Consider the following 67,609-nt stretch of genomic DNA (forward strand, 5'->3'; position numbering starts at 1 on the left):
AGGGGTGGGGGTGGTGGTGGTGTTGCGGGGGAGGGTAAGAAAGCTTTTCTGCACCAGAGGGAAGTGTTGGCCTGCCTGGGATCTGGCCGTGGCCGTGGACCTTCTGCACCCTTGACTTTGCCCGTTATTGTGCATTATGCTTCTCGAGTTGTCTTGAATACAAGGTTCCTGAAGCTTTCACGTGAAAAAGCACATCGCAGACCCTCAAGCAGTGATGGCTGCATAGTGGTTTTAGGCACAAATGCTTTATGCCACAATGTCACTTCATGTTTGGATCTAGAGGATATGTGTGCTGCCATGTTGCTTCTGCAGTCTTATTTTTCTGCAGTGTTTTTGCATCCTTATTCTTGGAGTGAAATCCATGAGTGTGTTTCCATGTCCCATCCCTGCGTTCTGTGTCACTCATTTGTTTTTCATTATGTGGCTTTCTCCCAGAGATGTTTATCTTCAAATAGTGATGCTGTCACCTCTTTCCTTGCACTAGAATGCAGCATCTAATATAAGGTACTTTCAGGTATTAATAATCGATCATACATAATTTTATAAATAATTCTGGCTTTCATGTGACTTCTTTTTTGTGACAGAAGAGTGGCCTGAAATATGATATTCTTTTGAATCTTGTTTAATTAAATTTTGGCTGTATCTAGTGCCTAAAAGTCTTTTTCTGTCATAAACTATTATTTTTTTTTCTCCTTCCACTCTTAATTAGTTTAAACTTACAAATGCATATTTTTAGCTCCGAGAAGCTTTACTAACTTGAAAAGTTTATATATTATTTCTAATCTCCACATTTTTAATGGTTTCTTAAAAATAACCAATTAACTATTTTGAAAAACGTGATTCAATACTATTATTTTTTGGAATAATTGATAAGTTTCATTGTCCTGCATAACTTAACTGCGTTTGTTTCAAATCAATAATGTGCACTCTAAGGAGGCATTTGGTGTAGTTTGTGATAGAAATAGGAGTCAATATTTCATAATTATTCAATAAATATATATTTTCAAGTTTATGCTATACTGTTTCCAACTTTGTTCTGCATCAGTTTCAGTTCAGCCCGAGAACTTTTTCATTAGCTTGAGTTCAGATAGGAGTTCCTCTTCAATACGTTATTCCAAGCAATATAGTATGTTTCCCTTTCTAGGTAAATGCCAATGGTCACTTACATTATTGCTTACAGGAAAAAGAACGTTCTGTTTTAATGAGCAATAGAAGTCCTGTAGTGGGGTATTTATGATACACATGATTTTTTTTTTTTTATTAAATTCTTAATTATTTTGTTCAATTTTATGCTTCAGGGATGCAGTCTGAAAAAAATGTAAAACTGAAGTAACTTTTTGTTAAGCTTTTTTTAATTTGTTGCAAGTAATGCAGCAAAAGGAGATTGGATTTGTAATGTTTGTTAGGTTGATGGACAGTGTTAAGATGTTCAAACCTAGATAAATGAGCTGAGAAAGGTAAGCCCTGATACCTCTCAAAGGAAATTGTGAAAAGATCAGTGGAATATTAACTGCTGTATATTTCTTCTCTGAGGTTCTTTGGCCTTTCACTTATCTACGAGAGCTGTATTCACACAGCGTGAATTTCCAGTAAGTCAAAGAAACATCAAGGCATCTCTGAAAAATACTTAAGCCATGGGGGTTGACTTGGGAGCTGCCATATTGAACCAGGAAGCGTTAGGCCTAAGGATCTTTCTTTATGCCATTAGTGCTCTCCATTTACCAGAAATGTACCTCCAGGTGAAAAAAGCCTGCTCCTTCAGCAAAGCTGAAGTAACATATTTGCTTTGGTCTTGTACATGTGATTGTCTGCCCAACTGGCTTTCTTGTTTTTAATTGAACTTAAGTCAGTCGTCCTCACTTCTTGCATCTTTTCCTCTTGTCCAGATGATCTCCCCTTTATAGAATATTATACAAACCATGGAAGGTATGGAATTAACTTTAGACATCAATTACAAGTCATTAACTAATAACATCAGCAAAAAGTGCCCAATATTTGACTTTTTAAAAGAAAAAAATCAGAGCATTGCTACAGACATTATAATTCTTCCTTATTCTTCCCTAGAACTCTCTGAAATGGGTCATGTGTCTTCTAGGAAATAGCACAACCATTTTATTAAGCAGTGAAGTGTGAAGAAGGAGCTCCTGTTTTCCTGTTTGCCAGTTTTTGAGGTTCATAACCTTTAAATATTCTGGACTATGGCTTACACTTTTCTTGCAAAATCTACCAAGCTACTTCCTGGTGATCCCGCTTTCTCTATGAGGAGGAATTTTCATTGTACAGTTTTAGTTTTTAGGAATGCTACGTTCTATGGCATCACCCAAATACAGTCAGTCAAAAGACTTTTGAAAGGGGACTGTAATGGTCAATTATTAATTACAACACTTTTGCTTCACATTTCTTCTTTTGCTTTGTAGGAAACTGAAAAAAGAGCTGTTCTAGTCCCTCCAGGTAAGTGGAACAATAATTTTTTTGTTTTAAAATACACATTTTAGTTTTATTTATGTTACTTATAAAGTGCTGTATTCTACATACTAACTTCTGATTTTTACTGAAAACAAAACTTGAAAGTCTGTCTCTATAGAAAATTGTGGAAATAAAGATAGACTTAAATGTGGGAGGTGATTTAAAATTTCTGCTTTGCAATGCTGTATGCAAGTACTGAAAGTATAAGAAGTGCCCTGTTCATTTAGATTTATGTTTGGTTTGGTTGCATGAGAAAGCTGTCTCTTAATTTTGAAATGTTGAAAATGGGAAAGCAAAATAGCCTTTTTTTTTTTTTTTTTCATTTAAAGAAGCACGTCTTAAAGTTCTTGTATGGAGCCAAGCAAATCACTAAATTCAACTCTTTAGGTAACCATTAAGAGAATATTATTCTTTACTGTGGCAAATATATTCAGTCCACTTTAATTTGTAAAAGTATGTACTTCAAGCAGAACTCTTGAAGTTGATAAACACTTTGAAAAATTTTGACCTTGCCCTTTTATGATTTGATTTCCTCTTATAAAATTAAGCTTTAAAGTAATATCTTAAAAATCTTACACTACCTAAAGGAATTACATACTATGATGAGGTTTACAGAAATGGTTACTAAGAGTTAACCATTCTATTTACAGTGAGGGTTTGTTTGTGGCAGTAAAAAGGGGCACAATCCCAGATCAAATATAAAGAACAAAAGGCAATGTTGAATAGACGTGATCAGTCTTGAGGAAATGGAAACTTCTGTAGGAAAATACATCACCGATACTGTAACTTAAGCACTTTGTAATATATAGACCCAGGGGAGACTTGATGCTGATGGACTACTATCATTCTGATTTGTCTCAGTGAGGCCATAAAGTTTTTGTCCAACTTTCATTTTCTTGGAACCAGAATGTACAGATGTTTCTTGAGTTGAAGCCACATGCGAGGGGTCAGTCTAGCTACAAAACTTGAGTTTGCATCCCGTGTAAGCAGTAGGAGATAAATCAGCTCCTACTGTAGTTGGCAAACTGTCAGATTACCCTCTGGACTATCCAGTTTAGGAGGGTGACACACTTGTGAGAATGTGCGTCTCTTCTTGCATGTTGGCCATGGAGAGGAACACTGACATTGAAAAGTCAAGTTTGGGGGTTTTTTTATGTGGTGGGGTTTTTTTTGTTGTTGTTTATGGTGTTTTTAATTGTTGTCAGTCTTTTCTGTGTTCAGTTCAGGCTATTTTCTTTCATTCTGTTTGTGTTAGCCCTGACATTACAGGAGGGGCAGTCTTTGTATTGCTACAGTGCTTAGAATAAGTAGGTGCAGGGTAAGACTGTGCAGCCCATGAGCAGGTTACTTTTGACATACAGCATGCTTTATACAGATGAAGTATTACGAGGCTTTAGCTACAAGTCCGATGAATCTTTACTAAGAATTTGTGAAGAATTATTTTTCTCAGCAAATTTGGAGAGGTTTTTGTAAGGGTTGTCAATATGCATACATTTTAAACAGCTATTTAAATGTTCAATAGAAAAAAAAAATTGAAATGTGTCAGTTGTGTTTTCTGTACTCCTATATGTAGGGGATTAAGAGAAAGCAGAAGAACCTTTACCAGTAAAAAAAACCAAGAAGACATTCCTTAAGTCAGTGTATGACTATTCTTTTACAAATTGTCTGCAGGAAGCTATTTCAGAAGCAAGCCTCAGAGTATGTAGTAATAGTTTACAGAAAGTGTAACTACGATGTTTAATTAAAGTCTTATTAATAAAATAATTGTTGAAGCTATTTTTTCAGTACATTTAGATAAACATTAGTGTGATGTTTTATAGAAACATCTTTATTTTTTAAATAAGCACCCTGTACTGAATGTTAGTAAATTGCTTGCAAACTTGTTTTTATTTCTCCATATTATATATATTTTAAACATGTATATATACTTATTTATATATTTTGCTGTACTGTTTGCTTTCCAAAAGTGATAAAAGAGTCTTACAACATTTTAAGTAGGTGTGATGTGAAAGTATTTTACCTTTGCATTCAAAGTATGGAGCAAACACCAAAAGAGTGATATTACTTTCTGATTTAAGTACCAAAGTTGATTATACTGCAGAGGTTATTTCATGGGTTTCCCATGTTCAGCTCTGATCCTATTTCTCAGTGTAATTTTGTATGGGTTTCTTTGTGCTACTGAAAGGAATTTAGGGTTCGAAGACTTGTAGAAGAAAGTTGCAGTTCAGTGGGCTGTAGTAAGAATCATTTCATTGAATTCTTCATTTTATCTGAAGAGATAAGGCTGGAGTTTCACATTCAGATTGGATTGCTTCAGGAACCGTCTTTTTTTCTATGGGACAAGGTGTTTGGGACAAGATGTTTGCTGTTGCCTGGGTAACAATCCAAGGTATCTATAATTCATCTCCAGCAGTCAGGTTAGCCGGTTTACGTATTTCATTTCTCATCTGGTTAGGTGAATAACATTTTTGTCAAGATGGTGTTTAAGTTGTTATTTTGGTTTTCAGGGGAAGAGTATTTTCTAAATTCTTTAGAACAGTAGGTTTTCAATAGCCTTTTGAAATTAGCATGGCAATCACAAGCTTCTTTTCTGAAAATTTGCTTTTTGTGTGTTTAGTCTTGTAATTCCTGTCAGGCAACAGACAATCCAGAAGGAAAAGAGGAGGCAAAAGATGGGGTTTGTTTGTTTTCCCTAGCAGCAAGTTTTAGCTGTTGGGCTTTAAAGTTAACCATGCTAAGTCTTCTAAAGCTGTCAGAACATTACCCAAGTTTGGATTGTCTTTTGCTGTTGTTCACCTCTGTTTCTAGCTATGACATCTTTATGGTATTCTTCAAATTTCAGACTTATTTTGGATTGCTCAGAATTTCATCCACTCAAATTTTGAGTATCTCCAAGGATGGAGTTTCCACAGCCTCACTGGGCAACCCATTCCAGTGTTCAGCTGCCCTTACTGTATGATTTCTTTTTTTCTATTTTTTTTTTTTCCCCTCTCCCCTTATACTTGCTTTTAGCTTTCTTGGTGTGGCTTGTGAATGATGCATCTCATCCTTTTGTATGCTACTCAGAGTCTGGATCTGTCTTTACAACAATACATCAGGTAGTGTAAGACAGCAAGTAGAGCCTTCCTTAGCCTTCCTTTTCCATGCTGAACAAACTTTGCTTCCTGATACTCCTTTTGTATACTCCTGATACCTCCTGGCTATTTTGGTAGGGCCTCTGCTGGTTTCTCTCCAGTTTGTCTTGTCTTGAGGGGTTCAAAGCTGGACACAGCCCTCCAGCTGCAGCCCCATGAGTACTAGGTAAAGGAGAACAATCATCTCCCTTGGTCTGGTTGCTGTGTTCTTGCTAATGCAGCCCTGTAGGCTGTTAGCTTTCAGTGCTGCAAGCGATGTGATGCTAAATTGTGTTCAGTTTGTTGTCCATCAGGAGTTACAGGTGGCCCTCAGCCTGCACTGTTGCATGGACTTATTTCTTTCTAGGTGCAAGCTTTGCATTGTGTCTTTGTAATAGGTAAATACAATCCTTTTTGGCTACACTAACGAATGTGAGCTCTTTGTTTTTCCATCCTGTCAGAGACAGTTTCTGTTTAAATTTATAATGTCCAAGGTCTTGGTGGAATGCATGAGTGAACTTAAAATGCAGAAATTTCAGTGCTTCAGGATAGTTTTTTTTCCCCTCAGATGTTAGCTAGAATCCCTTTACAAGGCATTACCTCACAAAATTCCTTGTGGCCTGCAGTCAAATAATATTACAAAGATCAGGAAATGAATTTATCTCCAACATGTTTTCCAGTCAGTTTGCCAGGAGGACAACACTTTTTTTTCTTTTTCATGAGGACGTTTATAAATCAGGCATTCAAAATTCATAGGCTTCACAAACCAAAACATGGAATCAAATATTGACTTCATATGCAAATACGTGTTTTGGTAATATTGCTTTAAAAGAGAAAACAAGCAGACTTTACAGCTTATGACCTAAGAAAAACACTAACAGTATGGATGAAGTAGATTTTATGGCTGATACTATGCACTTGTTAAAGATCAACAACAAGCTGTAGTAACAGAGTAGAAAAAATGCCCTACATGCACTTTTGTTAATCAAAATCTTAATCCTTCGGATAAAAAAAAAAAAAAAACAGAAACATTTCTTACACCTTCAGCCATTTCTAGTATGGATATAGCTCTTCTGCTCATAATATATATGTGCATATTGTAGCCATATATACCTATATGGTGCGTCATGATCAAGATTTAACAAAGCAAACTCCTTTTGAAATCTGAAGGAGACTGACTCCATTAGTTTTGAACCTGCGTTAAAAAAAATAAAATAAAATTGAGCGTTGCATAGCTGAACAAGGATTATAAGCTCATGAGATAGCTGTTAAGTGTCTGTTGAAGTTCCAGATAATACAAGGATGTAATTCTAAAGCTTCATTGATAAGGGCCACATTTTTTTATGCTGAAGCCTTAGTTATCAGCATTCAGACTTGCCCGTAGCCTTGTTAATATTCTTTATTGGTGACAGTACTAAGTTCATAGTTTGAACAGTTCAAGAAATATTTCATCCCTTCAGAAACTTGAGACAGGTTATGAACTCTTTGCAAAGAACAGCAGAACAATCTCCAGCCCTGATTTGCTTTGGCATCCTTTCTTTGGGACATAAATGTTTCCCTGAGTAGTCAGTGCCAAAGACTCTAAAGTTTCTGGCAGCCATTCATCACTTCTTGGCTTGCAATCTCAGCTCAGTATCCTCATTCTGTTGAACGTATATATTTAGAAGTGACACTTTGGAATCTCCTCCATTCCATGTTTTTCTTTGCTATTCAGTGTCCATGACCAAGAATACTGGGATCTCCTTCTTCTTGAAGTAACGTCCAGAAAGTCTATACAGTAGTGTTTTACTGTACAGACGCAGACAAAAGGATCAGGTAACATGTTCCCTACAGATATCTGAGATATTGTCTTAAAATTATTTGCTTATGCTTGCTTGATCTGTCTTGTGTCTAGTACTGAATGGTGTACTAGAAGTATGCATCCTTAGTATGGTTAGGTAGTTTCAGAACTATTGCAATTTTTCATGACCAGCCTGCTGCAGGAGAGATGAATTTATTCTGCTTCTGATCTTTAACCATAAAGACATCTTTATTCATCTTTATTTGCTTCATCAAGCTGAGCAGTGTTCAGAACTAACATTGTTAGAGCTCCATACAAATAGTCATATTTAAAGATGAATGTATTTCCTCCAGGGTAAAGCCACAGATGGGTTGACAGTGCTTGTCATCTCCTGGCTAATTTGGTACATTTGTCCTCCTTCCTGACCACACACCCCACACACCCACACCCACCCCCCTTACTTGACCTTAAAATGAGATAACTTTAGTGTTGAGATTAGTTACTCATCACTGTTGGCTTTAGTGATGTAACAACAATATCTTGATTTTATATGTTCATTGTACCAGAATTTTATTATTCTTTGTTGTTGATGTCACAGCATGCACATACTAGTTTCATGCATTGTCCAGCACAGGTTGGCTTGATTGTGTCTGTGTCCCTCTTTCTCATCCTGAAGCGGAGTAATGCTACCTTGTGATATTTGTTCTGTGCTTGCAGGATGAGAGAGTAGAAGCATCTCTTTCTGTCTGAGAGAAGGCATAACTAATTAGTGGATGTATTGAAGTAAAACGTTTCTTTGAAAAACTGTTGTGTTTCAAGGGTGAATAGTGGGCACAATGTCATTTATCTTTACAAAATCATATATTATTACATATTTGATATACATAGTAATTGATATTTTATTTCAATTACAGTTCATTGCCATGAAAAGGAGGATATGATAGTTTCCCTATGAAACAGGTTTATATGTGAAATCTGGCAGGTATGTGTTTAGTATGTGTGGTGAGTATGTAAAACAGCACAAAATATAATTGATATCTATTACTTCTTTCTTAAATATTTCTTAGCCTGTTGGTAATTTAGTTGTATAGATGAAACATTACTAAAGTACATGTTTTTGTAGTTAAATTTGTAACAGTTTACATAAAGGGCTATCTGCTAACTTAACTTTAAAGACGATCTTTAAAGATTATTATAAGACTTAAGGAATCAACCACTTTTTCTCATCTGTTGGCACTATATCCTTGACTATTTGGTATTGTCTGCTGCTTTGTTTTTTTGGTTTTTTTTTAATTGTGGGAATTGGATCATTATTACAATGAATTTTTAATTCAGTAACAAGCTCCCTTAACTATGTTTTCCCATATTTTTTCAGATACTTTTGCAATTACTCATGTTACCAACAACTACTTGCCTTTCTGATTGAGATGTATGTTCAAAAGCTACTATGTCTCTGTTGGGGTTTGTGTACCTTCCTGACAGAGCTTGGAATTCAAAATCTACTTGAATCCCAAGTATTTAGATTGTTAGTGTAGCCAGAAGGCAGAAAATCTTACCTATAGGATATTGAAATATCATGTGAATGTTGATGTATTGATAATTTGTTGCAATATTTGTAAAATTTGTTCCATTCTCATTTTAATGCAGGTAGCACAACGACCTGTGGAATATGAGTGATGACAAACCCTTTTTATGCACTGCCCCTGGATGTGGCCAGGTAATGGTCTGACTCGAAGCTATTAACATTCATGAAATAAAGGTAAAACAGTGAAATGTATTTCTGGAGATAGAAGAAAAGGGAATTTATTATAATTGGTAGAAAATATCTGTGTTTTGCCGAAAAGCAGGTGACAGCAAGAATTTGAAGCATTTTGTGTGTTTATTCAGAAAATGCTATCCATAGAAAAAGACTAATTCGATTACCCTTTCTGACCTGAAAACAATTTTGTTAGCCCTGTTTTATTTGTTTTCATTAACAAAAAAGTAAATCAAGAAACATCCTAATTTGTATCAGGAAACCTGTATTTGTCAGAATATTTCTGAATGGGGAGCTGAATTTCTGAATGAGTGGGGAGCTCATTGTGAAGTTTATTTGGTACTAATCTTCACAACTATGGTGACTGCAAATATTTAATGGCACAATTTTTATTTATGTATATTTTTTTGTATAGGAAGATGCTAATGGTGTGCATGCCACAATGTATTTCAATTCCTAATACAGTTTTAATATATTAGTAGATATAGAGTTGAATGTGAGCAGAAAAGTAAAAATATTGAGTATTTTAGCAGATGGTCGCTTAAAAGGAAGCTGTCCTAACACTTTAATAACCTGAAAATAAATGAATTTGTATTATCTTCTGTGTGAGATGGACATCCCTGCATCCTTTAGAATTAATTTCTTAAGATGAATTTTTTCATTCTCTGCTGCCTTTATATAGAGTTGATTCCTTAAACAAGTAGTATTTTTTAATTGCATTGATGTACTTGGATTTATTTGAATTTTGAGTTAAATATTTTCATTTTTATTCTGCAACCTTAGTTTTTGATTACAGCATTAATGTTGTGTTAATGGAGCCTTCTGTATTTAAAGCAGGAAGGGACTAAGATTTCTTATTATGTCTAATATGTTCAGAGTCATCAAAAGTAACAGAAGAGGACTGTCTTCTCCTAAGCAGCATTTTTGTCCCCATCCTATTTGAATCTCATTTCAATGTAAGCTCTGTCAGAAGTGTTTTGGCAACTGAATCTTATACAAGTCTCATCATGAGGCTACAGCAATCTCTGGTTCCAATGAAGAAGAGAGAAGTCCATGTCCCTGAAAATGGGCAAGTTTTCTCCAGATGCCAGCTCATACTTTAGAAAAACAGAGGGTGTCAGGATCTGGAGATCTCGTTCCCTCTGGAGGAGCCTGTCCATCACATAGTGGGGACAGAAAGATGTATTTAAGTATCTTAGCGTGATAAGAACACAAAAGTTTCTGGCCTATGATGTATCTAGAGATAAGGCACAGGAGCTATGGAGAGCTGGGTGTTTGGAACCCTTGGCAATGAAGTTCTAACAAAAAAAGTGCCCGGCCTGTATCACCCTGTCTTTAAGTGATCTTGCATTTTTAATTTCCTTCTCAGCTCCATATATCCTTGTCCTTTCTCACAGAAATATTCTGGGTAACTGTACTGTGAGGTCAGCCAAGCTTTCTGTATTGTTTTCTGAGAGATGAGACTTGCTGTGTATCTGTTACAAGAGATATGTGGAGTGACTTAAATTATTGAGGAATAATCAGAAACATAATTTGGGACTCAAATGTTCACAAAGAAAAGTAAGAATTTGAATTTTCTGTAAAAATGAGTTCTTTTTAGGAAACCTGCATCTTGGGAAACATTTTCTTAGATTATCTCAATTGAAACACTAACTTTACCCAAAATTATGGGTGCATAGCAGATTTCAAGTTATTAAAGTAAGAATATATTTTTTACAGCACCATGTTTGTCTGCTTACTGCTTTTTTTATAGAATATACCCCAAATCTGGGGGGAAGTATGCACAAAATTAGCATACTTCTGAAAACTTGGGAGGTTTTTAAAATGTTAATGGATTTAGTTCATTCACAACTTTTCTGTTTTCGGACATTATTCCAGTGTTTCCCATTCTGTCTGCCTCGCATATATGACATGGCCAGAAGCAGGAGCTATACCTTATTTTAATTTTACACTATTAAATACAGTGAAGTCTGTGTTTGTGATACAGATCAATTCTCATTATTGTGATAATACAATACAGAAATCAAGTAGTAGTAATCAATTACTAAACATTGTCAAGATTCATTAGTATACCAAATGGCTGTTTGTTAACAGCTGATGAAGTGTGCAGCATGCTGAAATTTTATCTTGGACTTTTTGATGAATGTGGGCATTTACACTACCATTTCCCTGATATCATTACTATTTAGTTACGATGAACATAACTTGAGTTTTACAGTATTTCTGCTTGGTACTGTTGACCAAGGAGCAAGATATATTTGCTTAAGAGGACTGTCTGTTAACATAGTAATGATAATTTTACATGTTGTAAAAATTACTTTCTGTAGAATTGCATTTACTTTGTTCACACTCAAAATTACAACTATTTCTTAAAACTTTCCGCTGCAGCGTTTTACCAATGAGGATCATTTGGCTGTCCATAAACATAAACATGAGATGACACTGAAATTTGGTCCGGCTCGTAATGATAGTGTCATTGTGGCTGGTTAGTATATACTTTTATAACTAGTTTATTCACTTTTTTGCTGGAATAGGCATACATTTTATGTATTTTCTGAACTTAATGCATAGACTTATATTAAGACAGTATGAAATATTTTCTTCACTGTAGTTGTCTGCAATGTGCCTTTAGGCATTCCTTACATATTTAGCTTTTGTCAGAATTTGAAACCAGTATTATTCTCCATAAGTAACATTTATTTGGTTCTGCTATATAATTTAAATATTTTTCAATTATCAATACTTTAATAATTGAGTAAATTGTGCAATAAGCATTCAGTAAAAACACAGACTAATAAAGACTGTTCCTAGCAGGATCTGTAACAATATTAAACTGTATAAAGTTTTAATTATTCACTGATACTAGTTGTCACTCAAATTTTAAAATATGTAGTGTTTTTTACATACTATGTTGACATTAGAAGAATGAATTGGTAATTATTATTCTTTAAATGGAATAGTAGAAAAAAGAAAAATTTTGTTTTAATTTTAGCTTAAATTCAAAATACTTTTATTGTATTTCCACCTCTGAATTCATTACATACCCTTGGTCAGTTGTAACTAAATTTTTTTTGTTTGTCCTATATCAGAAGCAATCACCAACGGGTGATCAATAGCATTATACGCTTTAAAGTTCTTGAATGAAGATAGCACATGCTAATTATTCTAAAGTTGTAGTCAGACTGATTTTTGTCAGTGGTGGAACAGCCTAAATGAACTTCACAAAGGCTTTTGGAGATTTCCTGCATATTTTTTTTCCCTTATAAGTGGCTAATTTGTTAGGATGAGCAGACAAAAAAAAATGTTACTCTTAAACCAGCAGTTATACATTTTAAAATTCTAAACATGATCCTCGGCAGTTACACTGTAAGAAAGGGGGCCTGTCAAATAATTGGGTGTTTGAGAATTAAACCATGGCAGCCTCTGCCTCTTTGCAACCACATTCCAGTGTGTGAACTGTTAGTCATAAATGTAAAGTGCACATAAGGCCACTTTACAGTATTTTAAATGCAGGTAACTTCATGGCAAATGTGGTTAATTAAGACCTGGTAATAATAGTGAAATAGAGAGAATTCACACAGTACTAAAAACTTTACAAAAAGACTTTTCGGAAACTGCTTCCTGCAGTACTCATCCAGATACCACAAGTCTTATGATTCCAGCTTGACTGTACAGGCATCATAGGAGTCAGTATGATCTTGTGTACAATATCACACTTCCTTCTAAAAGTTCCATGCACTTGAAAGTAATCACTACTGTTTTCACAGTATGAGAAGAAAGAAGTGAACTGTGAGTTGTACATTTTTTTTCTCACACCCCCTTTTTTTTTTTTTTTTTTTTTTTAATTAAAGCCTTCATGTAGGCCTTATCTTTATTTGAAAACAGAGCCTGCTTGCTCAGTAAAGTAATCTGCTTGCTAGACTACGCACTTGAGAAGAGCTCCCTCTGGTTTCTGGACACAGGCAGAAGAATGCTTTGATACCCTCCCAAAACTGCAAGGGGCTTACTGGTTTGCAAACTTCATTTGCTTGTCTCCAGCAGGTGGAGTGTGCCTTCTGGTTGGCCTCCCTGCAAGGCAGAAAGGAGCCTGCTTGCAAGCCTGCATAAGAGAGTTCTTAATCATGTCGTCTATTTCAGTTTGCTTTCATGCTGAAAAATATTTACGATAAGTACGTTCATAAATGGTATTTTAAAAATAAAATTGTGGTGTTTTTATACGCTTCATTTCAGATCAGACACCAACACCAACTCGATTCCTGAAGAACTGTGAAGAAGTTGGCTTATTCAATGAATTAGCAAGTCCTTTTGAAAATGAGTTTAAAAAGGCTTCTGAAGATGACATTAAGAAAGTATGTCCAAAAACTAACTTTTCAGAGCTGCTATTTTTTTCGTATCAGAAATTCAATTTAAAAAAGCAAACTTTAAGTTTATATATTGCTTTCTTTAAACTATACCAATAATCATTTGCCAGCTGCTTATATATGCTGTATGGAGAGAATACACATCTAAGATTACTCTTCTGAAGCTTAGTTTACCTGATTGTCCATGCTAACTATGCAAAATTAATGGGACACATTGATTTTGTCTGAATTCTTTAAGTATCTAGTCTATATATGTTGAGGTTAATGATTATCTTTGATTGAAAATTCATTAGGCCCTTAATAAGCAAAAAAAAGAAGTCTGAAAAGTAAAGAGTTTTTGCAGAAAGAAAAACATTTGCAAGAAACCCATGTGAAAAGAATAGTGTGAGCAATGATTTTGATTATTTTTAGAATACCAATGTTACTCAAAGAATCAATAGTCATGATAATGATAGTTAAATACTGACTAAATTTAAAGAAGTGTCAGTAATTTGGTTATAATTATATTCACTATGTATTGAAATCACTTTTGCCTAGACCTAAGCATTACTTTTTATAAACATACAGATTGAAATGTAAGAAAAATGTGGACTGTATCTGTTTAGCAACTTAATCTTTTTATGAGGCACTTCCCATACATTTAAATGTGTTTTCTTCTATTTATTTTAATACTTCTCAGTCATAACTGGTTAGGTGCCCAGACATTTAAACACTTATTCAAATGGATTTTTTTCAATGTCCCCTTTGAATAATTTTGCATTTGGTTGATTACCTGGTTGACTTCCATAGGCAGTGATAAAAAAAGTATATTTTTATACTTAAGTATACAGATTTTGCAGAATCAGCATTTGCATTTTCTTTCAGTAAAGATTTTAATAGGTATTTGTGAATAGGGTGAATTATTATCCATTCCTGACAAAGCCTCACCCTTGCTTTGTTACTGCAACTATACCAACTCCTGATTTTTTTAAATTTTTTTAAACTGGTGTATGCACACTCTTCTTAAAACACTACATATGGTAATACCAATTCTGAATTTACTAATATTTTATCTTCTGTGTGATTCACCACTGCCTTGGAGGAGGTTATAGATATTGCAAAATATTGTAAACATTTTAACAATTTCTTTAATTGATACTAGTTTTCCAAGCTGCCCTATGTGTTATGAGATGAAACACAATCTGCCATATTTCTGGTTAATTATATACATAAACAGTCATGGCAAGGGGTGGAAAATTTCAGCATAATAGCCCACTTTCTAGGGGGTGGATAGTTTAAGTTTTTTCTGTAGTATTTCATATTCAGATGTGGTATGAAAAGAGATTCTACTTTTAACAGTCTTTCCTGGCCATTAGTACTATATTCCGTAGGAAAGCTAGGAATTGAATTGAAAAAAGAGTCTGGAAAAATGTAAATAGGTGAGCTTTGGGGGAAGTTTCTTCCAAAAGTATTTGTACAGAAGACTATGCAGTAGTATAGGCTTTCAGAACTATTGAATTGCTTTAAGTATTTTTGTAACTTAATTTTGTTGTGGCATTTTGGATGTCCTGGTGTATTTTACCTATTAATACAAAACTTGCTTTTTCAATAATTATTTGCTGCAAGAAGTTTGAAATTAATTGTCCAGAGTAGCTTTCTTAATTTGGAAATGTAGTTAGGATTTTGTGCTTTGTGGCATGTCATGTAATAATTTATAGAAGGATAATGCATTATTTTAACTCTTGTGTAGCACAGTCCTTCCTCAGCTATAATTTTCCTGTGACTCTTGGGAAAGGAAAACTTGACAAGTATTTTTTAATTCTCAAGAAGAAAATACTTAGTCTGGCATTGGTGTTGAAAGACAAAGTATTACTGAAGATTGGTGTTCGTGAAGTTGTTGGAAAAATAGGTTTGGTACTGCATCTGCATTGAGATCTTCCAAACACCAGCATCTCTCCACTGTTATAAGACTGATATTTCTCTTTAGTTGTTTACCTTTTCTTGCGTATTTTAATTTTTTAGATATTGAGTAATTTTTACACTGTCACTCTTAGATGCCTCTAGATCTGTCTCCTCTTGCAACACCAATTATAAGAAATAAAATTGAAGAACCTTCTGTTGTAGAGACAACTCATCAAGATAGTCCTTTACCTCATCCAGAGTCCACTACCAATGATGAAAAGGTCAGACCCTTTTTTTTCTTTTTGGAATTTATTTTTTGAATCTTCTGATGATCCATTTGTTTTACATGGTGATAGCCACACTCCTTAGTTGGTTGAAAGGTAAAGAATTTTTGTTTGCCATATTTCTATGGATATATAATTAACTTGTGTAATTCTTTAGTTAGCTTTGCTCATTGCAATTATTTCTTTGCCTCACACTGGCCGTCCAGTAAAGCTAGGAAGGAAATAAAATTTAATATTCATGCTGTGTTAGAAAAGACTAAAGAGGCTCTTTATCCTGTTTTATACATCATTATTTATAAAGAGGCAAAGAACGTTCAGTTTCTTTAATTATTTTTTTCTAATTTTTTTTGGTCAATAGTACTAACAGTTTGTGCCTCTTCGTGCATACATTTTTATGTTTATCCTGTGTTCTACCATAAATTGTTTTGTAGAACATCAGGGGATGTTCTACAAAAATGTACAGGGATGAATGGGCTGTCTTTCAAAACTAAGCACCAGATAATTTTGTTTCAAATTTTATACTCTTTAAGCTATAGCAGTATATTCAAAAGTGATGATCTTAGACATTTGCTTATTTAGTGTTTACTTTAATACTCATACAAGATTGAGATATTTTCTATCACTAGAGGATGTTGCAGCCAAATCAGTTCTAGAACTATTGTTCTAAAGAAGAAAGAAATGGCTTAATAGTGAGATAACTTTGATATGTGACTTGCAGTGTTTTCATCCTGTGCAGTTCTCTTGAAGAACACAAAGCAAAATCAGTGAAATTATTCCTACTTCAATAAATAAAAATATTAGGAGCAGAACATAATAAAGCAATATGGTTGTTCTAGTCAGCCTTTTTTCTAGTTCCAGTGCCAGACTGTCCTTGTGGTGAAAGTGTTTTTGTTTGGATCCAGTCTGAACCTTTCTGGTTTCAACTTGCACCCTTTCTCTTATCCTGCCAAGAGGCACCAGTGTGAGAAAAGCCTTAAGTGTGTGACAGAAATTTAAGAGTTTCGATTCAGATTTGTATTTACAAAGCTTTGCTGAGTTTTATTAGTTAGCAAGGATGAGTAATCATAAGTAATCAAGGCAATCATGTAGTCTCAAAAATAGTAAAAGTAGTTTAAAGGAATACATGTAAAGAGCTGTTTAGATTAAGCAAATCGTAGTCCAAATCTTAAGTTGTCTTCATTTTATTTCTTCTTTATTTCAGACGTTAGTTTTTTTCACTGCAAATACTCTAATTTTGGCAGGAGACAATATACAGTAGTGGTTCAGTATCTCATTAGCATCATTACAAGTGAAAATTATATCTCAATGCTTGGCAGTACTTATAAACTTGTCTCATTCATGCTGTGATTTCAGTGTTGTCACTGTAACAGTGCTGAAGTGAAAAGATGCTGCTGCTCAATGCTGTTCTGATGTCTGATTGTAGAGACAAGCTGAGCAAGGATGAGGGTGCTGCTTGGAGTGTGCTGCTGCTGAATGTGGCCTGCAGAAGTTGAGAAATGTGAGCAGAGTGTTGCTGTTTTCTCAGTTAGATTTTTATATTCTCCTTCTGTAGATGTATTGAAGGAAGGAAGGTTGGTTTTTTTTTTCAGGGTGTAGATGGTTTTAATACATATATATGTGCCACTAACCATTTCACTGGCTGAATATATTTCAGTAGCCTTAAATGATTACAGCCTGTCAATTTATGTGCAAGACAGTTCTAATTTTCCTTGTAGCTGTCAGAGGAATTTCTTAGATGCTCTTAAAAAAAATTATGCTTAATTCTTTTCCTAGTTCTCTGAGAGTTCCTGCAGTTCTATTGGGCTTCAGTAATAGTTGATATTTTGCTCTGAATAGACCATGATATCAGTTGAAGTATATAAAGCCTTTTAGCCTTAAAATAAGTAAATGAAATCTAACTTATTCTTTGAGAACTTTCAAATTCATTATAGTTGATTATTAACAGGACTTTAAACAGTGACCCTCAACAGCTTCACAAGTTGCTTGGTGGTTGTCAGATAGCTAATTCCCTAACTTAATTATTTTAAAAACAATTGTTTTCTTACAGTAATAACCAATTACTGTATTAGTTCTGGCTGTCTACATTTCTGTATAAAGAATTCTGTGTGTTCATAGGTAGCATTAGGAAGTTATTGCATCGTATTTGCCTTTAGATACAAAATAGTTGCAAGTATGCATATCTGAAAACACTTCTTAAATAAAGTAACTATCCTCTTCTATAAAATATTTTCCAGTTCAGTGGGTTTTAGTTTCAATAATAGAGTTGGATGGGTCCTTTCAATAAATCTTCAATATCTTTGAATAGGTTAAACTTCTTTCTTGTAGATGTGGGTAAAGGAAAGAGCACTCCGGCTTAATCTCATGCTTGCAAATTCATCTCTCTCCTTCTTTAGCAGAATATATTTACAAGCTGTTTTATTTCAGACAGAAGTTATACTTCATTAGTGCAATGCTTTGATGACCAATTAGTATCTTCTATCAGACTGGTGTGCCTATGGTTTTGTTTTTATATGCTAATAAAATGTCAATTTCATTTATATCCATACCTCTTAAATCTGTGGTTTGTGTTGTTGCCCCATTGTTTCAGCAACTAGCACATGCACACACTTTTCAGAGTGTAGCACAGAGCAAGTTCGTGCAAGAAGAGGAAATTGAAAATACTTTGGTTGCAACTGTATAAACACACTCATCAGTAAATGCCTAAATGGTTGAGGATCATTTCTGATCTTATAAACAAAGCTCAAATGTCTTTAATAACATACAGAAATAATTGTATCCATGTGAGGTTTCTGTTTTCAGAATTTTATGGAGTCATTTCAGAATTTTATGCATTAATCTTATGACTATTGCTGAAATCAGGTTTCCATAGAGCACTTTGTCTGAAAGTTGCAAATTGCCTTTTTCCTAATAGGGGATCAAGCCAGGGAGATGCAGTTTTACAGTCAGAATTTATTAAAACACCCATTAATTAAGCCATTGTTATTAATAGCCAATAAGTATTCAGAGTGCTGTAACTTGCTCATACATAGTTATCAGGTTGCAGCAACAGCTGGGAGGCCAATCCCAGCTGCTTGGTGGAAGGCTGTACTGACATGCCAGTGATTTCTTGGTAGATGTTAAGAAAGTTTTCAAGGCCAGGTTGGATGGGGCTCTGAGCAACCTGATCAAGTAAAAGATGTCCCTGCGCCTGGCAGAAAGGTTGGACTAGATGATTTTTAAGGGTCACTTCCGACTCCACCCATCTATGGTTCTATGAAAGTCTTTCAAGGGATCCATGTCTTCATCAAGTGTATATATAATCCTGTAGTCTTTGTTCTCCTATAGTAACCACTGTGGTTTTGGATGTTGTCTGAATTGTACAGCATGTTCATGCTAGCATACAGAATCAGCTGGTGTTCTAAGTTTGTGAATTGTTGCAAATTCAACAGGGCTGATTTTCTCTGGAGTTTACCCATTCTTGAGAGACTCACACACTGCCTCTCTGTGCTTCTTGGCCTTCTGTGTTTTGGTAGCTGCTTCTCCATCCACACAGTACTTAGAGAAGCCGCTAGCACAAGCCAGTACAGAAGGGGCTGTTATGGCATTACTGTTGTTGAGAATGTGTGCATATCTGGTTAGTTTACATTTTTGCATTAAAGCTATATACATGACTCCATGGCTGCTGTTAGTGAACTTTTTCCCCTTTTTATGGAAATCAGAATTACTTTGCCATAGCTATTTATTCTGCGGTGTTCAGATGTCTACATTTATATTTATACATACACTTTTATATATAAATGTGGTTGCCATGTAGGAGGATGTTTCAGGTGAAAGGAAGAACAAGACAAAAAGCTCTTACCCCTCTTTTGGCTGTTAAGAGCAAATATGAGTGTTCCTGTGACATATCCCTACAGTGGGAATGGACTTTTTAGTTGCTCCTTGCTCACAGTAACAAGACAGGTAATAGTGGCAAACAGCAGGCAGGGAAGGATGAAGCTGAAACCAGTGAAGAATAACAGTATTAATTTCTGAATTTACCATTGCCAGAAGATTATCAGGGCAAGTATTCTCCCCTTATGCTTTCCTCTAATTTCCCACAGTCAAGCAGTTTAGTCTCCTTTGTTTTCCCTGTGACTCTTCTCATTGAATAAGATCTGTATAGCTGTTATACAAAATTTCTTATTTGCAAAGGAGTGTTTAATCCTGTCCTAAGAATATGCATTAGTTAACTCTTGCCAATATTTTTTTTCTGTTTCTGCAATTCCATACTGCATGTTTTCTTTTGACTGAATGCTCATCTGTAATTCTAGGTGCTGTGTTCAAATATTATAGTGTTTATAAATACACCAGATTGATACTAAAGAAATAATTCTTGCTTTCCTCAGTACATCTCACTCTTATTCTTCAAAAAACTCATTCACTGGAAATAGTCTTTTGGATACCTTGAGGAAAAGCCTGAAGAAACTAATGAACCCTGATGACAAATCTAGCCTCTGAGCTTTTGAAGGGAGAAAATTTCATCATCTAAAGTCCTCTCTTTTTTAAAGCCCGCAGTTTGCCAGCCCACTTACAGTTCTATGAAGCACTTAGAGGGGCACACACATTTTGCAGTGGATGTGTAAAAAGAAATGTCAGACAGCTAAGACCTTACTACTTAAAGCTTTGTGGATTAATTTTAAAAACTTAAGCTTAATTGAGAGCAAGTGGTAATCATCTTAGCCTGTATGACACAGGTGTGAGATGCTCTCTTTGAATTATGATTTTAGTAGTGGAGCAACTAAAGTCTGCTGGTCTTCAGAGTATAGTTTTACGTGCCGTTGATGCAGTAGCTCGTGTCAAAAGAATAAATAACATGGAAATATCCTGGCTGAATGTAAATCTGAAGTCTGACAATATCAAGAGTTTCCTGAGAAGGCAAGCATTGGCTACAATAAGGCATTTCTAGGTTTTCAAAAACAGCAAATGCAGGTGCTACATAGTGATTAATAATGTATTTTACCTGATTGCTAAGCTAAGAACTATAGTCAATCCTGTCTACTATTTACTTGCAACTAAGAAAATTTAGTTTCAGTGCTCAAATAATTTCTTCTGCATCAGGGTATGCATATGTTTTGCAAAGCTATGAATGTAACACTCCCAAGTATTTTTAACTTAGCACCACTCTAGTTAAGAGAAGTACATGGGTAAGGGATAAAGGCTTAAAAAAGAAGATTTTTTTTTTTTCCCCTTTTTTACCGAAGCATAAAACTCTTGTTTCTCTTGAAATCTGGAACAGTGGACTGAAACTGAAATTTACATCAGGACACCATAATATGTTTTCCTCATTCAGAGTGCAGGTAGACATGATGGTTTCATGGGTTTCTTGGGGAAAAAAACCAAACAACCTGATCAAAACTGAATTATAAGTAATAGTAACCTTTAGCATAAATTGAGCCAAGTTTGTCATAAAACTAAAATCACTGTTGTTGGAACAGTTTCACTTTGGTTTAAATGATTTGTCCAAAGGAGGTTTTTTGAATGTTTTTAATTGTATAACTGATTCTACTTCCATAATGCTATAGAAATTCCAATTTGTTCCATCAAACTATGTTCATTTAACAGTTGGAATTAATGGTCTGTAATTGTATTTTACAAACTGATTAGTCTTTGGTTTTCCTCAGGAAGTGTCACTGCAGCAGACCGCACAACCTACATCAACAATAGTTCGTCCAGCATCGCTACAGGTTCCTAACGTACTGCTTACAAGTTCTGATTCAAGCGTCATTATCCAGCAGGCAATACCATCACCAACGTCTAGTACTGTTATTACCCAGGCTCCATCCTCTAACAGACCAATAGTGTAAGTTACATAAATCTTAGTAAAATGTTTTCTTACAGAGTTTGAAAAGACTTTGTCTTGTTTACTTTCTATTTACTGTTTCTGCAGTTAACATACAAATTTGAGATGCTTTGGTGTAATGTGGTGCTGTACTACATATGAAACACACAACTTTACACGTGAAATATAATTCCATGTTCTCCACATCACTAAGTTCATATTTTTGATCTCCAAATAAATATTGTATTACAACTTTAAACAAACAAACCAATTTAAAATAATATGTAAACTTGTTCTCTTCTCTGGATAAGTTTTCTTTTATATAGTTCATTCCTTTTTCAGTCCAGTTCCAGGTCCTTTTCCTCTGCTGTTACATCTTCCTAATGGACAAACCATGCCTGTTGCTATTCCTGCATCTATCACAAATTCTAATGTGCATGTCCCTGCTGCAGTTCCAGTAAGTAAGCATGATGCTATATTAATTTGAAAGTGGAGCAGATTTGCATAAGTGCAGCATAGAACTTAGTTTTAAGCAGCTTGATAGCTGTTTTGGCTTCAGAGGGTAGTGCTGTCATATGCTCTCTATTATGATAACATACTCAGGTTTTCTTCATTTTTATACTTTATCTGGTCAGCTTGTTAGACCTGTCACCATGGTGCCTAGTATCCCAGGAATCCCAGGGCCTTCCTCCCCACAGCCAGTGCAGTCTGAGGCTAAATTGGTAAGTGAAAAACTCCATTATTCCTCAAGAAGAATAACTTGAGAAATTAATTAAATTCTATTGCTTTTTTAAAAACGGCTTTAGTTTCCTTTTAGTCTAAGTTCTGTGAGTACAAATTTAATAAAAACAAAAATAACAGCTGCGTTTATTTTACAGTTATTTCAAATTCCAGCCTCTGTTAGTTCTGTTGTTAATGGTCATTTTGATCTTATTTTCAGTCATTCTTTTCAATGAACTAGATTTTTAACTAAACTCCTTCTTGCTCCTTATATTGGAGGATAGGAAATCTTAGTTGAAAGAAAGACAAGATTAGTAGCATGTTAACAGTAAACATCACGTTCAGAGAAATAGAATATGTTTCCTCCCAAAGGATATGATGTTTCTTAAAAACTCTGAAAATAAAAGGGGTTTTTAACAATGTTTTCAGAATCTCTGCTGAATATCGTCTATTTGATAGGAGTTTCATAACATAGGAATTTGTTGTGTGTGGACATTGTGTTGTGTTGGGGCGGGTTTGGGGATTATTTGGGAAAATCATCGGTAAAGAAGCAGAAGAAAGTGTTGGGTTTTGGTTTTTTTTAATATTCGGGATTCAGTTGGTAGTTTAAAATTAATCAATTTCTTGAAAAATTATCTGCAACATTAGGTAGCTGCTTCTCTGGTTTTGCTGTCTTATTCATTTGTTCCAACTGTTCTGAAGCAATAGAAAATCTATTATTAAACAATAATTAACCTGTTTATGTATTTACAAGATGCCTCTGTAAATAGTATCTGTCTTGTGAAGTAGTGTTTCTCTTCTGACTCTGTGCTAAAAAAGAATCGGGAATACCTGCTAGATAAAATACGTTTTTGTACATCAGTATACTGATGAGTGGGAGGATGCCCTTAACATCCTTTGATATCTCATTTCTTCTGACTTAAACCTGTGGGCTTTCTTTCCTTACACATTTTCTTTCCTCAAACCAGAATGAAACAGTGAGTCTGGGAATACTAATTATTCTCCTATCCAGAGTAATGGGATTCCAGCATAGTAGGCACACTAGCCATATTCACCAAATGCTAGAACTGTTGTGGAGAGCTGGTCACCAGTGCACTGACTTTTCCTAATGCTATCAGGTCTTCATTCTCCTCCTCATTTGAACATGATGTCTTTTAAAATATTGTAGAGAGGGACAGAAAGGAAGAAGCTCTGTTTCTGTGCATACTTGTCCCCCTAGGAACAGGAAAAAGATTCTTTTAATCCTTGAGGAATTATTTAAATGTAACCAGCTGTGATGATATAAATTTATCTTAAATCCAGGAGAGAAGAATGTAAGAAAGTGAAAACGAGCTATTTTCTCAGAATTTGCACATTTCTTGGTTAGGAGACTCATGCACTGAATTCTGCTTTGGAAATCCAGGAGGAATTGGTTCCAAATAATTTTTTAGATGGGCAAGAAATTAGGCTTTTAAGCATATTACTGAGTGATTTGCTCTTACATGTACTTCCTTCCCACCTTTAAAGCTTTGTATGTGGTGAAGACTTTGATCTCATGTTGGAAAAAGCAATCACTCGGTTGCAAAGAAAACCAAAGATCATTAGACTTAAAATTTAACAGTCTCATTAGTCTTCTCGTTAGAATTTAGCTAATATATGCACTTCAGTGATTGCTTATCCTTTTTTTTAAGTGAGACTGTAAAAAGGGCATTTGCAGTATTTTGTCTTTCCTTTCTTGTCACTTAATATAAAGCATGAGCAGGATTCAAGAATATCAGAATTATGTATATTTTGTATGCTCATTTACTTTTATATAGTGCCTATTCACAAATATAAAAAACTTAATTTCTCACTACTCCAAAAGTAAAAGCAATTTAATGAGAAACTTCATGTTTATGTAGAAAAGCTTCCAACAGGAAGACTAACTTACTATGCTATGGGATGCATTGTTGGCAGATATGTGATGGTTTATTAACTGTAAAGTTCCATTTAATTTTGAAAATTTAAGTCTTTGTGATGCCAAATCCTTTCTTTGTTTTCATGTAGCTCTTGAAAATAATGAAAATAATTTTGCTTGCTACATACTAAATTCTGTAAAAGTATGGTAATCAGATTTATTTTTCACTTGTGTTCCTGGTTAAACCAACAGAAGACTTAGTATTTAGTCAGCTACGTGTTTGCTTTTTGTTTCATTAATAGTTCACATTTAAAGTTGAAAAATAAGCTATTACACTGAAATAAGTGAGTAGTATATGTTTCATCGCAGTATATGTTCCATCTATTAACAGTTAACTGCAATTTGTGGATTTATTGGTATGTTTAAGTCAGCAGAACACTGGGAGCACTTCCTGTGTCCTTTTGCCTACCATAGCCATTTCTCCCTCATGTTGGGAGGTAGTCCTGAAGGGCAAAGTGTCCAGGAAAGCTGGGCATTCTTCAAGAAGGAAGTCTTGAAGGCGCAGGAGCAGGCTGTCCGCATGTGCTGAAAGACAAGCTGGTGGGAAAGAAAACGGACCTGGCTAAACAGAAAGCTTTGGCTGGAACTCAGGAAAAACAGGAGAGTTTATGACCTTTGGCAGAAGGGGCAGGCATCTCAGGAAAACTACAAGGATGTCATGAGGTTACACAGGGAGAAAATTAGAAGGGCGAAAGCCCAACTAGAACATAATCTGGCTACTGCTGTAAAAGACAGTAAAAAATGTTTCTGTAAATGCATTGGCCACAAAAGGAGGGCTAAGGAGAGTCTCTGTCATTTATTGAATGCGGGGAGAAACATAATGACAAAGGATGAAGAAAAGGCTGAGGTACTTAAAGCCTTCTTTGCCTCGGTCTTTAATAGTAAGACCAGTTGTTCTCTGGGTACCCAGCCCCCTGAGCTGGAAGACAGGGATGAGAAGCAGAGTGAGGGCTGCATAATCCAAGGGGAAAAGGTCAGTGACCTGCTACACCACTCAGAGACACACACAAGTCTATGGGCCCAGATGGAATCCACCCAAGGGTACTGAGGGAGCTGGTGAAGGTGCTCACCAAGTCACTTTCAATCATTTATCAGCAGTCCTGGCTAACTGGGGAGGTCCCAGTTGACTGCAGGTTAGCAAATGTGATGCCCGTTTACAAGGAGGGCAGGAAGAAGGATCTGAGAAACTACAAGCCTGTAAGCCTGACCTCAGTGCTGGGGAAGGTTATGTAGCAGATCATCTTGAGTGCCATCATGTAGCATGTACAGAATGATCAGACAATCAGGCCTAGTCAGCCTCAGTTTATGAAAGGCAGATCCTGCTTGACTAACCTCCTTCTATGACAAGGTGGCCCACTTAGTGAATGAGGGAAAGGCTGTGGATGTTGTCTACATAGAGTTTTGTGGCAGTTTCCCACATCATTCTCCTGGAGAAACTGACTGCTTATGTCTTGGATGGGCATTCTCTTTGCTAGGTAAAAAACAGACTGGATGGCTGGCCCCAGAAAGTTCTGGTGAATAGAGTTCAATCCAGTTGGTGGCCAGTCACAAGCAGTGCTCCCCAGGGCTCAGTATTGCAGCCAGTTCTCATTAGTATCTTTATCAGTGATCTGTGCAAGGGGATTGAGTGCATGCTCAATAAGGTTTCAGACGCCACCAAGTTGGGTGGGAGTGTTAATCTGCTTGAGGCTAGGAAGGCTCTACAGAGGGATCTGGACAGGCTGGATCAATGGATTGAGGCCAATTGTATGAGGTTCAACAAGGTTCAGTGCTGCATCCTACACTTGGGTCACAGCAACCCTGTGCAATGCTACAGGCCTGTGGAAGAGTGACTGGACAGCTGCCTGGCAGGAAGGACCTGAGGGTGCTGTTTGAGAGCTGACTGAGTATGAGCCAGCAATGTGCTCAGGTGGCCAAGAAAGCCAATAGCATCCTGGTTTGTAAAAGAAATAGTGTGGCCAGCAGGAGTGGGGAAATGATCATCCCCCTGTACTCAGCAGTGGTGAGGAAGAGCTCTACGGGAAAAGCATTGAGGTGCTGGACCATGTCCAAAGAAGGGCAACAAAGCTGGAGAAGGGCCTAGAGAACAAGTGCTATGAGCAGTGGCTGAGAAAACTAGAGTTGTTTATCCTGAAGAAAAGGAGACTGAGGGGAGACCTTATTGCTCTCTACAACTGCCTGAAAAGAGATGGGTGTTGGTCTCTTCTCCCAGGTAACAAGCAATAGGATGAGGAAATGGCCTCAAGTTGCTTCAGGGAAGGTTTAGTTTGGAGATTAAGAAAAATTTCTTCACGGAAAGGGTTGTCAATCATTGGAACAGGCTGCCCAGGGAAGTGGTTGAGTCATCATCCCTGGACATATTTAAAAAATGTGTAGATGTGGTCCTTAGAGACATGGTTTATTGGTGGACTTAGTAGTGCTAGGTTAACAGTTGGACTTGATGACTTTAAATGTGTTTTCCCACCGAAATTATTATATGACTCTGAAGTCTATTAGCCTAGTATTCTTAGTGTCTTTTGGACAGAAAGCTGGATGAAGGAGTGAAGCTGTGATGATCCCTTGTCAACAATCAAGGCCTAGGGGTCAGAATTTTTATAGATCTTTGGAATTTTTCTGGCTGTTGCTTTATTTTATTTGTTATTTATTATTTGGAGAAAACTTTTTTGTTGTTCTTTATAGACAGACCTTGCAGTCTCACAGATTTTTTTCATATTGCATTATAAAATGTAGAAATAGAATATGCAGCAAATATAAAAAAAAACATGCTCAGATAGTTTCCTATCATTGTAACTATTCCTCAGATATTAAAGAAAGTTTGGTAGTGTATGGGATGCAAAATTTGGAAAGCTAATGTGGGGGTTTTTTTTATATCCAAAGGGTTTTGTCATATATGCTTTTGGCCATTGTTGTTTGAATCTTTCTTTTATTCATACTTTCCTAATATGATAGTCTGCATTTTCTGTCATAGGTATGACAATTCTATTTCAACTGACACAGCTCTACCTGCTTCAGAGGTTGAGTAAAGTTCTTAACTGTTTCCACTAACTTTGTCACTTTAAGATGCAATATCCCCAAACTGCTGAATTATTAGATATACATCTGTCCTGTGTAGAAGGCACAACTACTTATGTTTTGGATTAAATACATGGCACAAACCAAGGCAGGAACCTTCGTTTGTGCTTTGTGCCTTTCTTTACGGAGGCTATTTCTGCAGTTCATTTCGTGCATGACATTTAAAGTAACTAACGTATTTTAGAGTTGTGCAATTGAAAAGCACTTTGTACTCTGTTTTCATTCCTCATCTCAGTCATTCATTTCTCTCTAACCTGTTTACAAAAGACTACTGTTGTGTAGACTTCCTTTTTTTTAAGTGAAAGTGAGAACTAATTTGATGAAAATCAAATTAGAGTTTGTAGTAACATTATTTCCTAATGCTATGGAGTTTAATTATTTGAATATTATTTTGGAGAACTTAATTTGTATCTTTTTATTAATGTGAAAACAACACACTCTTGTTTTGAATACCTGTTGTTTCCTTATGAGTTGCATATACCAAATTGTACATAGAGCATCATATCTTTCTTTACATAAAAACATGAATGAACTTTAGTAATATAAACTAGCATTTTGATTTCTAAAAGCTAAGGCTTAAAGTAACCAGCAGAATATGTCTTTGGTCATAGGATGCCTTCCTATAACACAATTAAAATTTTTCTTCAGCTGTCCTAGAAGTCTTAAAACCTTCTGAAGATAAGGGAACTAATATACCTGCCAGGTTTTTTTTTTCCCCCACTATTCATAGCTATTGGAAACTTTTTTCCAGTTCATAAATAGGCTCTCTTAAAACATTTCAAAGTGGTTTTAGATCAGAGTGACCAAGCTTAATGCATAATAAACAGAACTATGTGTATATTTCTGTGTTGGGTAAAGTTTTCAGTCTGCAGTGTCAGACTCCTTCAGCATGGCAGTTTTGGTTTTTTGTTTGAAGCAAGTTACTGAGATGTCACTTCTAGAACTCTGTTCTTTCTTTGCTGAAATGCTATTTTCTCTGGTTCCATTAAATTTGCCTGACACTAAATAATCATATGGATTCTAGAGAGGTACAGATGTTTGTGAGAACAGGTTCACTGAATGAAATAGCAGGTAGAAAAATGTATACCAACTGCAAGGAATAATGACTGGGAGCAAAAAAAGAAAAAAGTCATAAACAAAAAAAAGCACCATGAGAGACAAAACGTTTAAAATGGGCTGTTCAGTGACTCAAATCCTTATGATTGGTGACATTATTGCAAGAGGTCTCAACTGAAACAGCTGAAGCTTAGTGGCAAAGTGTGTTAAGCACAATCTTAGTGTCTGCTTCATACGTACAGTGCTGTATGTGTTTCAGTGCGATGGGATAATTACATGAAATTAGACTACATTTTAATTTTATTGTCCAATATTGAAGTTATTGTAGTGAATATAGGCAGTCCATTCGCACCTGTGAAAGGCACTCTTGCTATAGTTTTGAACATTCTTGGATCCTTTTTCTCATACTGCTTGTAGAACTGAAGTGAAATATGACTAGAGATTTTTATTCAGACACAAGCTGTCTTTTACTGCTATTTGAAAATAATCTTGTATCATGTACTGAGAATTACATTCAAGAGGAGTGAAAACTTGATATAAACTGTAAGTTTTTCTGATTTGTTGTAATGCTAAAGAAACTTAATTTCCACGTACTTAAGTAAAATCAAATGCATATGTCAGTTTTGTGGTATTTTAGAGAGGCTTGGAAGTATATGTATTAGCTGGGTCTTAAAAAAAAAAAACCACAACAAAACAAAAATACTTCCTCACTAAGATAAGGATGCATGATTCTACATATTGCAGAATTACTTCTGATCTTTTTATGAGAAGATCTCTAATTGTGTGCTTTCTGTATATGAAATGTGAGCCATGAGTTATTCCTAGTTGTAAAACATCCTTTTCTGCGTGTACAGCTTGTGGATGCAAACTTAATGTTCAGACCCTTCTGCATGGATTGTAGAAGTTTCTGAAGAACTTAAGAATTTCTTTAACACTGAATGTTTCCCTCCTTCTCCTCCTCCACATAAAACCTTTTGTCATAATCTGAGAAATACCTTGCACACAGTGGGCAACCAGTAGGCTTTCTGCAGGAGGTTTCTACTGAGAAGTGACAGAGGGCAGTTTGGCAAATGTTCAGAAACCGACATTAACTTGCTGGAGCTCGGCATGGGACCTTGTGTTCAGCAGAATTCTTCTGACCTGTCTCTCTGCATGCCGAGCTAATCAGCAAACACCTAATGAGCCTACTCTAAAGAAACAGACCCTCTCACAACCTACTTCATTTTCATATGTTCTCTGGGGGTGGAGAGACAAGACTTCATAAGGACTGATGATGCTGCAAAGACCACAATAATGATAATTAACTTGCTGAATTTAGAAGATTATGCTGTTAATTAGTTGCAAAATAAAGATAAGTAATAGAGCAGCAGATGGTAGGATAACACCCAGGAGAAGGAGGGTTATTACTCTGATGAGCTTTTGTGGCAGATATGAAATATGGATCTGAGTTTTTCACAAATTGTTTCTGGAGAATATTATCTTGTTTCTGTGAGCTCTTGATGGAATGATTTAGTCCTACCAAATTTTGACAGATGAGGTGAGGATTTGTTTTCAAGGATATACATGACCAATAAAACCTTGCTAATAAAGACTTTAAAAGCTATTATACTATTGGAAAATACCAATTTTAGTTTGCCTCTAGTAACCAAATAATTTCAAACAAAACTGTCATCAGGTTTCCCCAAACAATAATGCTTATATACATTTATTCTAATATTTGTTTCAATATCCTTGATTTTTAAAATCAAGATGCTTGTATTTGGGGTAACTATGTCCCTACTCAGAGGAAGCACAACATCCATATAGTATTTTACTCCAGCATTACCTTCTAAAATATGAAACCTTTTAAATACGCAAGATGGATATCTCCTTGTCAAAATCTGTGGGTATTCCTCAGATTTTCACAATATTTCTGCATTTGTGAATAATGATAACTATTTGAATTTCAACTTTTAAACTCTCTAATATAAAACTAAACCACATTTTCTATCTCTGTTTCTATAGGACATTACATTAACAATGTAATTTTCAAAAGGAGTTTGTTGACTTCTAAACTTAAAAAATTGTAATGTTTCAATGTTTCCATTACAGTAGGGAAAGTTAAGTCCTACTTTGCACATCCATTGTGCCTGGTGGTAGATCTTCTATAATGTAGATAGTCTTGTGCTATTTCCTTCACTTTCTACTGCCATTTTCAAATTAAATGTAAAATATACGGGTTTAATAGCATGAACTTCCTTTCTTTTTAGGTTAACTTTGCAATAACACAGAAATACAGACGTAGAAAGATTGGAGCTAGACAATAATAACAATTACTTGCCTTACATGCATATTTAAAAAAAAAAAAAAAACAAAACCAAAGCAACAAAACAAAACCTAGTTTTATTTCTTCTCCCAGATCTTCTGAACTTGGGCTCTCTTGCATTAAGGAAGTGTATGTGCTCGTGAAACTTTCCTTTACATAACCAGGTTTAAGCAAATGCTACACAGCATTTCTACTTCATAGATGCTGGTTTGGACTATTTTTGTGGAGGATGCTTATGTCAAGATGTGCTCATGCAATCACAAGCAGAGTAGATCAGACACTCTGGCCATACACATGCTAACTATATAAATGTTTATACTCAACTGCCATGAAAATTAGAAGTTAGCTTGTTATCACTGAACTTACATATTCAGACACTTGGAGTTGGATGAAATCTAATCATTTTTTACTTCTCATGAAAGTGGAGGAGGAGTATATGCATGACAAGCTGCTATGTCTTGGTTGAGTAATTTGTGAGACAGTAACTTTTTAAAATCTCCCAATATGATGGCTTGAAATAAAAGAGAGCATACCCTTTAAAACTTCAGCAGAAGTAGAAATAGACACATTCTAACTAATTAATTTGTACTGTCCCTACTGTCTTGATTTTGACTTCTGAAAGTGTCCAAGTCCTGCTAAACAGAAAGTTAGGACACGAGAAATACTTCTGAAGTAATGCCAGATAATAAATGAAAATACATTGTGAAAAATCAGATATTAGTAACCTATGGAAAGTAAGTAGTGGAAAGGATATTGGATAAAATTGTCATGTTAACATTAAATACTTGCTACTCTCTTTTTAAAACATTTTTTAAAAAGTGACTTGGAAGTGATGTGTTTCCCTGGTAGTCCTGGTGGTAGCTCAGAAAATTTTACCATTTAATGACCAGGGTTAGTTTGAATATTAAAGAGTGGGTAGAAAATCATCTTATCAACCTTTCGATTGGTGTGATTAGATCATAGAGTTTGTTTTTAGTAATTTTAATTAGACAAAAACCACTTAGGCCTTTCTGTGCTTGTTTAGCAGGAGACAGTCTGGAATTTTTTTGTTAGCTTGTTTTTTCAAGCTGAATTAGGAAGGTACAAGTTAATTCTTGAGTTTGTTTTAATGCTGTAAAGAACGTGTTAAAACAACTACCTAGGGGCTTAGGGTTTTCAGAGTGCACATATACTAAGAATTATGGGCGTGTTATCTTGAAAATTTGTGTCATCCTGCTGTAATGCTTGCAGCTATCCTGAATTTTTGTTGTTAGAGCTAAGTACTGGGGAAATTACTGTAAATTTGTTTTGTGTACTTTTCTGAGAGCACCTTTTTCATTCTGAGAAACTTACAAGGTTGTCACAAAAACGGAGCTGGGGAACAGAACGTCATTAGCACTGAATTTTTATGTACACTTGAACAGTTACTATCTGGGGTAATGTGTGCTGTTAATTCAATCTAGAGCAGTCACTACAGAAAAGACTTAATACGGAAGACACAGGGAAAAGATGTCTTAATAGCAAGCCAGCAGAGGAATGTTGGAGTTTCTCGGTTCTCTTTGTAGTCCTTAAATTGCACATCTACTGGTGGTGATTAGATGCTGCAGTTCATAGTATGGATTTGATGTAACACCTTATTGCAGAACTGAAGATGTTTTTCAGTTCTGACGGAGGTAATCTGCAATCTTTTGTTCTAATTGTAGAATAGGATCCAGGAAAGCCTATCACCATGCAAGGTAGGAGAGAGCTGTCACGATATTCCAATGACGTAGTTGAGAGACATTGGATACTACAGTTTATAGAGAATATCTACAGAATTGGTGCTAAGTCTTCTGCTTATTTTGAGCTGGCCAAATGCAGCCTAGCTCCAGCGTTTTTAAGACATTCTATTAATGTTAGTACTTTAGCAATACTTTGTTCATATTCCAAAATAAGATGATACAAGTTATCAGAGTTTTCATAAACTGTTGTGTATTAAGTCATTAATCTTTTCTTAAACTTGTATTGGATTCTTTAAAATTCAAGTGCTTATTAGACAAACATTCTTCAATACCATTTGTCTGGTAAGGTAAATTCTTACATGAAACTGAAAATTTCATGATAAATTATACAATATTAATGAAATTTTAAGAAAAAATATGGAATCACGAGCAGTCATATCTACTGAAATTTAGTATGACCCTTTATCACTTAAGATAAAGAATTTGTTGTAAATAGAATATATTATCTGTTACAGTTTTAATAGATATCACCGGAAGTTGAGTGTAATAATTTTCAAGAGGTAGTCAATAAAATGCTTTAAAATACTCTTATCAAGTTGTCAGTAACTCCTGAATGTATTATATACAGCTGAATTTTTAAGTTACTCTTCTTCATTGTGGCTGTGTACAATAAAGGAAGAATTTCAAACCTTTTAGCAATTTTTTAATGTAAAATAGCATGCCATAACAGTTACCTTGCATATTTTTTTATAAATAAAAGCTAATCTTTGCATATAACCTCAAGCTTGTTATTGTTTTGTGCATTATTAAGATGTTTCATCAAAGATGTTAGCTTTTATCTTATAATTACTCATAGGATGGATTGTAGAGGTGAGTATTGTAAAGACCATTAAAAAGTGGAGTCATAACGACCTATTTAAAAATGGATAGAGAACACCAAAGTTTTTATAATGGAAAGAAGTTGGTGTTCTGTTTTTTTACCTATTTTCCCTGATGTGTGGTTGTTATCTTTCTGAGCTATGCCTTGTGTAATACCAGCCTCAGCAACTGATTGTTCATGGCCTTCAGTCATCTTTTTGTAGGCACAGTTCATCATGAATGAGGCTTTCTGTTTACTTCTCCATACAGCTTACCATCCTTCTCTTTCTGAGATACTATGTAAAAGTCTCAATGCTATTGTCATGCTTGCAAAAAATTGTCACCTGTTAGTAGGTATATGCCTGATCACTGTTGAGAGCCTATAAAAATAAACAGCTCTTTTAGAGTTGGAGCCCCTGTTTCCAAAATGGAAGCAACTACTAATATAAATAATTTGGAACTCCTTAAGTTAACATGATAGAATATTTCCTTTTTTTTTTTTTTTTTCCCTACGTTCAGAGATTGAAAGCAGCCTTGACCCAGCAGCACCCTCAGGTAACAAATGGAGATACTGCCAAGGGACATCCAAGTGGGTTGGTTAGGACTCAGTCAGAGGAACCACGACCACAATCACTACAACAACCCGCAACTTCGACGACTGAAACACCGGTATGACAACATAATAAACATGTACTTCTTACCACCTTCTTTGTTATGTAAAAGAAAAATCTTAACTCTTGATTTGTAATAGAGGTTAACGTGTGCTACAGACTCCACTTGGAGTCAATATTTCTGTAGCAGTAAAACGATTCTTACATGTTCTTAAATGCTTCTAAAATGTATTATCCAAGATGATAATTTCAAAGTAGGTATTGTCTGTCTGCTCATATTTAGAACTAAATCCTACTGATTTCTGGAGTTCATTAACAGGAAAGTCTGTGGTAACTGAAAATTGTACAGCTGGTTAATATATATTTGAAAAGGCTAAGTGCTTTTATTTTGTATTTATATTGTATCTGTTTGATACTTTATATTGTAAACACTCCAGAATTTTTTTGTTTAACTGTATTGGATATTATGTTTATGCTAATTTGCTTGAAGGGTCTTTTCTGGGCTGTCACACACCGAGTTTCAGCTGTGTGCTCAGCACATCTTGTACTGTGTCATCCTGGGTACTGAAAGGGGGGCTCCGAGTTCAGGAATGGTGTGCTGTCCCTTTGGGATGATAGTTGAGAATGGGAATAAAGAGCAAGACCTCTGAGTCAGACTAGAAGCAGGAGTGCTGCTGGAGGAGACAGACACATCCTTGGGTGAATCCTGGAGGATTGCTGCTCTTCGACTTCTAAAACGCTTCTTGGAATGTGTTTTGAAAATGCTTTTAAAAATCTCCAAGAGTTGCTTTCAGAACTCATAGCATAATACTAACTTTATAAAAGCTACATACTTGGCCCAGAACCAGAATGACCTGCATCTGCAGTGAAGGCACTCAGATTCTTAGACTGGCCAGCAAAATCAAATAATGTATCAAAGCAAATATGTTTGGAGCAAAAAGAGGAAAAAAAGTTACCCATTGTAAAATGATCTCCTCCTTAAGGTGCTATTTTCCCATACTACCCTAAGTTTTTTTAAAAAATATTTTCATAATATCACATAACAGAATTTTCAAGATTAAGAGCTTACTGGTTTTGTGGCTATTTTATATTTTAAAGTAATAAAAATTGTAAGCATTTAATCCCTAAAAGGCTGATTTGAGTTCCCAGGGGTTTTTTTATTATTAGCTAACTAGAATTTAAGTCAAATCAGTGTGCCAACTAATACATGTTTGGGGTTTTTAATATAAAACTTTCTTAGTGTGCTAGATTGAATCTGTAGATGCACCTGTGAATATGTTGTGTAGACAGCTATATTCTGTCCTATCACTTTAAAGGATTTTAAAATCCATTATATTATTATAATTCATTAAATCTTTGCCTAGAGTCTGTACATAGCTATGAAAGGAGTATAATACATAACTTAAAATATTGAAATATTTTGATCCTGTCATAATATGTAGGTGAGTATAAGGGAGATTGATATGCAGCAGTGGGGAACACAACAAGTAGGGAATTGTTATGTGGAGGTCCACGGATCAGTGAGTATCAGCATTGACAGCATTTGTCAAACAGCTCATATAATGGGCATGAACAATTGTGTAGTATTTCAGTTGTGACTAGGTTTGTGGAAAGAGTATTTGGGAAGGGTCAAAAGTAGAAAATCTACTTCCTGCTAAATGTAACTTTTAAAAGCTATTATGGGTGGAAGCATTTTTTTAAAGTTTACCTTTTGTAAATACTTGTGTCATCAGAATCAGTAAAAGAATATCTGAGAGTCCATCTAAAGTAGTATTGCTTCCAGGCTTTGTTCAGTTGCCTGAATAAATGTAAATGTACATGTCATATAAGTTTAACTCTATGAAGTGAGTGGCTTCTTTTAGTGCAATTTTAAACCAAAGCTAGAGCCATGATTATAATGTTGCATGTTAATGTAATGAGGTAAGGAGTGTAAATACAGTAAAAGTTTTTTAAACATAGCTGTAGATTTAAATGACATCGTTTTCCACAAAAGGAATGTATAACCTGAACATACTTAGAAATGCTGTGAATGCTTTTCTCAAGATGTGATTCTTATTTATACTAGTGCTGTAGGTTAAGTCATTAATAGTATTGTACTGATAACTTCTTTAATACTTTTTAATATTTTCAGGCATCACCAGCTCAGCCTACGCCACAAACACCAAATACAGGTGGTCGTCGAAGAAGAGCTGCCAATGAAGATCCTGATGAGAAAAGAAGAAAGTTTCTGGAGCGAAACCGGGCTGCTGCTTCCAGATGCCGACAGAAACGGAAAGTCTGGGTGCAGTCATTGGAGAAAAAAGCTGAGGACCTGAGCTCACTAAATGGACAGTTACAGGTATACTTCTTATTTCAAGTAAAAATGAGTAAGTTTTTCCATTCTTAGTGATCCTGGATCAGTGGAACTTAAACTTTGCATGAAATCTGAAATGTAAATGGTTTTGTAACTGATGACTCAGGTCAGAATTGAAACTTCAGCACTAATTGCATATAGCAGTAAAATAAGAATATAAGAGAATTCTCAGATTTCAAGATGTGTAAATTTTAGGATCATACCCTTTTGTCCTTTGTTCCATTTTAAATAACTTTCAGACTGTGATACTAAACAAGGATGACAAGATGTGTTGGAGTAAAGGCTTATTAGCAAAGTAATAGCCTTACCTTAAAAACACCTTGCTCTTAATAATTTGTATCACAGCCTGAGTTATTTAAATAACATTTGGTTTGATTTCCTTTGGTTCTTTTTAACTTCACTTTTTTTCCTTTAAAGTGAATGTAGTGCTCGTGAAAGGTGCCAGATTGACATCACTGGAAACTGAAGGCCTCTTTTGTCCACAGAACAGGTACAGCACAGGCAGTGGCAGTGCAAATTTCACCACGCTGCCCTCCCAGTGTGCATAAATCCTATAGTGAGGGAAATATACTGTAAGAGGGTAGTCTAGTGTGTTTCAAGTCATTTTTCCACCTCATCTGAGGTTGTCAATCTTGAAAAGTTGTCATGTGGACACAATTCTTCCATGTAGAAGAATCTATGATCCTTTTGTTTAAACTACTGCTAAACGTTAAAGCATACTTTCTTAATGATTTCCAGCAGCACATGAGAATTGTCACAAAGTATTGTTTCAAAATAAAAAGTATAAAAGCTTTGTTTTGAAAATTACAGAAAGGAAAAAATACATTATTTCCTAAATGAAGCATTCATTTAGAAAATGCCGTGGAAAGTATTTTGTTATGTTAAAGTTTCACTTCTTGTTCTTTTGTTGGAGTAGTTCACGGAGTCAAATTCACAGATCTTTTCCTTCCTGTTAAAACTCCTCTTTCATGCTGTTTACCTGGTAAAATGTCCCAGTTCGACCAACAGGGAAGTAGGGCATGCTGAGATTGCCTTTTATCATGTAATGGAAATTACAGTGTATCTGTTGTCTTCATGTTCATGTCTTTAAAAATACTCAGCATCCCAGACTGTAAAATATAATACATTCCTGTCTAAGCACATAACATGAAATTTTCTTGTGTTCCAAGAATCATGACACTGTGCACCATCATTAGTTAAATTTCTTGTAAATATATGGTCTTCTCATACATGTTCACAGTCTTTAGAGGCATTCCTTTAATGCAGTCACAATCCTCACTGTAAATCTATTATTTACAAAATGGTATGTAGCACTATAGCTTAAATAATTTTAAGAAACAAGTGAAGGTAGATCTATGGGAAGAAAAAACAAAAAAAGATTGGCTATATTTCAGGTTTTTTAGTGTAAGTAATTTTTGGTATTGTGTGAATTGCCTTTAACTTATATAATTTTTGGTTAAAAAAAATGGTATGTATAAGTACCATAACCAAAAGATTTCCAGATTTCCAAGAGTTAACTCAGTAATAGTGAATTCAAGGAAAAGAATCTTCTTACGGTCTGCCAAAAGCAAAACCGTTAACTGTGAAGAACAGAATGACTTGTAAAGAAAATTGAATGTCAGAGAAATAATTAAGCTGTACTTTATGTGAAAACATTAATCAATCCTATATTTCCATAATAATTCTTCACTTGACAGGCTAACACAGCTGATCAGCATAGTGGGCAGTAATGACCCATGATTACTTACTTTATATTTAATAGTAAATTTAATAAGTTTGGAGTTTTGCCTTAGTACAGTTTTATAGACTGAGTGTTAGGGTTTAGTAGTTCATATTTTCTTTAATATCTAGATGACCTGCTCAACTGAATTTACTGAGATGTCACATTTCCAAAAGCGGGTTAATACCAAAATGACTACATTGCATTGCTTCAGATAGCAATTCTGAATTCTTTCAACACAGTTAGTAGCTTGCTTGTAATATCTGTGTCAGGGCTTCTAATATCAATGTTTTTAAGACTGGAAGCTCTCTAACAACAGTACATACAGATTTTGAAGAGGTTGGTGTATGTATTTTGTTCTGTAGTTTTTAGCTTTCTATAGAATAACTTCTGCCTACTTTCTTCTTTTAAATGTTTGAATGTAATTTCCTTTTTAACTGTTACTTTTCAATTTTTTGCTTTAGGGAAGAATTCCATCTATTACATCATGCCAGTATCATATTTAAGTTAGGTTGACTTGTCTTTTAATAGAGGCTCTGCTGTGTAAGGTTTTTCTCATGCTTCCAAGCTTTTAAAGTTTATTTAGAGTTTGCTTTTTTGTGACCTGTGTTTTCTACTAATGTGTTGACTTGTTTATGGATCTTAAATTTTATATTCCACATTGTGTTGCCTCTGTGCCTTGTACAATATTGCAGGGTATGGTGTGCTATAGAACATGTTAAGGAAGTATTGACGGTGTCCCCAGTGGCCGCTCAATTGTATTGCAGGATCAGATGCCAAAGTTCATTATATGGTCTGTATTTGGTCCCTGTTGCTTTAATAATCTTAGAGGACAAGCTATTAGTTGAGGAATGGCCTGTCTTCCTCATGAGGTCATTTTAAAGGATCATCAGTCAAGTGATGGTTTGTACTAATGCTGCAGAAGCTGCTTTGGGAAAGCTAAATCATGAAAGAAATGCCCAGAAGTAAAGGTCCTTGGCCATAGAGGGGTACCTCATTGAAGGTGCCCAAAAAGAAACAGCAGGAGCAGTGTTTAACTCCACTACCTACAAATGCCCTATCCCCATGAGTCACATCTACTTGTCTCTGATGATAGTTTTGTTAAATATACATCACAAATACTGTCCCACATTTTGCGATTAAGGGTTAATCTGGTCCTACTATTACATGCACATTTTGGATCCAGAGAGAAATAGGCAGATACAGAAGAACATATTGTACACTGTGCGGTATACCTTTGTAAGAATATAGAAGGGAAAGTTGTTTTTTTTTAAATGGAGTACAGGTAAAAATAGATAGGCTTTCCTCCAGAAAACTGCTTGCTAATGTTAGCACATTTTGAAATGTGGGAACATAAAAAATTCTTCTAGACAGCATGTGAGGTATATTTCATGCTTATTTAAAGAAACATTGATGCCTGCACTTGACTTGATATCTCATTAATGAGGAGAACCTTTCCAGTGTGAAAACTCGAAATAATCGATCTTCATGCCAACTATTGAAGTGTTTTTTCCATGTGTTTCTTGTTGGGCTGTTTTCCACATGTTAACCATGTGTTAAATGACCACCACATGTTAACATGCTTTGAATGAGCTGGAAAGACTTGCTATTGTCACATACATGATAAGAAACTACAATGTGTATGTATAGGAGTTGGTTATAACACACACACATACACACACACACACACACCCCTTCATTACCAGTGAGAAGTGGTTCTTACTGGTAATATGTCAGTGACAACCATGGATTGCCTTTCTGTGACATTCCATGTACCATGTGTCTAGCAGACATAGCCTGTTCAGCTTTCAGGAATGATCTGTGCATTGCATAGTGCACTGTTGGCACACAGTGTTGATGTTAATAACAATTCAATGAGAATGCCTCAACTTTTTTTTTAGTATAGTAATGCTATGCCATTTTTATTCAAATTTGCTTTAATGTAAGGTCATATTTTGCTTTTTCTATTACTGTTCTCAGTATTTATAATATAACAGACATCTATAAACTGCCTTTTCAAAAATTTTTCATAAACATTAATTTTACTTTGATAAACAGTGACTTCATACTTACGTGCTGTTTGTGTATAAAATTCTTCCTTAAAATGTGGGACATGAAGGTAGAAAATTTCTGAAAACCTTTTCCCAATTTGATCACTTATTTTACCAACATTCCTTTAAAATAATACAAGTATGTTTTATATTCTTGGACATTGCTGCTTCTGTAGATTATCAAGAAAAGTCTCAAAACTACATCAGCACTTCTTTTTTTTTTTTTTTTTTCCCAGCTATGTCAATTCTGTGCAGCTGCCTGCTTGGCATCCAAATTTGTGGCTCCTCAGTAAATAACATGGTGAACTAAGAAGAGACTGAGAGCTGGAGGCAAAAGTAGTGTGCTTTTTTTAACAGCCCAAGATTTCAGGACGTAATGCCAGCTGGTAGAGAATTTGTGGGGTTTTTGGTTGGGTATTTTTCATTGCAACCCTTTTTGTTTGCAATCATATTTTTCTTTCATTAGAAATGTCCGTGAAGTCAGATTTTTGGCTTTCTTTCAGCTCTTGCTTTTGCTTTAAAGTTGCTAGAAGAGATATTTGTTGTGATAAAATGACTGCATAGAAAAGTGTTCCTTAATAGTTTAAGAGGATTTTGTAAGTATAAAGGCTTGAAATTTTTTGCCCTCTAAATGGAGAGGACACAAAGAGGAGCTTTTATTTTAAAAATCTGGTGTCTTAGTTACAGTATTTATAAACTGTGTTAAGTGTAATTAAACCTAATAAATTCTTTTCCTAAAAATTGTTTTTCTTACTTTGGAATCCTTTTAGTTGTAATTCATCTCTTCTGACTGTGTTGCCTTATTTCCAGCTTGCAAGTAAATAAGTCGACTTTCTTGTGGTTTATTTTTTCCAAATAATTCTAGTTGCAATACAAATTTCCTCTGAGTGTTTTTCTTTAACTTGTTCCCGAACGCATGAACATATGCATTTACCAAACAGTTATGTCATGTGTTTGGTATATTACACTCATGTGCAAAGGTCCTTATAGTTTGAGTAACTTCAAGTGTCAATGGAAACGATTTATACTGAAAATAAAATAACCCATGAAAAGCATATATTGTGACGATAGGGGGATCAAAACCATTGCAGATATCTTGATTCTGTAGATACATAGGTATTTTTCTACTATTTAAAGTGAAAATAGCTCTACGAAAATGCTATACCATTCTTGATTTGGATTGTCACATATAATGCAGTTATGTAGCACTTCTCATCTGTAAGTATCAAACTGCTTTACAGGGAAGGGTAAGTATCACAGTCCCCCATTTTACAAATGGGGAAATTGAAGCACAAAGAAGTAAAATGACCTTGCTCAAGGTCATCCAATAGTGGAAAGGAACTGCCTGGAAATGAACCCATTCACTAGATTCTGTAGGTGCTGTCTCCTAGATTACACTCTGTTCTAGTGACATAAGCTGCCATTATTATCAGTGATTCCTTCATACAACACGTTTATGTATGGTTGCCAAAGCAAAAATTAATGCGGAAATCAACAAACACTTTCTAAATTATTTTCCAGTACATGAGATTACATTTCTGCTTGGACTTTGAAAAAGAAAGTCACCAGAAATCATTCTGCATTGGCTGATTTTTACCTTTTTTTTACCTTTTTTAATGTTGGCTGTGGCATCTGTTAAAATGTGGATAGTTAAATGTAGGTTAACTCTAATTAGAATTCATCACAAAACCTTGCAGAAGAGTCTTAGAGTAGCTGGATCATATGAATGAGGCTATATGTAGAGACTGCATCTGCAAACTGAAAAACATATGTTGTATTTTCAAAAAAAAGCGTTTCCTAGATTAAGAAAATCATAGTTAGCCAAGTTTCAGCTAATATTTTCATATTCTGAGATAAAAGAAATGTATACATTTTTGCAATGTATACCAAATGGAAACTTCTTGTATTTTATCTACCCCTAAATGAACAACTGAAAATCCTGTAAAACTTAATACTTACCTTCAAAATGTGTGTAGTTTGAGCCTGGTAAAGTACATAACTTTCTTCTCCTTTAGAATGAAGTCACCCTGCTGAGAAATGAAGTGGCACAGCTGAAACAGCTTCTTCTGGCTCATAAAGATTGCCCTGTAACCGCCATGCAGAAGAAATCTGGCTATCATAGTGAGTAATGTTCCATTACCTATAGCCTTAGGCTGCATCCATGAAATACTGCCAAAGTGAACTGAATGAACATTAAAATTGAGAAGTGCAGTTCTAATATTACATTAAAGATTTTTTTAAATCTCGAAGGTTATTGGAAGACAGGAATGAATATGTGATATTTAGAAATATATTTTTAAGTCCTTTCAGTTGAAATGTTGCATAACATTGAAGGTTTTATGTTGGTTTAATAAATGCATATGATAATTAGCATTTAAGGACTATCAGTTACTACACCTGCTTTGGAAAATATAATTAAAGTATTAAGAGCACATGATAAACCATTTTTTATACTTTATCTTAGCCTAGTACAGTGAAAGGTCCTTCTGGGTTTTTTTCTTCTTCGTAATGAGATTTCAGTAGAGGCAATATAACAGCTGTCCTCATTTACCATAACATCCAGGATCAGTCAAGCCGTTAAAATAATCAGATGCAGGTTCAGGGCTCCTACTGTACAATGTCTTATGTCTTCTAGATTGTTTTTATTTCCGCATTAAATGACTAGTTTTCTATAAACAGAGTATTTTAAAAAGCAGTTCGTATGCTGAAGGGAATGCTGAGAATTTCAGTAGCATTTTTTTCTAATACATATTTTTACTTAAAGTTGCTCATTTGATTTTTTCATCCTTCCAGCATTTTAGAGGTTAATTATGCTTTCCTGACTTGTAACTTGCTTTTTGGATATGATACACAGCGCCAGAACCAGCTGCTGCTGCTGTAGAATAAATGGCCAATTTTGTCCATTGTACACAAATTTGTTACAAATAACTGAGCTGGGAATGCATTAGGCAACATTCATAATATATAACCCACAGCTTTCGTTTTTATGATTTAGTGATATTTCAGGATATTTGTAAATGTGAAGATTGTTTCTGCCATATGTAGCCACTTCATTTTAATTTGCCAGTGTCAGTAATTCAGGAGAATAAAGGAACATTTTGCATTGCATGCAAACAGATCCTCAGGTGCTTGCGATAAAACTTAATGGCCACCATCTTTACTTGTAGTCATTGTAAGCAATTTCATCAGAATGGGCAATATTTTTTAATTTAAAAGATTCAGGAGATTTAGCAACTCTCTATTGCCATATATATTTAGAATACTGATTTTGTCAGTTTTGAGCTTATAAATCTTGGTCCTTTGATCTCCAGTCATTTTGACAAGATGGAAAATAGCATCTTGGAGTAAATTGGAACAGTATAGAAATATGTTTGGGATTTATATTAACAATGATTGCTGCAGGGATGAGGCCATTATGGCTCCCATCTGACAGAACAACATAATTTCATACGGAAGCTACTAGGGGATAACATTATGCATGCAAGGTTTTTCAAAAAAAAGCTGAAAAACTGTAGGTTTTTTGAATTTTGATGTTTTGAGGATATGTGTTCCTGAATTGGCATGAAAAATATTTAAACATAGGTCTTAAACTGGCAAACTAATTATATGCTAAGTATTTCTTCAATGAAGAATTAATGAATGGCCTGTTTAGTAGTGCTTATTTTCTGCCCTCAGAAAAGGACTATAATGTTCCTAATTTACTAAAGAATGCAAAATGAGTAAGAACTAAAATACTAATCAGTGGGAAAAGCCTACATTAAAAAAAAAAAAAGTAAGCAAGGAGATTGGAAGCGTAGCTCACCTAGTTTCTTGAAAGTAAAAGTTCAGCGTGAATGATATTTGTAATGCCATCCTGCTGAAAGGATTTTGTCGCATTATCTCTGTGTGAATATTGTTAGGAAAGCATGTTGGCTAAGTGACTTATCCACAGTACAATTTCTGAGAGTAAAAAATGGTTTCGGTTCATATGTTCATGAAAATCATGTTCATAGTAAGTGTTTTTAAGTAAACATATTATGTTCATCAAATAATCTAAGATGAATTGCTTCAAAAAAGTATCAAGTGGTTTAACAGTCTGTCTCTGGAAGAAACTGAAGATACCAAATTGCAGAGCTACTGCAGTGCTGCATATTTGCACTGCTGAGACAGTGCTAGTTTATACCACGCAGGCTGTGATTTTAACAGCTAAGTCCACAATTTAGTGGGGTTTCATGTATGATGCACTTAAATAGGCACGAATAATCTACTGCTTTTCAGGGTGTTTTTGGCAATTACTTATATAACATCTTCTGGATTTCCCAGGCACATTTTGGTCTCAGGGCCAAGTGAAAAGCATGACAGTGCAGATATACCTTTCTTCTTCTAAGACTGTTTTGGGATTGTATTTTCCTTATGTAAAACGTCTTGTGCCTGCTTCAAAAAACAGTGTCATCAGGACAGAGAAACGAGAAAAATGGTTACTGTACTTTGAGGCAGTATGGATGAATTTCTGTTGCAATGTTTGAGTTTTCAGTCAGTTTTAACTTTTTATTTCCCAAAGAAGGATGCTATTGTTTCTGAATGCATCTTTAAACATTAGGGGGGGAGGGGAAATGCCATGTATAGGGTAAATCTAAATGTTCTTCATTTATTTTTCATGTTAGCTTTTCTATACCAGATGATTTCTAAAAGTCTTCTGCAATAGTGCTATATTTTCTCAGGCTTTTTTTTGACTTGGAGCAGGAAAAAGGTGAAAACTTGTGAGAAGAAAATGTGTTGTAAAAATTTAGAGTTGGAAAAAAAAAAATATGGATAGGGTGTTTTGGTTATTTTTTCATATTTTTCAAAAGGACATCATAATATTCAGGAACATTTGTACAAAACTGAATATAACAGAAAATAAGGATGCAATGTAGGTGGTGTTAAATGGGCTTTTTTGTGTTCTTTCTTTAGTTAGTTTTAAAGAAATGGTAGAAGATGACTAACCAGTTTCAGACTTCAGATAATTTGAACCATTCAAACCACCATGTTCCTACATCCTATTCTGGACAGGCAGCAGTACTTCAGTGATAACAGGGAATATTCACAAAGGCCAACTCATGGGAAATGAGCATTTCAAGGCTTGAGTCCCTCTCTAGTCCATGGATGGCATGATGAGAATTACCATGAGGCTTCCTTTCTAGCGATTATCAGGAGACTGAAAGGACTTCTGGATCACATGTCAGTGCTTGCATACTGGCTGCCACATCGGTTTTGGTGGGTTTTTTTCTTCCAAAGACTGAAATTCCTCTGCTTGCTTACCTTACTGAAAGCTGTTGATAAGTAATGGTAAGAAGCAAATAGCCATACTTAACTAGTCTAAAAGGGTACTTTTTAGTACATCCTCAAAAGTCACCTCTGTGCTCTGTATGGTGTTTGTTTTTTTTTTAAATCTTTTCTATAGCTCAATCTAGCCCATGTTCCATTACCAAAATTGCTCATGGCCACAGCCTGTCTAGAACTATGTAGCCTTCAGGAAAGTTCATGTGATGTAGGTCTGTAAATTTTCAGCCTTCTAATGTACAGCACACATTACTTCAACAGATTCATTTCGAATTTGGACCGTGCATTTTCCTTGGTTTGAGGCAAAGCTGGGGGAGCCATTAAAAAGCTAAAATGCCTATGCTTTTTTCCACATTGTTAGCTACATTATGATTCTGGTATGTATCAGTTGCACTCTGGAAACCACAGTTATGTGCCTTGCAATTCTCTGGTCAACTAAGAAAAAAAAAATCTGTTGGAATTGAAATATGACTTTCCTGTGTTCTTCTAAAAGCCTTTGTTCTTTATTCTCAATCTTCAGGCTTAAGAAAACAAATCACCTTTGTAATGAGGTGACTGTCTTCTATATTCATTGAGTAGATTTTATTGTTTAGATTTAATTCTTCAAATTGAATTCTTTATTCAGTTTTTGGCTGATATTCTGTAAAATTAGGGCTACTTAAGAAAGGATTTTGAGGTAAATGTTAGTAGCTATTTAGGGTGGCACCTCGTTTCTAAATATTACTTCATAGTTATTGCAAGGATTTACATTTCCAGTCAAATTTATTACCATAAACTTGTGTTCGGTCTCTATATTATGTAATCACCTGTCTGCTGTAAGATTCCCCCTTCTAGCCCCTGGCATCTGAAAATACCTGAATTATGTCCTTTTGTCTCTTCAGCACAGTATATTTGTTCATCTGCTTAGGGCTATGAGAACTTCTGTTGTACATTGGTAATCATAAGTATTCTGATAACTGTTTCTTGCATTGCATATATGGTCTTCCTGAGCTCATCAAAATCAGAAAATCAAGCCTTTCTCATGTTCTTTTCCACTGTGATAACAGACATTTGAGTTAAAATACATGTTATGGGATACAGAAAATTTATCTTCCTTTTCTGGCTGAAAGATAATGGATCTACTATACTTCCTCTCTCTCTCTGTAGCATTTAAAAGTAACCCTTTTTCTTGAGGATAAGGAGGATTCTGCCAACAGGGAAATAGGGGATCAGCAGAAGCAGCGTAACAAGAAGATTGAGATTCAACAACAGCTCTGAGGAGGAGGAGCAGGTCTTACAGTGAGGAAACTGGATTCAATACATGCTGTCCCACTTGCTGCCATCTCATTCTGTCTGAGGAGAAGAATATGCTACTCTCACAATTAATAACTCACTATTTGTCAGACAGTGGCACTAGAGTTTCTGTTTTTAACAAAGTTTATATGTGTTCCTTCTTACTTGTTTTTACATGAGATCTTGTAAGTCTTGACAGAGGTGTATCCAAAATGAAATGCTCATGAATAGTGTTAACTGAATTGGCACTAGTTCATGTTCTTTCTGTTCTTGAATGGGCAAATCCTACCAAGGATCAGAAACATCTTTCCAGAAGTATTTTAATTTTCTCCTCTTGTTATATACAGTTACCATATAACCTTAGGATATGTGGTAGTTGCCAGCAGATCTAGTTCACTATCATCTGTCTGTTATCTCCTGCAATGCTTGAAAGATCTGTTTTAGAAAAAATGCAGTATCTGTAAATTAGTTGGCTTTGTGGATAAGACCACTATGATATTTTCAAACAATTATGTCCATGCTTTTGCAGTAGAGGTATAAGAAATTGCTACGTTGTTCATGTAGGCATGAAATATATGCATTTCTCAGAAAGAATAATACAGCAGTTTTGCTTTCTTACCCACCCTTTTTGACCTTACCACTCTTTTCCAGAAGTGGTCGATAATAGAACTATTGTCTTCAGGCTTTGAAGAGGAGTGGTTCTTAGTATGCATGGGGTGATGCAAGATCTTTATACTGGGAACTTGACTTGCTAATTTAGTGAATTTTCTTACCCATAGCTAGTATGTCATATAAACCTCAGTACATCATAAACTTCATCATTGTTCATGCTTAGTGTTCCTTTTAGTTGTTGCTATTAGCCTGGTTTTCTATGGAAACAAGGCTATGATACCACAGTGGTGTTCATCTTTTAGTGTCATCCTTTCCCATCCATACTCTTTCCCTGAGTAACTTTAGAATTTGGAGGCCTATCTCAAGAAAATCTGAAAGGCATTGCAAAGTCAAGACTAGAGAAAATCAAGCTTTGTTCCATCCATATGTCACAAGCAATATAGTTCATGCTACTTCTGGCTATGTCTGTGTGTATTATTCTGTGTTGTTATGTTATACAGTAGTCAGTAGTGTTTTAAAAGGGACTTCCAGTATTTTGTATACTGGGTTTAAGTCAGAATATAAAACTATTGCGAAAAACACTTTAAAACACTTAAGTAGCACAAAGTGACACCAATTATAATTAAATTTGGTGTACATACTTTTAATTTTGAGTGGAAAACAGTAGGCTTATTTTCTTTTTTGCTTCTTTAGTCTTTAACTCAGCTTTTTGCTTGGTAGTGTTTGCATAATACCTTGGCTAACTTTTGCAACTCTGGAAGAAAAGGATGATTTTAGCATGACTAGGATGTCTGTGCAAGACAGACATTTTAAATCATGCTCATTTTGCACAATGAGAATTATTTTTTAATCCATTTACCCTCTGTCATGAGAAAAAAATGATGCAGCTGCGTGACTGCTTTGCTTGTTTTGTGCAGAACACCTGAAGTACTCTTGAAGAGATTTTAAAAAACAGTTTTGACAATTTTAAATCTTAGAGAGGCATACTGAAGAAATTACTGAACTTCACTCTGTTAAAAGAATGTGGATTGAAAATTTGTGGAAATATCATCCAAATTGTCCAATTAATATAGTAGTGTAAATAATCTTTTTTCAGATATCATATTCATAAGCACAAGTATTAATTGCTGAATATAGAATTATTCTCATTTGATTACTAAGCAAACACAGTAAATAGCATATGTTAAAAATCTTAAGCCAATTCACAGAGTTCCAAGAGATGTGGTAGCATTTTTAATCTATAAATAATTACTTACTGACATGAGCATTGATCATTAGAATTAGGCGTGGTACCCACCAGCTGATTTACTAAGTAGGAAATCAGACAATTTTAATCACAACCATGAAGATGTGAAAATGTTCCTGTTTCTAGATATTCCATACTGCAGTCCATTTTTTTTTTGGCTTACAAATTAGAATTTTCTTTGCAAAACAATCTTATTTTCATTTTTTAATTTGTGCTGTGTTGCACCATGAGTTTTAATTATTTAGGGGATGATTGCTGTTACCTTGGACATGGTGGTGTGTATTCTGGGTAAAAATAAAATAATGATTTTTTTTCTTCAGCTGCAGATAAAGATGACAGTTCGGAAGACATATCAGTGCCAAGCAGTCCGCACACAGAAGCTATTCAGCACAGTTCTGTCAGCACTTCCAACGGTGTAAGCTCAACTTCCAAGGCAGAAGCGGTGGCCACCTCGGTTCTCACCCAGATGGCAGACCAGAGCACAGAGCCGGTGCTTTCCCAGATCGTCATGGCGCCTCCCTCCCAGTCGCAGCCTTCAGGAAGTTGATTAAAAACTTGCATTGCATCAGTTTCTTAGATACACATTTGTGACTTTAAAGGGAAACCAACAAAAGACCAGTCTCCATCTAGGAGAAATTGTAGCTTAAAATTACTCATTTTTAAAAATCCAACTTAAATTTGGCTTTAATGATTGGCAGGTGAAGATGAGACAGAACACCAGTTCTAGTCTCTTTGCAAAAGACTTTTTTTTTAAGTATTAGTTTTATTAGTTATTTTTTGTGCTTAACGTGTAAAGTGTGTGTACAGTACAATGTGGTTTATTTCATTTTTAATTTGGTATTATTTCAACAAACATTGGGGTGAATTACTAAAGGTCATCCCCAAAACTGTGATAGTAATATTATGTGACATTTTTATACCAAAGTTCTGCATAGTCCCTATTGACTTTGTAACATTCGCAAGGTCATAAAGCACTAGGCAAGAGAAAGTAACAGTAAATTTGCTTTTAGTCTTTTTGCCTTTTTGTTGTTTTGCACATTATGAGAGGACGAACATTGGGAGAAAAAACGTTTGGGTTGTTTTATGTATAACATTTTGGTTGGCTTTTTAACTGTTGAGGTTTTTAATTTGTTTAATAGGGCCAGTACAGTATATGAGATACAGTACTCTTATGCACATACCTATCCTAGATGAGGATCATTACTAAATAGATTTGATTTTTTTTTTTAATTTTAACTTGATGTCAGGTGGGTTTTATTTGCCCCTCCAACACTTTCACTCTGGGGGGAGGAGAGCTTTATTTCTCCATTCAGAATAGTTATCTATAACTACCCTTTGTTGCTAGGCTGAAACCAGTAAGCATATTGTAAAATACAGGGTTATCAAATATGGAATACTTAGTATTCCAAAGTAGGTTGATATTTTGTGGATTTTTGAGTCACAGACTAAGGAGTTTACTCATGGGTTTGGATGCCAGAAAAGCCTAAAATTCTTCAGACAACTCAAGACTTTTTTTTGTCATTGTCTTGTATTTGCAAGCTAACTTGTACTTAATTCTTGTGTAAGCACTGTCATCTTTTAGTAGCAAAAATTTTGATACCTTTCTTGTGGAAAAAAAAAAAAAATCAGTATCTACCGTATCTTGGAAACAATGTAATTATAATGTGGTGTGTGTGTGTGTGTGGTGTGTGCGTGAGAATGGTTCAGTAGTTAATGCCAGCAGTCTTTTGCTTGAATGTTAAAAGATGCCTTCAATGTGATGCTGGCTGATAGGTGATTGCAGTTTTAAAATGTTATTTACTGTGCGAACTTGGATAACTAACATTCCATGATGTAGTTTGTTTCTGATGAGATGATTGTAGGTACACTTTTTCTCATTATCCAATCATCTGTAGGATATTGAGTTTTTTAAATGTGCCATTATCTATTTTGATTCTGTACTCATGTTCAAAATACAGTACAATATTTTACAATAGATTAAGTTGTTTAAAAAAAAAGTAGATGTGTGCTTTCAGGTCGGAAAACTCTGTATAATAGCAAAAACAAATGCATAGTAGCAACTGGCAGTAAAGCAGGATTCCATTATGTATATAACAAAGATTTAATGCATTTATAATGGGTTGTGTAGTTCATTTGCTCTTCCTTCTCCACACTATACTATGTGTTTTTAAGTGTCAGTGCCATCAAGTTTCTATTTGATTCAGTTTTAAATCTAAAAATGTAATTGATCCACAGGAAGATCATAATTTCTACAGTATATATACAACCATACTATAATGAAAACTGGACAAAGAAGTATCTAAGTCATATATGTATCATTGCAGGGCTTTAAGCATGCAAATAGGGATTCTAAATATTTTGTATTTTAAAACTAAGAAAGTTGAGTTGATAACTTGATGTGTTTAAAAGTTTTACTTTCCCAATCTCAAGATAAAAAGCTGTAACAGTTATTAAATGTTTCCAGGATGGTGAAATACAATGGAACTCTTGTGAGAAGGAAATTAATTGCAAAGGCACAAAATGTGAATTCTGCGAGAAAGCTATACAGTCACTTTTCATTGTAGTTTTGGTGGGCTAGACAAGGCCTCGTTGATTATACTATAATTTGCTCTCCTAAACACAAAAGCTTTTAAATCATATTTATATAAGTGGAGTTTTTTTATAACAAAACTGTTGCGCTTGTAAAATAAGTCTACATAAGTGTATAGGAGACGTGTAAACAGTTAATGAATTTAACAGTGGGGCTGGAAAAAGAACCATTAAAATCTGTGTTCAGCGAATAGAGAAAAGTTATTAGTCGTACTACCATGGATTCCGTTTTGAGACGTATGTCACACTACTTCTGTACTTAGCATTTTGGGTCTTTACATTTGACATGTTTCACAAACTGTACTGTTTTCTTTTATGTGCAGTTTGCATGAGTAAATCATCAAAGAGAATAAAATCTATCTTTAAGTTATGTTCCTATTTTAATGAAATTATAATTGTTCTAAAAGGCAGCACTGTCTTTAGACTTATTTCTTCATCCTTGCATTTATCAGCATTTTCTGGAAGTCATTACTGTAATGTCAAAGTAATGTTATGTAAATACGAATGTGTATGTTTCTTCAGAAAACAATCCGAATTCCATTGCTCCAGTTGAGTTCCAGCAGCTTCTGATGAACAAACCTCATATCGTTAGTTCTAGGAGCCCAAGGTAATCTGCAGATGGAGTTCATAAATACAGCTTGGTGATCCCAGATGTTGCTCAGCCATTTCTAGTTGCCCCGAGTTCCCTAGCAAAAGTGCTGTGTGTAATCAGAATTTTCAGCTAATTTCCAAATATCTTAATATACCTGAAGCCAGGAAATAACAGCTATAGTCAGATGAACTGCTTACAGTTGTGTTGTGAAAGGTTGAGGAAAAAGTCATGCCCTCACGCTTGACTTTTAGAATATTAAAAATGGTTTAGGCTTATTTATGAATGTTGGAAACACATATGGAGTGGCACATATTCTGTTACATCATCATTTGAAAAGCTCACCACAGAACACTAATAGGGAGGCTGTGGAGGAAGCAAAAAGGGTAAAGTTGCTGTGTATCTGCATTTATGGCATGTATTGACCAAAGGAAATCAAACTGCATACAACTTTAAGCCTAATCTTAGAATAATTCCCAAGGCCTCTGCTGCTTCATTATGTTCTTTTTCTGACTCTGAGTTATGCTTGTCACTCCAAGAAAGAAAACAGAGGCCATATAACAGGGCAACTCGGGGGGGAATCAACCCACTTTTTAATGTTTAAACTGTAAAAAGACCCAATTTTATGCCTAACTACCCAATCTAAGTAAGCCTTTTCTCTTTAAAATGCTAATAGAGGCTGGGCAAAGAAAGATATTACACTGATGGAACGAAATGACAGAAGTGTTGAATGAGCGGTGATTTCAGCTACCAGAATTACAGAAGTAATTTGCTTAGAGAGACACACAAACATTTTAATTGGTCATCATAAATGATAATGAGGAGAAAACATAGTGAAATTAAGTGCATCCTAATAAAGTAAGGTATGTTAAATTGCACTGAAGGAAACTTCAGCAGTGCTTCTTGACATGATTAATATACTCATGACAATGTGTCTAATGAAGGTTGTTTGCATTTATATGCTGCCTGTTGCTTCCCTCAGTAGAGAAATAATTTGAACTGCACTCATTTACATTGCAGAACAGTGAGTGCACGATTGGCTTACAGTAGTCTACATTTATTTTTAGCCATCATATCAATAGTAATACAGGTAAGGTTCATTTAACCTGTCTTGTATAACATTGTGTAGGTTCGGTCCAGATGACAGTATCATGAAATAATTTGTATTTTCAAAGTTTTAGGTTCTTCAATAGTATGTCTCCTTTTAATTTTGGGGTTTAATATGACTTTTTTTGTTCATGAAATTTAAGATTATGACCTTTCTTGTACTTCACTTTCTTCCTCTTCAGAATATTTTTCTTGTGTGATGAGCCCCTGGAAGTGCTTATATATTTAGAGTGGAATGTCTTCTTCTTGCATATTGCTTCCTCCTTGGTTGTATTAACTCTCTCAAGCAAACTTTTATTTCAAGAAGTTAGTAGTTAGGAAAGGAATTTCTGCATGCTGTGTACCTTGTCTTCTTCAACTAAAATAGATATGAGAAGGTTATGAAATCTTGACATTTACATCTTCCTAGAACAAAATATGTTACAAAAGACATATTTAGGTCTGGAAGGACATCCTGAATCTCTGGTATGGAATTTTTAGCATTGCAAAAAAATTCATTCCAGATGCTCTGCAGAACTAATGAGTATGAGTTCTATGCTGATGGCTTCATAATTCTATAAAGTGCAACTATCTTCAAAAGTTTCTAATTTCCTAGGTGTGGGGTTAGTTATCTAATTATATGGCTGTCAATAGAATAGTGAGACACATAAACTTGATCCAATTTGTGCAATTATTTTAAGCCTTGCCCAAACTCTCTATCAGTCTTCTATTACCTTTTTTATAATGATGTATGTTGTTCCAAGCACTTTTTTCCTATTCATTTTTGGGGAAGAGGGGGGAGAGGAGAGAGCCTTATATTTTATGATAAACTATAACAGAATTTAATCTGGGATCGAATACTTGGTCTGAGAAGTGTTGTGAAATGATTATGCAAGTACATATTCTTAATCCCTCCCTAGCTAAAGAAACAATAGATTGAGCTGCAGAAATTGATTGGAAATGGTAACAAGCATAAAAGGTACCAAACAGCTGGAAGCAAAGAAAAGTACTCATGCTTCTAGAAACTTGTGTTTGTTTTTAATACTAATAGCAGACACATTGTGGGGAGCGGGCAGTATTTGTAACTGCTTTGGAGAGTAGGGCCTTGTGATACTCCAGTTTACAATTATCAAACTTAAAGGATAGTACTCTGTAGTTTAGAGAGATTTGTCAGTGCCTGACTGAGAAGATGAGCTTCAGGAATGAGCATGCTGTCACATAGCTACTTCAGAGGAACAGAATTACAGGTTAGCAGGTTTTCCTTGCCTAACTCTTGCCTAGGGCTAACTTGATACATCAAAGTACAAACATGAGCTATTACAATTCCATTTAATACCATCTGTCCCCAGGTGGATTGAATGCAATGAAGGCAAGTCTGATGGGTCTGTTTAGCTACCCATAAAACAAAGTTAAGGTCTACTCTTTTTTTTTTCCCCACTGCCCAAAAAGTCCCTGCTCTTGTTTTCCTGCAAGCTAGTATTGGCACGGTATGTAAATAGGCTTTGTCTCCCTTTAGCTGAATTGCTTGTTCTAGACCATTATAGAAGGCAAAAATACTGTCCTTGATAAACTACCAGACTGATGCATTTTAGAAACTGAATTACTTCAAAAATGTTTATGTTTAAAAATAAAATGGGAAATTACACTGATGTCCCACATCTAGGATTCTAATCAGGGGAAAAGGGAGACAAGTAAAGATACAACAAGCCCTGTGCTTTAGCAGTGAACAAAATAAACTGCCTTCCTGAATAAATTCAGAAAATGAAATGGAGAGGATAAAAAGTCGGTGCCATTTGCCCACTATTCCCTCTGAACAAGAAGGTGCTGTGTTTCATGTCTCAATTATGCCAGCCCTTTTCTCACACTCTCTGACATAAAGATGAATTCTGTGATGACCTATTTCTTAAAAATGTTTACAGTGATGTTAGAAAAGTTTTGATCTCACTTGAGGCAAGTAGTGTAAGCATCCTGTTATTCATGACTGCATGTTGAGGAAGATACTCTTGAAGGTGATGTAACATATAGTACAGTCATTCTAGTTGTCTGTAAAATGCCAACAAACTTTACAGTCAGCATGGTTATGATTTCAAAACAAGCAAAAGGCTAATATTTCAGTTTTCTTGTTTTCTGTCCTCCCTTTCAGCAGAATTGCTTTAAAGGGCTAACATTTTTTGCTGAAAAAATAGATAATCCTTGTAAATGCCAAACAGATGCTGTATATTTCACTGAATGATAGGAACATTTTGAACACTTGATCATTTTGTTGAATCTTTAATGAATCGTAAGCTATTAATTTTATAATTTATGACTTTCACATATGTGTGAATAGATAAAAGATTTCTCTATGCTGTCTCTAACAGTTTGCCTAATTAGAGCTCTGATTCTAATAGGACTTAATTCTTTTTTTTCTTCTATATATTATGCAGCACTCTTGAATGCTGTGTAAGAAGGTTGCTGGCCCTAGATCTTTGAGCTGTTTCCATTCACCACAGAACTGGAACACTTTTTATGAATTGTCAGCATAGTTGTATTTCTGTCTGTTGTCACTTCTGCCTATCGTATAGCACAGCATTGGCTTCCTTGGGATGGAAACATGTTATACTGACTTGGATGCTTCCCTTCTGTGGTTCCTTTATGCCGTAAGTACCAGTTTGTTATAAACTCTGGCCTTTTCCTTGTTCCAAGGGTCTGGCAAAGTCATTTTGTTTCTGGAAAGAAATGCATTATCTTTACCTGCTCTTGTAATTTCACACCTAGCTTAGATTTTGTTGTTGTTTTCATCTATTGGATAAGGGCACACACCCCCACTTAATAACTGTCCTTTATAATGTACCAGGCACCCAGACGTATTCATGAGGGTGCATAAAAGTCTGTGGGTTTTGTCTACCTAAGAAAATGTCAGCACTCTGGTGGAATTAGATTGTTATAAACACAAACTTTCAGAGATTGTAAAGTTTGGTTCTGGCATGTCTATTGATTTATTCCAGTTCAGCTTATGTTGCTGGAGAATAGTACTAAGCTAAACTTAAAAAAAAAAAAAAAAGACGTGTATATTTGCTAAACCAATATAAAGCCACTTAAAATTTTGCAGTACACCTTTTCTTAAAGTATCTGACTTAAATCAAAGCAGTGTTCCTACAATTATAATTTCAAATAAATTTGTGCCTGTTTTATGAAGAGGTGAAGATTAGTTTTACCCTAGTAAAGTTAGAGTCCTTCTATAATGAGGCTTTCCCAAGCAAATATGAGAGCAGGATCTGATTTAGCCAGCTGTTAATCACCATTAATGCTGCTGTCAGTAAACATAATTTAATCAAAGAAAATGAGTGAATCACAGACTTTCTGTGCATCATGATCCAGTGATTATCTCTTTCTTCCTTCAGTATTGCATTCATTTCAAGATTTCATTTCTTTCTAAGAACCAAAGTTACTCCTCAGATGTCACTGTCATACCTAGGGCCTTACTGTAGCTTAGTCTAAGCAGGGAAGCTTTTTTCCTGAATATTTTCTCAATTTTACTCTTCAAGTGCTCAGAAATCTATTTTATTAGGGTTTACAGGTTTTGAATGGTGCCATAAGCCTCCACCCTGAAAAATGTTGATACATTCTCTAATCTACCGACAGCCATTCATCCCCTTGTCTGCCACTGGCAGCAATTACCATTGCTGTTGCTAGTGGAGCTGAAGATCTGTTAAGAGCAAGAGACCTTGGTCTGAGACCTATACTTTAGACACATTGAGTATGTATTAAAAAAAACTTGAAAGTGAAATATTTCTGAAGCATGTTGATACGTAGTTTTAGATTAGACGAAAACCAGTTGTTTTTCAAAGAGCATACTTGGAATATCTTTTTTGGGGTTTGTTTTGGAGTTTTTTGATTGTTTTTTTCTTTCAGAATTTCAGTGGGAAATGAGGTTATGTCAGTATTCTGATTTCAGAATTTTGCTATGATGAACTATTAAACAGGCTCAGAGCAGCAGTACTTATGATGATCTAATGAAAAACAGCCTCGTGTAATTTGCACACAAGCAAATTTAAGTACATTTATTGAGGGTATTTTGACTTTCTGTAAGTAAAAGTGAACTGTACTCTAGTCTCTTTTAAGGAAAAAGTTAAGAGTTCACTTCTCAGTCCCCCATTTGCCTGCAGAGTAAGGAAAATCCTCTTGCTTGGTTTTAATCTGACATTGAGAGGTTTATAGACATTAAACAAACTACCTACATGTTGCCCCAGTAGAACTTCATTACACCTCTGGGCACAATACGTTGTAACCTGCAAAGATTAAGAATGGAAATGTCATCTTGTACATCACAGATTGTACAAGCTGAAATTAAAGCGAACTGGTGCAAAATATAATATTAATGAGTGAATATTGTATCATCATCTACATCAAATTCTATATAACAACTCTATTCCTGAATGGGAATTATTTTTTTGTACTACAATCTGTATTACGGTTTTATCCAAAAATAACACAGGAAATACTGTGTACAGTTACTGGAGCGAGGCATTTCTGGCAGATTGCCATGGCATGCTCAAAGTCTGAACTGGCCTACGTTTGTCTTTCATTTAAAAATGTGGAAAAGATTTTGCTAAGTGCTGACTACAGCTCAATACTGTGCAGAGGGTTGAAGAGTCACAAGGCATTGTTAAATAGAGAGGATTTCTAAATTTGCAAGTAAAAATGTCTTGTGTTAGTGTTGTCTTCCTTACACAAGACAATGGATAATAAATTATTAACCGAATGAGGTAAGTAATTCCATTTGCTACTGTTTCCTGCTGTCTGTAACAATTCGAAACCTGGGAGTTTCTAATTTCTCAGGAACAAAATGCCACCTAGTGGTAACTGCTGAATATTTTGAGCAAATACTTGGTTTATATTGACATAAAGTTTTCACATTTTTCCTGATATTCTACATTTTACAGTACATTAAGTTCTTGAGAGAAGAAGACAGAGAGGCTGGGGAAAAGTATAGCTTTTCCAGGTCTGTGTCTGTAAGGGCTGGGATGCCGTGCTGCCTACTGCCGAGCTGCTTGAGAACTCCCAGCCTTCCTCTGCCGCCAGCCTCAGGCTGCTAGTGGAGTTTTTCCCTTGCTAAGAGTTGAATACACTTTCATACACAGTTGGCAGGCTGCACCTTACTGTTACTTGATAATAAAATACAAAAATGTTTATTTGGCCAGTGCCGTATGAAAAGAGCTGAAAGCCACCTCTGCTTCACTGACTGTTCATCTGTTATTCTTCTGGTAGGACACTCTTCCCTCTGGTTCGTCATTCTCCAAGGAGCTAAGGGGAAGCCATCCCCTCTGCTCTTCTAATGAACTACCAGGTAGTGGTATAAGACTCTTTGTACCACAGTTCACCTACTCGACTCCTTAGAGGAGAATATAAACTCTAAAAATACAAAACCTAAAATTTGGCTTCTTGAATAGACTTCTCAAAGTAACTGCCATAAACTGGCTTCTAGAGTTGAGTAACAAGACTTTGCTTGTACAGCAAGAACAAATAATTAAAAATTCATATTATTTCAATTTATTCATCAGTGTAAACGGGATAGAAGACAGCAGTCACACCCTGCATGTGATTTGAGCCCATTGATGGAGATACTCCAGCCTTATAAACAGAGCTGACTGAAGAAAGCTCTGCAGTGTTTCATCTTTCTGTGGTTCTGCACTTCATTGTGATAGGGGGTTTGTTGTTGTTGTTTATGCCTTTGCCATGCACTATTTGAATTTCTCCATCTACCAGTCCATGTCACCCTGTTCCATTGCAAGATGCTCACAGCAGTGGTCGTCGGGGCTATAACTAGACCAAGGGTCTCTGAGATGTATTCTGCAGGCTGCTGCAGAAATCTAATCTGTCCTGCTGATGTTATTGTAGAAGTTGATGAAGATAGCATGACATTGGTTTGATGGGCTTTGAAGGAGTTTGTGGATGGATAAAGAAATTCTTCCTGTTGAGTCTTTTGTATGATATTTAAAGTAAACTGCAGTAGACTAAAGAGTGATTAACAAGGACACTCACAGCACAGCTCACAAGAGGGTTGTTTGAGAGCATGCTGCTGTGAGCTCACTGCCATTGCTGTGATGCCAGCACTGGCACTCGTGCACTCCTCTGGCCCTCTAGGAAGCGGCTGGTTATCTCCCTAGGCCGTGGCAACGACCAGCACAGCTGCAGAGAAGGAGGGAGCAGAAACAGGACTAGAGCAGCACTGGTTTAGGTGGGAGTAAATTATCATGGAAACACATTTAGGTAGGCGGAATGGGAAGAGTTTGGGGAGTGTTGGCAAATGCAGCCTGAAAACCATCAAGAAATTTGTCTTGTTTGTCCTAGCTAAAAATACACGAGGAAATCCCTAGATCTGGGGCAATTTCTTAAAGCTAGAATAGCAGCTTTGAGTAACAACTGCAGGCTTGCAGGTGTTGTAGCTGCATCTGCCCTTCACTCTCAAGTTTTCAGAGCGGCAGGATGCTTTGAAGAGGAATGATTTTTCACAGGCAGAAGGAAGGTGTTCTGTTGTACACACAGGAAAAAAAAGAAATCTTAAAAGCAAATGGCCATGAAATCAAAACTTGAAATAAAGTAGAAAGAATAGTGAAAACAATCTGATTAGTAATGATCCATCTGAACTTTGTGTCTGTTTTCTGAACATATCAAGCTAACTACAAATGTAAGTGAATCAGTATATGGTGCCTCCACAATGTTTTTCATTCCTTTAAAGGAATGGACAAAGCACAAGCAGTGTTACTTTTAATAGTTTTTTTGTCTTTATATGAGTAATGATTATATGCTATAAAGAGGAAGTTAATTTTAATTATGTATAACATGATAGTCTGGATTAATGATTTTGATTTTGACACTCTTAGAATAAACTAATTGGATTTCTTTGTCCTATGTTCCCTTAAAACAGCTTAAGACACATTCTTCTTAAAAATATGTCCAAGAGCAGAAATAGGAGTAGTTTTCCTTTGCTGCACCAAATAAACTGGGTTTTTTTAAGAACAGACAGCAAATCGGCATTTAAAACTTTGCTGCAACCCACACTGAAATGGTGAGGGCCTTGGTCCCCCTGCTCATGCAGTACTGTACAGTGTTTGTCCAAGAGCTTTGCTTTCAGCACATATTTCCTTGACTTATTGGGGTTTAAGGGAAAAAAAAAAAAAAAAAAAGCCCTTTGGAAACTGCTCCCCTTATCAGTGACTTGTTGATGCAGATAAACTCTGAATTCTTAAATCATAATATTTGCACAGGCTGGAAGCATTGGTATAACATCTCTACTGCATGTAAAAAAACACTAGGAACTAAATTTTGGAAGGACTAAACCAGGAATCAGTTTCCTATATATCTGTTTGACTGATTGGGGATTGCGTGAGTTTACACCTGAATACATGAGGTTGAATTCCAGATCTGAGGTTGGTGCAGCGATGTGCAAATGAGATTGCAAGATCAGTCGTGTGATCTCTGATTTTGTTTAAAATAAAACTGCCACGTGCACAGCTGAAAAGTCAACAAGTCTTAGTAATTGTCTCTGGCACTGCCAATTTAGGACCTGGATATCTGCTAATTTAGTTTTGCTTTGTTGAGGGTTTTCCACATGTCTTGATTAACAATAAGTAAAATGTGCACGGCCATGGAATGTAATTATTATTAAAGAAAGGGGAAATATTTATTTTCTCCCTTCCCCCTCTCCTTCTCCCCCAGAAAAATACAGTGACATCAGGTACAGAAAAGAGACATTTCTCTTAGTGTAGGCCACATAATAAATTATGCTTTTTGGCACAGATAAAAGGGCTCAGAAGGAATTGGATAATTTTGTCCTTTTATAAGGAATCTTATTGTTGTAACCTTACAGTTCGTTAAAACTATTGTGAGACTGGCAGATCAATTAATGAATAGTGAAAATCTCACATCCTAATTAAATCTCACTATTACTTCCAGGATTGGTTTATCTGCTTTCCAAGAATACTTGAACAGCTCGTTTAACAGAAAAAGCTATTGATCCCTTCAATAACACTTTAGAATCATTAAGAGGAAAAACTTTAATCTCCTTCAGCTCCTTGAAATTGCTTTGGTTAATGTCTTCTGCCTGTGATCCTGAAGGGCTAATGCTGGTCTCGAAAGGTATTAGAGTGCATATGCAGTGTTATTCTATGTCCCTTTCTGCGCCCTGCTGCCATTACCTGCCTGCTTGCAGAGGAACCTGTGGTAAGTGCAGTAAAGCAGAAAGGTACCGCTAGCCCATGTGCTTGCTCTCTTGGTTTAGATGGTTTTATATTCACTTCTAAAAGTCTTCCTTTGGTGGAAGAAAATGCAGCTCTCTTAGAGATTTGTTGAACTGCAAATCAGTTATCCAGTGCTTCTGCTATCTCAACACTGAGACTTGGACTTAGAAGCATCTTAAGGTCATTAAAGTTCATTCTACAAAAGCATTTGACAACCAGATTGCATTATGTCTATATGGCAGGAAATTCTCAGAATATTTCCAAAGTTCACTTCTTATATAGTCCATTTTTCTAAAGTATCCCATCAAACTCAACTTCAGCTCTGATGCAGTTTGCCTTACTAGGACCCATACACCTTTGTTCACATAAAGCACATTATTCATCTTTAAAATACCCTTAAATGTTTCATGTGCTCTAAACCTTGGACATTCTTTCAAAGAACCCTTAAGTATCCTAGAAAATGCAACTCTATCTGAGAAGCAAGTTGCATGGGATAACTAATACCCTCATTAAAAACGTTATTTTTTACTGCTTTCGGTTACATGTACATCAGCTTTTCTAAGAATGTAGAAATCCCTTTAAGGGCTCTGGTTATCAGAAAATCAAATAATTTCACTCAGAGTGCACAGGTTCTATATAGGACTTTAGAACTGCAGGTTTGCATTGCTTATGTGAGGGTTTAATTTCTTTAACAATTCTTCAAATTCTTCAAAGTGGATGTAGAAGTCTCAACTGATTGCATGAAGAACCACCACCAATTCTGGTGGCATAGCTCATGGCTTAAAGTAGGAGATGATCCATTCAGGGTTAAAGACATTTTCAAAGTCAGAACTAGAAGTATCTTTCAGATAATTTTTTTTTGACGGCTAGCTTGTTCTTAGTTTTTAGTGTTTATATATGAAATTATACTCATAACAGTTTATTCCTAAGACTATTTTGCCAATGGCTTGCCTTCTGTTTTTTAACTTGCAATTACCAATTTTTTTTCAAATATATACAAGCACTACTTCAACTAATGCCTTAATATGTATTTCTAAGCATGGTATAAAAAGGAAATATTATGATAGTTAAATAGAAGCTATAAGCTGCATTTTACAGCCAGTATAAACACACTTGGGTGTTTTATAGCCATCAGTATTATCTCCTTTGACACTTGAGGCTTGTCCCTAGGAGACAGAAAGCAGAAACTTCCTGGAATTTCTTTAATTAGCCTGTTCATTTCACTTAATAAAACAAGCAATCAAAATCATACTGTGTTTCATACACACGACTCTTAAAAATGTAACTTAGAGTACATAGCTCTTACATCTGAGCAAAAGTGCGAGCAACTCTGAAATTTCCTAGTATTTTAGTAATTTTATTAATAACTGATCTCACATTAGAAGTCTATGCTGACGGAATATGCTAGTAAGTGTGCACATGAGCAATAAGAAAGCTCATAAAAAGTCTGGTGTTAAAGTCTATTCAGACCAGCTGCAAATAAAACCACCCTTTTGCAGTTATAAATATTTTAGTAGCTTGCCTATTTTGATATTGCTCCCTCTAAACATCACCTGGAAGCTATTGTGAGAAGAAAGCTCCAAGGGTCAGCATAAACCCCGACACACTAAGCAACCACAATCCACAGTGAGCATGAGGGTGACCAGAACCTTGTTTGTGTGCTTGCACCCTCAGGAAGCTCACACCCTAACAGAAGGTAAGTCTCAGTTTTGGTCAAATCTAGCAACCTATGTGATAGCGATTATAAAATAAATTTAGGTAGGTCTGGATTTTCCCTTTCCATATAGCACACTTAATTTTCTAATCCTTTTCTAACCTCCATCCTTAGACATGCAGGAGGCAGGAAGACCAGTCCTCCTTCGGCACCATTGTAGTGCTGGAAGTACCTGTAAATTTGTGTTTGAATGTATTGCAGATGTTCATCAATGTTTATTAAATAAATAATAAGGTAAAGGTGAAAGCTTAGAAGAAAATAGCAATGAGGTAGTTCTTGACATGAAAGACAGGACAGGATACCTGTCAGAGAACATGAAAGCAGCCACTTAATTCAGAGGAAACGGCGTTCTTCAGACGGACCTAGCCCAACCTTTCCATTCTCCAGCTCACTTACATCTGTGGTGTTAGAGCAGAGATGTTACTGAGGGGGCAAAGGTAGACGTCCTTGGAAAGTGCTTTTGGTTTTATCTGTTGCATGGGAAAAGGGGGCTATGAAGAGTAATTCAGGTGGTTTTATTTTTAATGGAAATTATGTCAAAGATTAAGATCATATGATTTTGCCAAGATACATGGATAGCATCTACTATAACCCATCCATAGTACCTGTTCATTATGTAATTCTCATCACATTTATGCATGTCTTGGAAATGCAATTAAGTGGGAGCTATAATGTAAAAGTCCTTCAGGATTATTTTAGAAAGGACTTTGCTCAGAAAACACAGGCAAGAGGGAGCTTTTTTCCTTTGTGCTTCCATTCAAAAATGGCATGATGTCTCACAACGTCATTCTAAACACAGCAGATTGTTTAGATGTTCAAACAGCTTTAGTTTAGTTTTAAAATTAAGATTGTGCTCCTATGCTGCTTCCCCTTAGATCTTGTAGCATTCACTTCTACTATAACCAGGAAAAAATCTAGTTCTAAAGGTTGTCATCATCACCTATGTCTGTTAAACTTTTTTTCATGATCCAGAGAGCCAAAGCAGGCTTGTTAAGCCTATTTTTCCATTTAATTGATGTACATCACCTACTGTGTACTTAACTGCTCTAAGTTGCTATGGGATATAGTGCAATTCCTATTGATCAGGGTAGGATGCCAAATGTGAGTTTCTAATGTGGCAGTTGTGAATTAAAACAGAAGGTATTGTGGATATGTTACACGTATCCCACTTGCTTTGGCAATGATTGTAAAATTCAAGACGCAAGCTCCTCCCAGTAACTGTTACTTTGCTAGTCCCTTCTCTGTAGATAAAAGAAAAAAAAATTAATTACTACTAAAATCTACAGACTAGCATAGATCACAGTAAAACACTGCTTATATCTGGTTTGCAAAGGTTGCTCATAGGTGCTGTACTTGATGCAGGGTTTCTGCCTCCCTCTACGCCTGTAATATTGTTGGGTAATACTGTGTTTAAATGACTTTGCCATTAATAACGAACAACAACAGCATCCAAAAGATAAGCTCAAATGCCAGTTCTCTCATCAAAGGGAGAAAGATTACCCAAAATGCTGATAATGTCTGACAATTCTGGATTTGGTGATAGGCTTGATATTACGTTCAATAAGCTGTCATCTGTATAAACATTAATTTTAACTAGCAGGCTTGGTAGTCAGTCTTCAAACTTTTTATTGATGACTTTTAAATTAGATAGAACAATTGAATTTATCTTACTGAACAAGTGGTAGAAATCTGCCTTGCCATCTTCCAAAGAGTAAATGTTCCGTTGCAAATAGTGTGAACTCTGAATCTGCTCAGAAAGGCAACCCTTGGCTTCCTCCCTGCCTGCCCCACAAACTCCCAGCAATTACACATTAGAAGTTAAATTAAATTCTGCACATGACAAGGCTTCTATAGTGGTGTTTTCCTGCTGTCAAGGGGGTCTGTTGCAGGAAGACACTAACTGTAATAAGATGATGCTCCATCAGGTAAAATCTTACCTTGTCTTCGCTTTTACTTCTTCCCATTAATACAGGACAGCTTTAATTTATGAGGTTTTTGTCTTCACACAACATTGTATTTACTAGCTGAGAACCTTTCTTTACAGTTGTGTATAAATCTTTAAAAATGTCAGTGATTAATGTTAAAATCTCATTTATCACTATATGATCAGTGAATTAGTTAAGGTTTGCAGAATAAATGCCTGGTAATTAGAAGCAATTTTGTACCAGTCCCTCAGACAAGGTGATGGATCAAAGAAAGACCACTTTGGAAAATGGGCCATTGCTCCCACAGTGTTCAGCACTAAGGGTGAGGGGGCAAAAGGAGAGAGGCCAAAATAAAAAAAAACTAAACACCAATCCCAAATGCCAGTAATGAATTTTTTGGTGGAGAATTTAGTAGTAGTAACTGGCTGGAGTACTGAAGGAGCCTCGAGGCTTGGGAGATGAGGCAAGAAACCTACTGAAGGACAACGAGCAGGCCAGAAAATAGCATGTTATGTATACATTCCTCTTCTGGAGACTTTATTCTTGAGGTACGTCCTTGTAAATACACCCCCAAATATTCCTACCAGGTGGCAAGTGTAATAGTGCTTTTTCTATGGAATGTGATGCTTACAAACATTATGAAACTTAGAACTTTTGAAAAGGAGAGCTCTTCAAGGGCTAAAGATCCAGGGGAACAAGACACCAAGCTCATCCTTGCTGCCATTTAAATCAAGGTTGTGAAAAACGGGGTCCTCCTCTGTGCTCTCCCCTGCAGAAAAGCAAACATGCAAGCTGGGGTGTCTCTGAAAGAACAGTCCCTCGGGCTGAACAGGGGCCAGCTGGGGCTTTCTGTGAGCTGCTCCCCAGCAGCCACGTTTCTCCCTCACCCCTGTGCAAGGCGATGCAGCGTTAGTGCTTGGTAAGCTCCAGCTCTCTGCTAACGAAATTCCCAGAGTTGTAGTTAAATCATTGTTATTGCTGGTGTGCTCAGATGTGCTGGCCTGATAAGGCATTATGTAATTTTAAGATAATGTTGTTCAACAGAAATCACCCTGAGGATTTCAAGTCTATTTAAAAAGCTGGGTGTGGGAGGAGGGATCTTCACCTAGTGAACTCTGGGCTAATTTTTTTTTCTGATTTGTACCTTTGATTTCTTCCTGCTGTGTCAAGGCTACCAGCCTGTGTAAAAGCCAGAGCTGCCATCGTTGGGTAAGATGGTATGCACTGCATACGGCCACTCTCCTTCCTACCCCCAGCACCCTTCTTGTGCCAACACCTGCGAGGGCCTGTTGAGAGCCCTGGCTATGAGCCTGCCTGTGAAGTCCTTCCCAAAACTGCTGCTGCTCTCTATAGGCTGCTGGAGCCCGGACCAAAACATCCGAGCAAATAATCTAATCAGAAATAATGATTGAGCAAAATTGGCTTTGAAAACTCACATCAGCTGCAGACCTCTTCCTGGCACAGTGAAATACGGCTCTAGTAACTAACTGTGAAATGACCAACAAACTTCCCTAGGTTTTAGCCATAACTGCATTAATAGCAAAGGCATTGTTAGACAACTGAAATGACTAATCAAATTACTCAGACTGATTTTAACAACTTTAATAGCGATAACACCTATTATGAAAAGTAGTGTTATTCTCTCTGGACAGGAAAACATTTCTAACGTAAACATGCAGTTCAGTAGATAGCAATAAAGATTTTGGAGTAGTGGAAGAGTAAAAGCTGGCTATTTAATTGAAGGAAATTGGAGTGAAAGCTTGGTATTTAAGTCCAGGAAATATTAGAGAAAAAAAACCCACCTCTATGAAGATACAAATTATTTCCGAAAAGCAAAGCAAAACTCTCTGTGCACACAAAGGTCAAATCATGTAGGCAGAAAGGCAGGGACTTTTTTTGTTGCTTTATTTCAAACCACTTTTCATCTATTTTTAACCTTCTTTTAGCCCTGAAATTAAAAATATTATTTCTCAGTAGTCCCAGCTGTTCAATAAACCTTTGCACTTTATACATGCAAAATTAAAATGTTTTGTAAAATCAGGTCCATCATTTGCAAAGGAATAAAACGGAGGAAACAATCACTCAGGGATAATATGTTTATTTTTTTAACTTTGCACAATAAGCAAAACATATCAACATAAAAACCTAAGTTCTGAAATATCTGACAGGCATAACAGAACCCCACGTTTTTCTTGTTGTATTAAACAAGATTTAAAGCTATTGAAAACTTCCCCACACAATATTTCCCTTTTGTTGTCTACAAAAAGACTAGGTAGAATTCAGAGTGTGAAATCCCGTGGGCAACAAACGACAGCAACCACCCTGTTTTCAGACAGACCTTTATGTTTTAGCTGCCCCGCTGCAAGAAAATGTATTTTATGTACTTGCTGACCCTGAGCTGCATTCGCACCACTGGAACCACTAATTGCTGCAGCTGTAGACACAGCCTATGTACGTGCTCTTCGTCCTTCAGACTGTCCTGTGGCAAAAACCTTCTTGAACACATGCCTCCCACCGCACGGCCACTCTGGTAGCCACTATGGTGCCCCAAGCAAAGGTGGCACAGGCTGGATGATGCCCGTAAAAACACCTGCACCATCTGCCTGCCCTGACTGACGTCTCCAAAAAGCCTCTGCTGAAGGTTGTGGATTTGCACAGCTGCAATGGATTGAGTAAACGATTTGTGTCGATCGTGCTCAGGCTGGATTTCAACTCTCGGCACACACAGCTTGCATCTGAAAGGTGAAGTAATACTTGCAAGTGAGAAACTACTGTATTGCTAAACGAGGTGGGTTGGATTCTCCTACATATGGTAGGGAAGATCGGCCGAGTACTAACTAACCTGTGTACTAAGAATCTGTTTTCAGGTTAAAAATGCAAACTGTATAAACGAGTTACAGCAGGCATGATGCTGTCATTTCCATTAAATGCTTTTAGCGCTGAAATCTACAGCCCTGGACAGCGAAAAATGACAGCAGCTGGGCTGGCTGAAATTTCTCACACCAAAACATTTTGAGGGGAGTTCCACAGTTTTGCTCTCTTCGTGCTTTCCGTCATTTACGAGGAAATTTTAACCGCGCTTTTAAAAAGTCATGTTCCTCACACGAGCGTTGGTTCTTCCCCTGTACGAGGCAGAGGCCGACCCTGCTGGGCCGCTGCCCCCAGGCTGCTCCCCGCAGAGCAGCTCCTCGGCGGACAGGAGGCGTCCGGGACGGCCCCGGCGGGCGCCGTAG

At 35.8% G+C, this 67,609-nt stretch overlaps 1 protein-coding gene across 2 annotated transcripts; it reads left to right on the forward strand.

Moving 5' to 3' along the window:
- The first annotated feature begins 2,396 nt into the window (after positions 1-2,396).
- Positions 2,397-51,251, forward strand: ATF2 (activating transcription factor 2). 2 transcript variants are annotated; one of them, XM_026852573.1, is made up of 13 exons: positions 2,397-2,451; positions 8,274-8,341; positions 9,007-9,076; positions 11,504-11,600; positions 13,346-13,464; positions 15,510-15,638; positions 21,281-21,459; positions 21,781-21,895; positions 22,074-22,160; positions 33,605-33,754; positions 35,828-36,034; positions 41,836-41,941; positions 48,572-51,251. In XM_026852573.1, exons 3-13 carry the CDS (start codon positions 9,029-9,031, stop codon positions 48,796-48,798), a joined length of 1,464 nt encoding a protein of 487 aa, XP_026708374.1. In that variant the 5' UTR covers positions 2,397-2,451; positions 8,274-8,341; positions 9,007-9,028; the 3' UTR covers positions 48,799-51,251. The 2 variants fall into 2 exon arrangements, with proteins under 2 accessions (XP_026708374.1, XP_026708375.1); XM_026852574.1 differs by lacking the exon at positions 22,074-22,160.
- The last annotated feature ends 16,358 nt before the right edge of the window (positions 51,252-67,609 follow it).

This window comes from Athene cunicularia (genome assembly GCF_003259725.1).
Source record: "Athene cunicularia isolate RWA chromosome 7 unlocalized genomic scaffold, athCun1 chr7_part1, whole genome shotgun sequence".
In the NCBI taxonomy this organism is placed as follows: Eukaryota; Metazoa; Chordata; class Aves; order Strigiformes; family Strigidae; genus Athene; species Athene cunicularia.

Excerpts from the sequence above, each read along its gene's own strand:
- ATF2 (XM_026852573.1), top strand. The coding sequence starts at position 9,029 with ATGAGTGATGACAAACCCTTTTTATGCACTGCCCCTGGATGTGGCCAG. Across the intron at positions 9,077-11,503 it reads CTGCCCCTGGATGTGGCCAG|CGTTTTACCAATGAGGATCA; the intron begins GTAATGGTCTGA and ends TTTCCGCTGCAG. Across the intron at positions 15,639-21,280 it reads CCACTACCAATGATGAAAAG|GAAGTGTCACTGCAGCAGAC; the intron begins GTCAGACCCTTT and ends GGTTTTCCTCAG.